Consider the following 71,926-nt stretch of genomic DNA (forward strand, 5'->3'; position numbering starts at 1 on the left):
GAGGTGAGGAGCTTTCCACCAGAGAGACTAAAGGAGGAGTATGTGAGGGGGGGGATCCGTCACCAAGACAAGGGAATTGCGGGGGTTTTTGCTCTGTTCTCTATGTAAGCGCGAGCTGCGCAGAAGCAGGCTTCCCTCTACCCCGGCTTTCCGGACTCCCTACCCGCCTCCCACGGCCCTCGCAAGCGCTGCCGCACCTGGGTGAGCCACGTCCCCCCCGGGGAGTGGCTGGGCGAAGAGCCGGTCCGTTGGCCTCCTGGCTTGACGGTCTTTGGTTCCACACTCGTCTCTTCGGTCTTCGGGTCCTTCTCCGTCTTCTCCTCCGCTCGCTCCGCGTCTGCCTCCTTCGGGATACTTCCGCCCTCTTCTCCTCTTGGCCATTCTTTATTGGGCAACGGTGCCCCGAGGCTCCGCCCCCAAACGCTCGTCACGGGTGGTTCATCCTGGGTCTTAAAGGGCCAGCTACCCGCAACAGGAAGTTGTATCGGTCCAGGTGAGGCAGTCTGCCAATCGAGGGGCTGGAATGGTAAAGAAGGGGTTGTATCGTCACCGTGGGTTGGATTCGGTCTGTGGAGGGTCGGACTCTGACACACCCCCACCCCAGCATCGTCCCGATCGGGGACAAGAGGCAAGCGAGAGAGAAAGTCAGCGTTGGCGTTGAGGAGACCCTTACGGTGACGCACCTCAAAGGAATACGGCTGGAGGGACAAGAACCATCTCATGACACGGGGGTTGTTACCCTTATTCCGGCTCATCCAAACTAAGGGGGCATGGTCCGTAAACAGGATGAAATGAGTACCCTCCAGGTAATATTGGAGTTTGTCCACGGCCCACTTAATGGCAAGACATTCCTTCTCGATAACGGGGTAGGCTCGTTCCCTCGGAAACAACTTCCTGCTAATAAACAGGACCGGTTTTTCGACCCCCTCCCTGGTGGATTGGGACAACACAGCTCCTATTCCCACCTCTGAGGCGTCAGTCTGGAGAACAAAGGGTCGGGAGTGATCCGGGGAGATGAGGAGGGGACGACTGGTGATTGCCTGTTTTAGTTCATGAATGGCCGTTCTTACAGCAAGGGAGGGCGTGGATAAGGCGGTTTTCGGAGTGTTTTTCTGTAGGAAATCAGTAAGGGGTGCGGAGATTTCTGCATAACGGGGGATGAACCTACGGTAGTAGCCTAATAAGCCCAGGAACGCCCGAACTTCTTTCTTCGTTGTCGGCAAGGGGGCTTGTTGGATGGCTCTGATCTTTTCGTCCTGGGGTTCGATGCACCCATCTCCTATAACGAACCCCAGATACCGTACCCTATGGAAAGCAGCTCGGGATTTCTTGGCATTGATATGCAACCCAGCCTGCTGGAGGGAGCTTAAGACCTTGCGTATATCCTCTAGGTGGCGTTCCCAGGTGGGACTATGGATGACGATTTCGTCCAGATATGCAGAGGAAAAGGCCTGATGAGGTTTTAATATGGTGTTCATCAACCTCTGAAATGTAGCTGGTGCTCCGTGTAGCCCAAAGGGAAGGACTGTGAACTCAAAAAGACCGTCAGGTGTGGAGAAGGCGGTCTTTTCTTGGTCCGAGGCCCGTAAGGGTACCTGCCAATAGCCCTTTGTTAAGTCGAGTGTAGTTATATAACGGGCCTCCCCCAGTCGTTCTACTAGATCATCTACTCGAGGTATGGGGTATGCGTCCAGTTTTGAGATGGCATTTACTTGTCTGAAGTCAATGCAAAACCGGATCGACCCGTCGGGTTTGGGTACTAGGACTATGGGAGAGTTCCAGTCACTAGTTGAGGGACGGATGATTCCTGTTTGTAACATCTGTCGTATTTCATCGGAGACTGCCTGTTGTCGGGAGGCGGGAAGTCGATATGGTCTTTGTCTAACTATCTTCCCTGCTTCGGTATCGATACTGTGTTCAAGAAGGTGTGTTTTCCCAGGTTGGTCAGAAAACAGGGTTTGGAAGTCTGTTAGTGTCTGCCACAACTCCTCCCTTTGTTGTGAGGTCAAGGTTTCGTTAATGGGCAGGTGAGAGAGAGTGCAGGGGTCCTGGGGTAAGGTCTGTACTAGTTGGTTAGGAATTGGTGGGGGTCCTAGCCATTTTTTTAAGAGATTTATGTGGTATGTCTGAACCTTTCGTGGCCCCAGGCGAACATGATAGGTGGTGGCTCCTAAGGTTTTAATAATCTCAAAGGGTCCTTTCCATTCCGTCTTAACGGAAGAAAGGGAGGAGGGTATACGGACCAACACCCAGTCCCCCACCCGCAGGGTTCGTAGCTTTTTCCCTTTGTCATACTGCTGTTTTTGCAGTGTTTGTTTTCTATCCAGTTTGGCGTGGGCTAAATCCCGAAGTTTCCCTATTTTCGCCCGCAGTTGCTGGGTGTATTCTAGCATGTCTTGTGTATCATTCTGTCCTTTTTCCCAGGCTTCCCTGGTCATTTCAAGAAGCGTACGGGGTTGTCTCCCGTAAAGAAGCTCAAACGAAGAACACCCTAAACTACTCTGGACTTGACCCCGGATGACAAAAAGGGCAAGGGGGAGCAGGCGGTCCCAATCTTTTCCCTCCCCCGACAAGAGTTTTTTTAATGTAAGCTTCAGGGTACCGTTATACCTTTCGACAAGACCATCGGTTTGAGGATGGTAAACCGATGTTTTTATATGTCGCACGTCAAGGGTTTTACATATCTGGGCCATCAATTTGGAGACAAATGGGGTGCCTTGATCCGTTAGGATTTGTCGAGGGAAACCCACCCTAGAAAAGTACTCTATCAATTTATCCGAGATGTTGGTGGTAGTGGGTGCTCGGAGGGGGAATGCATCCGGAAAACGGGTACAGTAGTCTACCAATACCAGCACGTACTGAAACCCCTTCCGGGAGCGGGGTAGAGGCCCAATGAGGTCCATCCCTACCCTGTCAAAGGGTTGACCTATTATAGGCAAAGGCTGTAGAGGGGCCTGTGTGGGTGTATAAGAACTCGTTTTTTGACAAACGGGACATTCACTACAGTACTTCTTGGTTTGTGCGTATATACCGGGCCAGTAGAAAAGACGTAGGAGTCCCTGTGTGGTTTTCTCGGCCCCCATATGGCCGGCAAGGAGGTGGGAATGGGCGAAGAATAGTATTTGTTCGCGAAAGTCTTGAGGGACCAAGAGCTGAGGGTGTTCGCCAGGTCCCGGTATCCCATACAACAAATCGTTAGTAATTTGGAAGGTAGGGTAGGAGCGGCTTGTGGGTTGTCGGGCTTCCGCCCAAGCATGCGCGAGGGAAGCGTCGTTGCTTTGTGCCCAACGGAAATCCCTATCAGACACCCAAGGTTCTTGTGTTAAGAGTGCACCATGGACGGGGGTTTTAGAGGAGGTTGCCCTTTTTCCATGTAGTATTTGTTGAAAGAAGGAGAGAAAGGAGGGATTGTCGGTACCTATGATAAGTTTCTCGGGTAGAGTGTCTAAGACCCCAACCATCACTGATGAAGGAACTCCTCTCCCCGGTTGTAAAGTAACCCGTGCTACAGGATAGGGACGGACGTCTCCGTGTACACAGCGGATGAGGACCTTCCTGCCAGGCAGAAGTTGGGAGGGGGACACGAGGGAAGCCCGTATCACGGACTGCCGACAACCGGAGTCCAGAAGTGCCTTGACTTGTACCCCATTCAGATAGAAACTTACGTAAAAGGAGGTTCCCATCTCGGCTGTATACATGAGGTTCTGGGGGAGGTAACTAACGTCCATCGGTTCTTCTGTTTTCTTGCGCGGACAAAAACGGGCCATATGGCCCCACTCCCCACAATCAAAGCACTGGGCGGATCTAAAAGGAGGTTCGCTTCTTTGGTGTCGTATTTTCTCTGGTTCTTTGATAGGTCTTAGGGGCTTCCTCGGGGCAGGAGCTGGTCTCGGCTTCTCAGGCTCCCAAGGAGAGGTCCGAGGCTGTGCACGAGAAAAGGCAGTTGCTAATTCCACCGCTTGTTCAGCCGTGAGGTTTGCATGTTGTCGCAACCACCTTTGCGTTGAGAAGGGTAGGGCGTCCAGAAATTGCTCCAATATTACCGCCCCCATGACCTCTTCTTTTGATCGCTCCGCTGGTTTTAACCACTTCTCTGCGGCTAGCTTCAATTTAAAATAGAGGGTTTTGGGAGTGTCTGCAGGGGTTCTCTTTTCCTTCCGGAATCATAATCGATAGGCTTCCGTGTCCATACCTAAGTGGTCTAAAATGAGGGTTTTGATGTCTTCATAGGGGGTGACCCCACCAGCATTTGCCACCTGATAGGCCGCTTGTGCCTCCCCTGTCAAAAGAGGAGCCAAAAAAAACGGCCATTTGCTTACAGGCCAGCCTGAGGCCCGGGCCGCCCTCTCAAAATTCAATAGGAATGCGTCCGGATCTTCTCCGGGCACATATTTCTGTAAAGATACTGTAGGAAGGGCGGACACGCCCTTGGATAGCCTATGGCCCGTAGGGGATGAGACCGGTTCTTCTGCTACTTTTATCAGGGTCTCCAATTGAGCCTTCATAAGGTCTCTGAATGTGTCTCTATCGGCCTGAGCGGAGGTCAACTGACGCTCCACGGCCCATTCGAGCTTCTTCTGGCCCTCGACGATGTGTTGAATTAAAGTCTCCATGGGGAATTCCGATGCAAGAGGTCAAAGTGCCAGCATTCTCCACCATATGTCGAGGGGTGAAGAAGAGACCCAAAAGCGAACGGGTTCACTTGAGATTTTATTTATTAGGACGTGGTAATGAACAAAGAAAACAGAAAGTCACTTCGCCCTGGTAAAGTCCTCGGTCAGCAAATTAGGGTTCTCCACCATAGGGGTTTCTCTTCCAGGGCGGTTCTCCGGTGTACAGCTTGGTTCTCAGCTTGGACTCCCGGGCATTAAAGAAAGAAAAAAAGGACACGTTTCAGTCTGTTGACTTCTATCACTCGTGTCAGGGAAGAGGAGGTGAGGAGCTTTCCACCAGAGAGACTAAAGGAGGAGTATGTGAGGGGGGGGGATCCGTCACCAAGACAAGGGAATTGCGGGGGTTTTTGCTCTGTTCTCTATGTAAGCGCGAGCTGCGCAGAAGCAGGCTTCCCTCTAACCCGGCTTTCCGGACTCCCTACCCGCCTCCCACGGCCCTCGCAAGCGCTGCCGCACCTGGGTGAGCCACGTCCCCCCCGGGGAGTGGCTGGGCGAAGAGCCGGTCCGTTGGCCTCCTGGCTTGACGGTCTTTGGTTCCACACTCGTCTCTTCGGTCTTCGGGTCCTTCTCCGTCTTCTCCTCCGCTCGCTCCGCGTCTGCCTCCTTCGGGATACTTCCGCCCTCTTCTCCTCTTGGCCATTCTTTATTGGGCAACGGTGCCCCGAGGCTCCGCCCCCAAACGCTCGTCACGGGTGGTTCATCCTGGGTCTTAAAGGGCCAGCTACCCGCAACAGGAAGTTGTATCGGTCCAGGTGAGGCAGTCTGCCAATCGAGGGGCTGGAATGGTAAAGAAGGGGTTGTATCGTCACCGTGGGTTGGATTCGGTCTGTGGAGGGTCGGACTCTGACAGATGGTCATCATGACTCTGCCTTTTCGTTTGTAATGAATACATATGAATGACCATATCGTAAAACGAGGAATGTGTGCCTGAAGCATGATATTTTGTATATAAGGAGAAGACTGGTTTTGTAAGGTTGAGCAGTCTCCTGAGAACATACCCGTGTGTACTTCTAGGATTGCTGTTACTGGCTGCAGTCAATAATAAAACGATCTTTGACGCCACCACAGGACTCTGTGTTTCTGTGGTCCAAGACAGGAAGAACTCGAAGTCATAGGGTGCTACCCCTGGCACCGCTGGGGTCCTAAATGCCTCAGTACTTCAGTTGGCGCCCAACTCTGGGCGATTTCAGCGGTACGGTCCAAGCCAGAGGTTCGTGAGGAGCTTCGTGTGGAAATTCTGGAGGAAGGCCGCCACTTCATCGACCCCTGCATGTCGACGTGGTCCGAAAGTCTTTGCTGCGAGGTTCCCCGCTTGCTGACGGCTACGAAGGACTGCTGCCCTGACTATTGCCCTGTTTTGGACCCTTGATAATTTGGTAGAGCGAAATGATTAACCGAGTCTTCTGGTGACGTCATCGATACCTCAGTTAAGTATAAGTGGAGCGTCTCCTAATTCTTAGTTTTGTTCTTAGTTTTGGTATCCCTTCGGGATCGCTTTGATTTGGAGCTTCCAAGCGCCAAAGCCGAAGGACTCGTGTATTCACGAGACTATCGCGTTTTGATAATCCTTTGAAGTTTGAAACTAGACTAGTGAGCAAAGATGCCTGGTTCTAGTATATTTGGTAATTGGTTTTGTTTGGGTTGTAAAAGGGATTCCCAGTTGGAGGATTCGTGTCCGGTTCCTCCAATTGGAACTCCAACTTATGAGCTTTATGTAAAACATGGCGTGGGCCCCATTGCATATAATGAATTATGGATCCGATACACCAGGAAGGACGGTGTTTTAAAATGGCCCCAAAATGGTAGTTTCGACACAGATATCTTAGACAATTTGGAAGTTAAATTATTTAAAAAGAAAGCCCGGCCGGCGATGTTTGATTCTTTCCGCCTATGGGGAAAGGAAGCCAAACAGAAGGAAATCAAGTTAGCGAAGAAAAACAAAAGAGAGAGAGGCATGTCAGTTATGCAAGCAGCTGTACAATTTAAGGATAATGAGGAGGAACAAATGAATGAGCAGTTACATAGACAGCGTAAACTAGGGATCGATAAATGTTACCCAGTTTTACCGCACCTTCAACAGACTGTGTTAAAAGAGAAGGAGAAAGATCCCCTAATGTCACATTTGCTGAGTTCGCCACCTCCGTATGCGCAGAGTGCTACAGCACCTCCACAACCTCTAAATGTACAGCCTCCAGTTAATTTGCCGCAAGCTTTTCCGCAGCCGCCAGCTCCTCCTCAGCTGGCTCCTGTCCCTACAGCGCAACCCTTTCAAGGGCCGCCAAGTTCGCTACCTGTCTCTTCGGCGCTTCCTGCGACTTTGCCTAGTACATCAGCTGCCTCCCTTGGCGCTCTTCCTGATACTGCCCCTGTACCTGTATCTGCACCCGTTTTTCTTCCCTCTGTCTTTTCCCCCGTTCTTGCCTCAACTTTTCCTTCTGCACGACAACGAATAGCTAGTGTAGTCACTAGTTTAATGTTGCCTCTCTTTGGGTCATCTAGTATGACCCCTGGTTCACAACGTAAGCAGTTGCGTAGTCAACTGCCTAATTCTGGAGAGAAAGAGGTATTAGACCATATGGCACGTAGGTGGATTGTTTTTTCTTCACTCTATGATGTGGAGTCAGTTGTTAATGTTTTTCACCAATGGGAAGCCCCAAAACAGAGGTATGTATGTGAGAAAATGTGTGAATTCCTCTGTGAGGAACTGGAAGATCATGGTAGAGACCCAAGCTCACAGGAGTTGTGTCGAGTGCGATTTGATTTTGGAAAAGGTACGATTGTGGGTCCCAATGTAGATAAAGCAGTTGCGACTTTACTGTCCTTCAGGAATGATGATTGTCATCAGTCATTGTTAGAACAGGAGTTACCCGTAGGGAAAAAGGTAAAAGCACGACAATACCCCATGAGAGAAGTCCCTCCGGTATGGAAGGAAGCCGTTGCGGCTGACGCCGGTCGCGGCATTGCTGCTGCTCCAGCCCATTTCCAGCGTGTTTGGGTGCATGTCCCTTGGAAACGATCTGAAGTAATAGCGCTTAAACAGACATTGCCTGACCCCCGTAAAAACCCTGCAGGATATTATAAGGAGTTGTCACAGACGGCAGGATCATGTGTCATGAATCTAGCTGACATAGACATGTTGTTTGGAAACGTTGTTCCACAGCCTTTATGGGGATCAATTCGTAATGTAGATCACGATGCAGAACTAGGTGAAACATGGGCTAATATCATTGCTGCAGACACTAGACAAGTTGGTGGTGCGAAACCTGAGCCCCTAGTAGCAGAACTCCCTGGTAGAATTATCACCTACATGAAAACTTTAATGCCCGCGATGCGTGTGAATTGGGATAAACTATCGGCTTGCAAACAAAAGAAAGATGAAACAGTGTCTGATTTCTTCACAAGGTTTGAAGAAACATTTATTGACCACAGTGGTCAAGATATGAGTACTGAAGGTGGTCAACGGTTATTTGTTGATAAATTTGTGCATAATTTGCTTCCCGAGTTGTGTAAGAAGTTAAAAGATTCAGAGAGTTCTTGGGCTGTTTCCTCATCAGCGCAAATACTGGCTACTGCACAGTATTACGAAAATAGAGATAAGGATGAGAGAGATAAAGCAGACAAGAAAACGAAAGAATTAAAAACGAAGGTTCTGTTACAGCAAGCTTACCCGCCACGTGGTGGCCAGAGTAATTATCAGCAACCACCACGGTTTCAGAGAAACGTGCAAAGGTACGAGTATTCTCAACCGCGCGTTCCTGTAGGCCCTAATCAATGTTCATATTGCAAGGAAGAGGGTCATTTCAAGTATAGTTGTCCTATTCTGTTACAGCGCGCTAATGGCGCTTTTAGCACCAGAGGTAGAGGTGGTCGACAAGCTCCTAGGGGTAGGGGACGCGGGAGTGGTCCCCAGAACGCGCGTCCTCTTCCATCTCAAAATACGATTAATAGCTTTGATCAACAAGCAAATGCAACTGGTAGGACAGCTCAGTACTATAACAATGACTATTATACAGAGGATGAAAATGTAGAAAGTAATGATTACTAGGATAGCCGTAGACAAAGAGAGGGAGTTGTTTCAGTGCCAGTGGATCAGAGTGGACCATATGTCAAGGTGACTACAGCGGGTGTGACAGAACCTTTTCTGTTGGATACTGGTGCTGCAAAAAGTTCAATTATGCATTCAAAACTCCCTGGCGCACCTTTGTCTGGCGACACAAATGTTTCAGTAGGTTTTTCTGGCGCCCCGGTTAGGAACCCAATCTCTAGTCCTATGCCCCTTTCTGTTGGACCTTGTGAACTGAAAGCACCCCTTATCCTAACGACAGGTTGTGGTGAGAACCTGTTAGGATTAGATTTGTTAAAGAGATTACATGCGACATTATATTGTTCCCCCTCTGGAGTACAACTTACACTTGGTAGGGAAGTGATTTCTCCAATGTATTTGTCAAGGAATGAACTGCCAGCTGAATTGTCATCTCTTCCAGATGCTCTTTGGGCTTCTGGTCTAAATGATGTGGGCCTTTTGGAAATACCGCCATACGTGGTAACTTTGAAAGCCAATGTTAAATTGCCACGCATTCCCCAGTACAAGATCTCTAATGAGGGCGAAAAAGCGTTGCTAGCGATTATCCATGATCTGATTGAAAAGAATGTAATTGAAGAGACAAGAGGTAACGTTTGCAATAGCCCTGTTTTGCCTGTTTTAAAACATACTGACCCCTCACAGCCACCTGTTTACAGATTTGTGATCGATCTTAGAGAGGTAAATAAGATTGTTGTGCCACAGTTTCCAGTTGTCCCTGATATAACTGCTTTGTTGACTATGATTCCAGCATCCGCTGCTTGGTTCTCAGTGATTGATTTAAAGAATGCTTTCTTTAGCATCCCAATTGCAGAGGAAAGCAGGGACATTTTTGGCTTCAGTTTAGGAGGTCGTAGCTTCCGTTTTAAACGCGCTCCTCAGGGCTACTGTGAAAGCCCATCAATATACAGCCAAGCTTTAAAAGCACAGCTTGATGCAATTGTTTTACCTAGTGGTGCCACCCTTATCCAGTATGTTGACGATTTACTAATCGCCACGGATACTGAGGAGATTTGTAAAGAAGCTACGGTGTCATTGTTGCGTCATTTGTCTGCCTTCCATCACAAAGTGTCTCTCTCAACACTGCAATATTGTCGACAAGAAGTGACCTACTTAGGTCATCTCTTTTCGAAGGAGGGAAGGAAACTGACCCCAGAAAGAATTCAGGCCATTGCAAAATTGAGCGTGCCAAGAACACAGAGAGAAGTGCGTGCTTTCTTGGGTATTACTTCCTACTGTAGGCAGTGGATCCCGAGTTTTTCTTTGCTGGCAAAACCTTTAATAGCATTGACATGTAAAGATACACCGAATCTCGTCCCATGGTCTGAAGAGTGTCAGAAAAGTTTTTCTGAATTGCGTGAGGCATTATGTTCAGCTCCTGTGTTGGGCACTCCCAACTACAGCAATCCTTTTACATTGTATGTTCACGAGAAAGAAGGTTGTGCATGGTCAGTGTTGACACAGTCTTTTGGAGACAAACAGCGCGCATGCGCGTATTTTTCATCGACTTTGGATCCGGTAGCCAAAGCATTGCCAAGTTGTTTGAGAGCCACAGCGGCAGCAGCTGTCTCTATTCGACAGTCTGCTGGGTTAGTAATGAATAACACGTGAATTGTGATGGTTCCACACGCAGTGGACACGTTGTTGAACAGGACCAAGACACAGCACTTAACTAGTGCTCGATTGTCAGGTTATGAGTTGACACTATTAGCGAGTCATGTACACATAAAAAGATGCAACACATTGAATCCAGCTACTTTATTGCCGATTGCAGCAGACACAGACGAGATTGAACAGCATGATTGTCTGTTTAGAACAGAAGAGGAAACAAAAGGGAGAGTGGATCTTAAAGATACTGCCTTGACTGAGTGTGATGGTACCTTATGGGTGGATGGTTCATGCTTCAAGCTTCCGAATGGTGATACGACTGCTGCATATGCTGTCACGACTTTGCACACGGTTGTTGAGACCGCACGTATACCACATAACTCGGCTCAAGCAGCAGAGCTAATTGCACTTACGAGAGAATGTGTGTTGTCGAAAGGTATGAAGGTGAACATATACACCGATAGTCAGTATGCTTTTGGCGTGGCCCATAGTTTTGGGCGATTATGGAAAGAACGTGGATCCCTGACTTCGCATGGAACCAAAATTCAGAATGGTTAGTTGGTGAATGATCTCCTTGAGTCACTGGCCTTGCCGCTACAAGTTGCGATTGTAAAATGCAGTGCGCACAAGAGAGTTACCGATGATGTTGGTCGTGGTAATGCATTTGCTGATGAAGTCGCGAAAGAAACAGCGAAGAACGTCAATAATCGAATGTATGTTGCAGGCCCTGCAAGATGGGTTGGTGATGTTGGAATGTGTGAAGACACGATAGAGAGCGTGAAGTCCCTTCAAGCTGAAGCCACAGAGAAAGAATTGAGCAAGTGGCGAGAAAGTACGGGTAAATTGGATGAAAAAGGTTGTTGGGTTGATTTGTCAGAACATCAGCGTTGGTTGTTACCCGATGCGTATGTGCTTGCAGTGGTGGCGATGGCTCATGGAATGGCCCATATTAGTGTAAAAGGGATTTGCAAGTTGTTGGCCCCAGTATGGCAAAATGCTGGAATTCCCAAATGTGCAGAGAATGTGGTCAAGAATTGCATGGTGTGTCTGAAATACAATCCTGGTAGGGGAACCCCAACTCCAGCTGGTCATTTTGCACCTCCAACGTATCCGTTCGAGGTTTTGCAGCTAGATTTCATCCACATGGAAAGGTGCAACAATTTAAAATATGTACTCGTTGTTGTCTGTGCTTTCTCAAAGTGGATAGAAGCATACCCTTTAAAAGACAATACTGCCGTGTCCACAGCTAAAGCCCTTGTCAAAGAATTTTTCCCTAGGTTTGGAATGCCGAGAATGGTCTGGAGTGATAATGGGAGTGAATTTGTGGGTTGAGTGATGAAAGAAGTATGTGAGGGACTAGGCATTAAACAGAAGTTCCACGCTGCAAATCACCCCCAATCAGCTGGGCTAGTAGAGTGCTACAATGGCACTCTGAAACTTAAATTGGCCAAAATCCAGGCGAGCTCCGGTCTTAAATGGCCTGACGCTCTGCCTTTAGCACTCCTATCAACAAGAATGACTGTGCATTCACGAGTGGGACTTAGTCCCTATGAGATCATTTTTGGCCGGCCAGCCAACATATGGGGTGTGCCAAGACCGACAAAATTCAGTGAAATCGAACATCCAATACTGCTTGACTATCTGTATGAATTGACGGCTAAATTGCGTGTTTTACACCAACAGGTGCACGATACTCTGCCCCAGGCCTCTGAAGCTCCAGGACACCCTATCGACCCTGGCTCGTGGGTGCTTATTAAAAATTTTCAACGAAAAAACCAATGAGGAGCCCCGTTGGATCGGCCCTCACCTCGTGCTTCTATCAACAAGATTAGCGGTTCGAGTGAGAGGGAAAATGAATTGGATACACGGCGCCCACTGCAAACGGGTCCCTTTGCCTCTACCATATGACCGGTGGGTCCAGGAGGGTATCGCTGATTCTGAAACTGACACTGTCCCCCGTTTTGTGCCATTTAGTGATGCACGTGTAAAGGGAACGACTTCAGAACGAGAAAGCGACAATATTTTGCAGGAAGCTGTGCCACCGTCAATTCGAATAGACACCACAGAGCCTGAACTCTTGTTTCAAGACCAGACAGTACCTGGCCGAATTCGCTATAACTTGAGGCCAAGGCCTATGGACAAATAAAAATTCCCTTCCCTTACTATTTTTTTGATATTATAGCTCTCCCATCTGAAGGACTTTTTGATTTTTGTTTTTCGAACCACCATCCGGGTTCAGCTGCAGGGTCGCGGTGCCAAGACTTCGGGGTACAGGCCGAAGACGTTAGGTCAACGGTTCTGGTTGGTCTGGGGCGTTCCCTGGACTGACAGGCGTACGCCTTAGCAGAAGATACTCACCCGCCGCGAGCGGCACGATTAGAGGATGGAGTTTTTCAAGATGGAGAGACCCGCTGAGGAAATGAACTTTAAGACGAAAATATGTAAAATAATGAAGAGCAAACGTTTTGTATTATTATGTCTGTTTATACTATTTAGTATGATGGTGTTTACTGTAGGTTATGTATTCTTCTCCTCTCAAGTACCATTTGCTCCCATTGTACAGCCTATACCTCCTCCTACTGTCTCCTTACACTCTTTCCACCCTCTGCCTGAACACGAACAAGCTAGACGGTCTGAGTTCGTAAACAACTCGTTTATTCAACTCCTGCACCAGCACCAACTAGTTATGAATACAACCAATTGCTGGGTGTGTGGTTTAATGCCACATACCATTAATAAGGGTATCCCATATCTAGTGCTGCCGTTTAGCTATAATGGATCGTCATGGGTATTCCAGACCATGTTTCTTTTTGCATTAGATGCCTACTCCCCGCGACAACCGCGTTCCATCAGACCTAGCACAAACAATAAGGCCTTAATGAAAGGAGTTGCTGATATGAGCAGAGATATCGACGCATACTCATCTATTCCCAAGGATGAATTGCGAGCTTATGTAGGTTGGAACGCGACGGGGTATAGCATTAGTCTGGGTGAAAGGCAGCGAAAAATGTCCTCCCCAATTTGGGTCGTACCCCACATAGGTCGGTTCTGTTTACAAGGTAATGGTCAGAATCCAAGAGCTCAACTGGGGAAAAGTGACTGTACTGAAACGTACACTTTTCCATCACAGTTTTCCCCTGCGTTTTGGCTGCCAAGGGTACATATTTTGTTTGCAATGACCGAGCATATACATGGTTGCCCCCTGATTTCTCGGGCACATGTTATATTGCAAACTTGCTACCGCCAACATTTACTGCTGCCTCTGATTATCACAAGACCAGAGTTGTGAGAGGCGTTTTTAGTCAGGAGGATACTGCCGGTCAGGAAGTGGGAGACTTCTTTTTGGGTTTCCTGCCGTTTTGGGGACCGGTGGTCAATAGTAGGAACCTGAGACAACTGACTCGTGTGGTTGAATCCACTGTTAATGGAACGGCTGGTGCCCTTGGTAATTTGACAGCTGAGCTCCAAGCGGATCGCCTCATGACTTTGCAGAACCGTATGGTTCTAGACGTCATACTTGCAGACCGTGGTGGGGTATGTAAGGTCATCCAATCTAGCTGTTGCATTTTCATACCAGATAACGCTTCAACAGTTTATCAAGCCATCTCCAAACTGCATAAAATATCTGAATCTATTCACGTGGATAAAGGAGATTGGTCACTGATGGGGTGGTTCTGGGAACTGATATCTGCCTGGGGTTGGAAGATTCTGATGGTCATTGGAATGATCTTAGCCATTCTTTTCCTGTTCTGTCTGTGTGTACAGTGTGCTCCCGCGATATGTGGCCTCTGTGCTACATTATGTGTAAGGAAACCTGTATCAAGGGACGAGCTAAGTAATAGGATGATGCTACAGCAACATCTCCATGACCTTATGAATATAGACCTGGACTCGGATTAATATGAGTGTAGTTATTGCCTATGTAAGGGCAAAAGGAGGGTCTGTGGTACTTTAAATTTTGGGACCACGTAGGAGGCATGGCCCTACCCTGCCTATTCCGGTATCAGCGAACCGCGAATGGCCAATGCAGTATGTACAAGTGTTTTGCATAACGTTTCATCGATAAATTCACTTTGTATACGATATTACACATTGACTTCGTGGGTTCCATTTTGGAGCGGTAGCCATCTTATGGTTGCCCTCACATAGGCTGCGCATTAAGGACATGCACAGGCCTTCAGAACACATGTGCCTTCTACTGACTTCTCTGTGACCTGTGCGATTTGGCTCCACCGCCCCAGATCAGTCCGGTCCCACGAGCTCCCCGTCCTACGGCCACCTGTGATTAGCATCAGGGTTTGACACACCATAAAGCCTTTTCATCCCACACAAGCCTCCGGCTAATCTCTTTCACATCTGACTCTTCCTGCTTTATGGCTTGTTTTATGAACAGGAGGTGCCCGTGTTTATTGGGGTCTGCTGATATCTGATGAGGGATGTGAGCCTCGCTGGGTAAATAATTGTGGGCTGGCTGAACTGAAATGTGGGATGGTCATCATGACTCTGCCTTTTCGTTTGTAATGAATACATATGAATGACCATATCGTAAAACGAGGAATGTGTGCCTGAAGCATGATATTTTGTATATAAGGAGAAGACTGGTTTTGTAAGGTTGAGCAGTCTCCTGAGAACATACCCGTGTGTACTTCTAGGATTGCTGTTACTGGCTGCAGTCAATAATAAAACGATCTTTGACGCCACCACAAGACTCTGTGTTTCTGTGGTCCAAGACAGGAAGAACTCGAAGTCATAGGGTGCTACCCCTGGCACCGCTGGGGTCCTAAATTCCTCAGTACTTCAGTTGGCGCCCAACTCGGGGCGATTTCAGCGGTACGGTCCAAGCCAGAGGTTCGTGAGGAGCTTCGTGTGGAAATTCTGGAGGAAGGCCGCCACTTCATCGACCCCTGCATGTCGACGTGGTCCGAAAGTCTTTGCTGCGAGGTTCCCCGCTTGCTGACGGCTACGAAGGACTGCTGCCCTGACTATCGCCCTGTTTTGGACCCTTGATAATTTGGTAGAGCGAAACGATTAACCGAGTTTTCTGGTGACGTCATCGATACCTCAGTTAAGTATAAGTGGAGCGTCTCCTAATTCTTAGTTTTGTTCTTAGTTTTGGTATCCCTTCGGGATCGCTTTGATTTGGAGCTTCCAAGCGCCAAAGCCGAAGGACTCGTGTATTCACGAGACTATCGCGTTTTGATAATCCTTTGAAGTTTGAAACTAGACTAGTGAGCAAAGATGCCTGGTTCTAGTATATTTGGTAATTGGTTTTGTTTGGGTTGTAAAAGGGATTCCCAGTTGGAGGATTTGTGTCCGGTTCCTCCAATTGGAACTCCAACTTATGAGCTTTATGTAAAACATGGCGTGGGCCCCATTGCATATAATGAATTATGGATCCGATACACCAGGAAGGACGGTGTTTTAAAATGGCCCCAAAATGGTAGTTTCGACACAGATATCTTAGACAATTTGGAAGTTAAATTATTTAAAAAGAAAGCCCGGCCGGCGATGTTTGATTCTTTCCGCCTATGGCGAAAGGAAGCCAAACAGAAGGAAATCAAGTTAGCGAAGAAAAACAAAAGAGAGAGAGGCATGTCAGTTATGCAAGCAGCTGTACAATTTAAGGATAATGAGGAGGAACAAATGAATGAGCAGTTACATAGACAGCGTAAACTAGGGATCGATAAATGTTACCCAGTTTTACCGCACCTTCAACAGACTGTGTTAAAAGAGAAGGAGAAAGATCCCCTAATGTCACATTTGCTGAGTTCGCCACCTCCGTATGCGCAGAGTGCTACAGCACCTCCACAACCTCTAAATGTACAGCCTCCAGTTAATTTGCCGCAAGCTTTTCCGCAGCCGCCAGCTCCTCCTCAGCTGGCTCCTGTCCCTACAGCGCAGCCCTTTCAAGGGCCGCCAAGTTTGCTACCTGTCTCTTCTGCGCTTCCTGCGACTTTGCCTAGTACATCAGCTGCCTCCCTTGGCGCTCTTCCTGATACTGCCCCTGTACCTGTATCTGCACCCGTTTTTCTTCCCTCTGTCTTTTCCCCCGTTCTTGCCTCAACTTCTCCTTCTGCACGACAACGAATAGCTAGTGTAGTCACTAGTTTAATGTTGCCTCTCTTTGGGTCATCTAGTATGACCCCTGGTTCACAACGTAAGCAGTTGCGTAGTCAACTGCCTAATTCTGGAGAGAAAGAGGTATTAGACCATATGGCACGTAGGTGGATTGTTTTTTCTTCACTCTATGATGTGGAGTCAGTTGTTAATGTTTTTCACCAATGGGAAGCCCCAAAACAGAGGTATGTATTTGAGAAAATGTGTGAATTCCTCTGTGAGGAACTGGAAGATCATGGTAGAGACCCAAGCTCACAGGAGTTGTGTCGAGTGCGATTTGATTTTGGAAAAGGTACGAATGTGGGTCCCGACGTAGATAAAGCAGTTGCGACTTTACTGTCCTTCAGGAATGATGATTGTCATCAGTCATTGTTAGAACAGGAGTTACCCGTAGGGAAAAAGGTAAAAGCACGACAATACCCCATAAGAGAAGTCCCTCCGGTATGGAAGGAAGCCGTTGCGGCTGACGCCGGTCGCGGCATTGCTGCTGCTCCAGCCCATTTCCAGCATGTTTGGGTGCATGTCCCTTGGAAACGATCTGAAGTAATAGCGCTTAAACAGACATTGCCTGACCCCCGTAAAAACCCTGCAGGATATTATAAGGAGTTGTCACAGACGGCAGGATCATGTGTCATGAATCTAGCTGACATAGACATGTTGTTTGGAAACGTTGTTCCACAGCCTTTATGGGGATCAATTCGTAATGTAGACCACGATGCAGAACTAGGTGAAACATGGGCTAATATCATTGCTGCAGACACTAGACAAGTTGGTGGTGCGAAACCTGAGCCCCTAGTAGCAGAACTCCCTGGTAGAATTATCACCTACATGAAAACGTTAATGCCCGCGATGCGTGTGAATTGGGATAAACTATCGGCTTGCTAACAAAAGAAAGATGAAACAGTGTCTGATTTCTTCACAAGGTTTGAAGAAACATTTATTGACCACAGTGGTCAAGATATGAGTACTGAAGGTGGTCAACGGTTATTTGTTGATAAATTTGTGCATAATTTACTTCCCGAGTTGTGTAAGAAGTTAAAAGATTCAGAGAGTTCTTGGGCTGTTTCCTCATCAGCGCAAATACTGGCTACTGCACAGTATTACGAAAATAGAGATAAGGATGAGAGAGATAAAGCAGACAAGAAAACGAAAGAATTAAAAACGAAGGTTCTGTTACAGCAAGCTTACCCGCCACGTGGTGGCCAGAGTAATTATCAGCAACCACCACAGTTTCAGAGAAACGTGCAAAGGTACGAGTATTCTCAACCGCGCGTTCCTGTAGGCCCTAATCAATGTTCATATTGCAAGGAAGAGGGTCATTTCAAGTATAGTTGTCCTATTCTGTTACAGCGCGCTAATGGCGCTTTTAGCACCAGAGGTAGAGGTGGTCGACAAGCTCCTTGGGGTAGGGGACGCGGGAGTGGTCCCCAGAACGCGCGTCCTCTTCCATCTCAAAATACGATTAATAGCTTTGATCAACAAGCAAATGCAACTGGTAGGACAGCTCAGTACTATAACAATGACTATTATACAGAGGATGAAAATGTAGAAAGTAATGATTACTAGGATAGCCGTAGACAAAGAGAGGGAGTTGTTTCAGTGCCAGTGGATCAGAGTGGACCATATGTCAAGGTGACTACAGCGGGTGTGACAGAACCTTTTCTGTTGGATACTGGTGCTGCAAAAAGTTCAATTATGCATTCAAAACTCCCTGGCGCACCTTTGTCTGGCGACACGAATGTTTCAGTAGGTTTTTCTGGCGCCCCGGTTAGGAACCCAATCTCTAGTCCTATGCCCCTTTCTGTTGGACCTTGTGAACTGAAAGCACCCCTTATCCTAACGACAGGTTGTGGTGAGAACCTGTTAGGATTAGATTTGTTAAAGAGATTACATGCGACATTATATTGTTCCCCCTCTGGAGTACAACTTACACTTGGTAGGGAAGTGATTTCTCCAATGTATTTGTCAAGGAATGAACTGCCAGCTGAATTGTCATCTCTTCCAGATGCTCTTTGGGCTTCTGGTCTAAATGATGTGGGCCTTTTGGAAATACCGCCATACGTGGTAACTTTGAAAGCCAATGTTAAATTGCCACGCATTCCCCAGTACAAGATCTCTAATGAGGGCGGAAAAGCGTTGCTAGCGATTATCCATGATCTGATTGAAAAGGATGTAATTGAAGAGACAAGAGGTAACGTTTGCAATAGCCCTGTTTTGCCTGTTTTAAAACGTACTGACCCCTCACAGCCACCTGTTTACAGATTTGTGATCGATCTTAGAGAGGTAAATAAGATTGTTGTGCCACAGTTTCCAGTTGTTCCTGATATAACTGCTTTGTTGACTATGATTCCAGCATCCGCTGCTTGGTTCTCAGTGATTGATTTAAAGAATGCTTTCTTTAGCATCCCAATTGCAGAGGAAAGCAGGGACATTTTTGGCTTCAGTTTAGGAGGTCGTAGCTTCCGTTTTAAACGCGCTCCTCAGGGCTACTGTGAAAGCCCATCAATATATAGCCAAGCTTTAAAAGCACAGCTTGATGCAATTGTTTTACCTAGTGGTGCCACCCTTATCCAGTATGTTGACGATTTACTAATCGCCGCGGATACTGAGGAGATTTGTAAAGAAGCTACGGTGTCATTGTTGCGTCATTTGTCTGCCTTCCATCACAAAGTGTCTCTCTCAACACTGCAATATTGTCGACAAGAAGTGACCTACTTAGGTCATCTCTTTTCGAAGGAGGGAAGGAAACTGACCCCAGAAAGAATTCAGGCCATTGCAAAATTGAGCGTGCCAAGAACACAGAGAGAAGTGCGTGCTTTCTTGGGTATTACTTCCTACTGTAGGCAGTGGATCCCGAGTTTTTCTTTGCTGGCAAAACCTTTAATAGCATTGACATGTAAAGATACACCGAATCTCGTCCCATGGTCTGAAGAGTGTCAGAAAAGTTTTTCTGAATTGCGTGAGGCATTATGTTCAGCTCCTGTGTTGGGCACTCCCAACTACAGCAATCCTTTTACATTGTATGTTCACGAGAAAGAAGGTTGTGCATTGTCAGTGTTGACACAGTCTTTTGGAGACAAACAGCGCCCATGCGCGTATTTTTCATCGACTTTGGATCCGGTAGCCAAAGCATTGCCAAGTTGTTTGAGAGCCACAGCGGCAGCAGCTGTCTCTATTCGACAGTCTGCTGGGTTAGTAATGAATAACACGTTAATTGTGATGGTTCCACACGCAGTGGACACGTTGTTGAACAGGACCAAGACACAGCACTTAACTAGTGCTCGATTGTCAGGTTATTTAGTTGACACTATTAGCGAGTCATGTACACATAAAAAGATGCAACACATTGAATCCAGCTACTTTATTGCCGATTGCAGCAGACACAGACGAGATTGAACAGCATGATTGTCTGTTTAGAACAGAAGAGGAAACAAAAGGGAGAGTGGATCTTAAAGATACTGCCTTGACTGAGTGTGATGGTACCTTATGGGTGGATGGTTCATGCTTCAAGCTTCCGAATGGTGATACGACTGCTGCATATGCTGTCACGACTTTGCACACGGTTGTTGAGACCGCACGTATACCACATAACTCGGCTCAAGCAGCAGAGCTAATTGCACTTACGAGAGAATGTGTGTTGTCGAAAGGTATGAAGGTGAACATATACACCGATAGTCAGTATGCTTTTGGCGTGGCCCATAGTTTTGGGCGATTATGGAAAGAACGTGGATTCCTGACTTCGCATGGAACCAAAATTCAGAATGGTTAGTTGGTGAATGATCTCCTTGAGTCACTGGCCTTGCCGCTACAAGTTGCGATTGTAAAATGCAGTGCGCACAAGAGAGTTACCGATGATGTTGGTCGTGGTAATGCATTTGCTGATGAAGTCGCGAAAGAAACAGCGAAGAACGTCAATAATCGAATGTATGTTGCAGGCCCTGCAAGATGAGTTGGTGATGTTGGAATGTGTGAAGACCCGATAGAGAGCGTGAAGTCCCTTCAAGCTGAAGCCACAGAGAAAGAATTGAGCAAGTGGAGAGAAAGTACGGGTAAATTGGATGAAAAAGGTTGTTGGGTTGATTTGTCAGAACATCAGCGTTGGTTGTTACCCGATGCGTATGTGCTTGCAGTGGTGACGATGGCTCATGGAATGGCCCATATTAGTGTAAAAGGGATTTGCAAGTTGTTGGCCCCAGTATGGCAAAATGCTGGAATTCCCAAATGTGCAGAGAATGTGGTCAAGAATTGCATGGTGTGTCTGAAATACAATCCTGGTAGGGGAACCCCAACTCCAGCTGGTCATTTTGCACCTCCAACGTATCCGTTCGAGGTTTTGCAGCTAGATTTCATCCACATGGAAAGGTGCAACAATTTAAAATATGTACTTGTTGTTGTCTGTGCTTTCTCAATGTGGATAGAAGCATACCCTTTAAAAGACAATACTGCCGTGTCCACAGCTAAAGCCCTTGTCAAAGAATTTTTCCCTAGGTTTGGAATGCCGAGAATGGTCTGGAGTGATAATGGGAGTGAATTTGTGGGTCGAGTGATGAAAGAAGTATGTGAGGGACTAGGCATTAAACAGAAGTTCCACGCTGCAAATCACCCCCAATCAGCTGGGCTAGTAGAGTGCTACAATGGCACTCTGAAACTTAAATTGGCCAAAATCCAGGCGAGCTCCGGTCTTAAATGGCCTGACGCTCTGCCTTTAGCACTCCTATCAACAAGAATGACTGTGCATTCACGAGTGGGACTTAGTCCTATGAGATCATTTTTGGCCGGCCAGCCAACATATGGGGTGTGCCAAGACCGACAAAATTCAGTGAAATCGAACATCCAATACTGCTTGACTATCTGTATGAATTGACGGCTAAATTGCGTGTTTTACACCAACAGGTGCACGATACTCTGCCCCAGGCCTCTGAAGCTCCAGGACACCCTATCGACCCTGGCTCGTGGGTGCTTATTAAAAATTTTCAACGAAAAAACAATGATGAGCCCCGTTGGATCGGCCCTCACCTCGTGCTTCTATCGACAAGATCAGCGGTTCGAGTGAGAGGGAAAAAGAATTGGATACACGGCGCCCACTGCAAACGGGTCCCTTTGCCTCTACCATATGACCGGTGGGTCCAGGAGGGTATCGCTGATTCTGAAACTGACACTGTCCCCCGTTTTGTGCCATTTAGTGATGCACGTGTAAAGGGAACGACTTCAGAACGAGAAAGCGACAATATTTTGCAGGAAGCTGTGCCACCGTCAATTCGAATAGACACCACAGAGCCTGAACTCTTGTTTCAAGACCAGACAGTACCTGGCCGAATTCGCTATAACTTGAGGCCAAGGCCTATGGACAAATAAAAATTCCCTTCCCTTACTATTTTTTTGATATTATAGCTCTCCCATCTGAAGGACTTTTTGATTTTTGTTTTTCGAACCACCATCCGGGTTCAGCTGCAGGGTCGCGGTGCCAAGACTTCGGGGTACAGGCCGAAGACGTTAGGTCAACGGTTCTGGTTGGTCTGGGGCGTTCCCTGGACTGACAGACGTACTCCTTAGCAGAAGATACTCACCCGCCGCGAGCGGCACGATTAGAGGATGGAGTTTTTCAAGATGGAGAGACCCGCTGAGGAAATGAACTTTAAGACGAAAATATGTAAAATAATGAAGAGCAAACGTTTTGTATTATTATGTCTGTTTATACTATTTAGTATGATGGTGTTTACTGTAGGTTATGTATTCTTCTCCTCTCAAGTACCATTTGCTCCCATTGTACAGCCTATACCTCCTCCTACTGTCTCCTTACACTCTTTCCACCCTCTGCCTGAACACGAACAAGCTAGACGGTCTGAGTTCGTAAACAACTCGTTTATTCAACTCCTGCACCAGCACCAACTAGTTATGAATACAGCCAATTGCTGGGTGTGTGGTTTAATGCCACATACCATTAATAAGGGTATCCCATATCTAGTGCTGCCGTTTAGCTATAATGGATCATCATGGGCATTCCAGACCATGTTTCTTTTTGCATTAGATGCCTACTCCCCGCGATAACCGCGTTCCATCAGACCTAGCACAAACAATAAGGCCTTAATGAAAGGAGTTGCTGATATGAGCAGAGATATTGACGCATACTCATCTATTCCCAAGGATGAATTGCGAGCTTATGTAGGTTGGAACGCGACGGGGTATAGCATTAGTCTGGGTGAAAGGCAGCGAAAAATGTCCTCCCCAATTTGGGTCGTACCCCACATAGGTCGGTTCTGTTTACAAGGTAATGGTCAGAATCCAAGAGCTCAACTGGGGAAAAGTGACTGTACTGAAACGTACACTTTTCCATCACAGTTTTCCCCTGCGTTTTTGGCTGCCAAAGGTACATATTTTGTTTGCAATGACCGAGCATATACATGGTTGCCCCCTGATTTCTCGGGCACATGTTATATTGCAAACTTGCTACCGCCAACATTTACTGCTGTCTCTGATTATCACAAGACCAGAGTTGTGAGAGGCGTTTTTAGTCAGGAGGATACTGCCGGTCAGGAAGCGGGAGACTTCTTTTTGGGTTTCCTGCCGTTTTGGGGACCGATGGTCAATAGTAGGAACCTGAGACAACTGACTCGTGTGGTTGAATCCACTGTTAATGTAACGGCTGGTGCCCTTGGTAATTTGACAGCTGAGCTCCAAGCGGATCGCCTCATGACTTTGCAGAACCGTATGGTTTTAGACGTCATACTTGCAGACCGTGGTGGGGTATGTAAGGTCATCCAATCTAGCTGTTGCATTTTCATACCAGATAACGCTCCAACAGTTTATCAAGCCATCTCCAAACTGCATAAAATATCTGAATCTATTCACGTGGATAAAGGAGATTGGTCACTGATGGGGTGGTTCTGGGAACTGATATCTGCCTGGGGTTGGAAGATTCTGATGGTCATTGGAATGATCTTAGCCATTCTTTTCCTGTTCTGTCTGTGTGTACAGTGTGCTCCCGCGATATGTGGCCTCTGTGCTACATTATGTGTAAGGAAACCTGTATCGAGGGACGAGCTAAGTAATAGGATGATGCTACAGCAACATCTCCATGACCTTATGAATATAGACCTGGACTCGGATTAATATGAGTGTAGTTATTGCCTATGTAAGGGCAAAAGGAGGGTCTGTGGTACTTTAAATTTTGGGACCACGTAGGAGGCATGGCCCTACCCTGCCTATTCCGGTATCAGCGAACCGCGAATGGCCAATGCATTATGTACAAGTGTTTTGCATAACGTTTCATCGATAAATTCACTTTGTATACGATATTACACATTGACTTCGTGGGTTCCATTTTGGAGCGGTAGCCATCTTATGGTTGCCCTCACATAGGCTGCGCATTAAGGACATGCACAGGCCTTCAGAACACATGTGCCTTCTACTGACTTCTCTGTGACCTGTGCGATTTGGCTCCACCGCCCCAGGTCAGTCCGGTCCCACGAGCTCCCCGTCCTACGGCCACCTGTGATTAGCATCAGGGTTTGACACACCATAAAGCCTTTTCATCCCACACAAGCCTCCGGCTAATCTCTTTCACATCTGACTCTTCCTGCTTTACGGCTTGTTTTACGAACAGGAGGTGCCCGTGTTTATTGGGGTCTGCTGATATCTGATGAGGGATCTGAGCCTCGCTGGGTAAATAATTGTGGGCTGGCTGAACTGAAATGTGGAATGGTCATCATGACTCTGCCTTTTCGTTTGTAATGAATACATATGAATGACCATATCGTAAAACGAGGAATGTGTGCCTGAAGCATGATATTTTGTATATAAGGAGAAGACTGGTTTTGTAAGGTTGAGCAGTCTCCTGAGAACATACAGGTGTGTACTTCTAGGATTGCTGTTACTGGATGCAGTCAATAATAAAACGATCTTTGACGCCACCACAAGAATCTGTGTTTCTGTGGTCCAAGACAGGAAGAACTCGAAGTCATAGGGTGCTACCCCTGGCACCGCTGGGGTCCTAAATTCCTCAGTACTTCAAGGGGTTCATGCTGGGGATGGTGTTTCAGGGTTTAGGGCACTGCAGTGGTGTTTGGGCAGTGTAGGGCTCGTGCGGGGCTGGTGTTTCAGGGTTTAGGTCAGTGCAGTTGTGTTCGGGTGTTGTAGGGGGTCGTGCGGGGGGTGGTGTTTCAGGGTTTAGGGCAGTACAGTGGTGTTCGGGCAGTGTAGGGGTCGTGCTGGGGCTGGTGTTTCAGGGTTTAGTGCAGTGGTGTTCGGGCAGTGTAGGGGGTCGTGCTGGGGTTGGTGTTTCAGGGTTTAGGGCAGTGCAGTGATGTTTGGGCAGTGTAGGGGGTCGTGCTGGCGCTGGTGTTTCAGGGTTTAGGACAGTGCAGTGGTGTTCGGGCAGTGTAGGGGTTGTGCTGGGGGTGGTGTTTTAGGGTTTAGGGCAGTGCAGTGGTGTTCAGGCAGTGTGGGGGTTGTGCCGGTGGTAGTGGTTCAGGTCTTAGGGCAGTGGTGTTCGGGCAGTGTAGGGGTCATGCGGGGGGTGGTGTTTCAGGGTTTAGGGCAGTGCAGTGGTGTTCGTGCGTTATATGTGGTCGTGCGGGGGAAGGTGTTTCAGGGTTTAGGACAGTGCAGTTCTGTCTGGGCAGTATAGGGGGTCATGCTGGGGGTGGTGTTTCAGGGTTTAGGGCAGTGCGGTGAGGGTTTAGGCAGTGTAGGGGGTCTTGCTGGGGCTGGTGTTTCAGGGTTTAGGGCAGTGCAGTGGTGTTCGGGCAGTGTAGGGGGGTCTTGCTGGGGGTGGTGTTTCAGGGTTTAGGGTAGTGCAGTGGTGTTTGGGTAGTGCAGGGGGTCATGCGGGGGTGGTGTTTCAGGGTTTAGGGCAGAGCAGTGGTGTTCGGGCAGTGTAGGGGGTCATGCTGGGGCTGGTGTTTCAGGGTTTAGGGCAGTGCAGTGGTGTTCGGCAGTGTAGGGGGTCTTGCTGGGGCTGGTGTTTCAGAGTTTAGGGCAGTGCAGTGGTATTCAGGCAGTGTAGGGGTTCATGCTGGGGCTGGTGTTTCAGGGTTTAGGGCAGTCTGCGGTACTTGAAATTTTCATGCTCAGGGTAATATAACAAAGAATTTGGCAAAAGAAGCTGAAATATGAAAAGACATCTTTATTAAACTCAAATGAGTGAGACTACCTCACACAGAAGCCTTAGCAACTGAACGAGGCAGTCTGCTGAACCAAAAACCAGTCTTTTCTTTTATACAGAATATTACGCTCTGGGCAACACCGCCCCTGTTTTACAAGTGGTCATTCACATATTTTCTCTTCAAAGAAACAGCAGAGCCATAATGACAATCCCACATTGCAGTTCGTTCAGCACACAATCATTTTACCCAGCAAGGCTCAGAACCCTCATCAGATAACAGCGGACCCCAATAAAACGGGCACCTCCTGCTCGTAAAACAAGCCATAAAGTAGGAAACAGGACAGGTGTGAAATAGCTTAGTCAGAGATCATGTGGGAACAAGGACTTTATGATGGGTCGAGCCCTGATGCTAATCACATTAGGCCGCGGGAAAAGGAACTGGCCGGACAGGATTGACCTCGGGCAGCAGAGTCAGTTTGCACAGGTCACAGAGAAGTCACAGAAGGTGTACGTGTCCTTTAGGCCTAGGCATGGCCTCAGAGCGCAGCCTATGTGAGGGCAACCATAAAATGGCTACTATTGTAAAATGGAACCCACGGATACAATATGTAGTATCGTATACACGGTGAATTCATCAGTAAAACATGACGAAAACACTTGTACATACCGCTTTTGTCATTTGCGGTTCATTGACACCAAAATAGGCATGGTGGGGCCATGCCTCCAATGTGGTTCCGAATTTTACAGTACCACAGACCCTCCTTTTGCCCTTACATAGGCAATAACTATACTCATACTAATCTGATTCCAGGTTTACATTCATCAGATCATCAAGATGTTGCTGATGGAGCAAAATCCTAGTACTTGGTAACTCTCTCTGGACAGGTCTCCTTGAACATGAAGAAGCACAAAGGCCACATATGGCAGGACAAAATAAGGAATACCTCTATCTGTAGTAGGTGGCATAAGATCTCAAACCCAACAATTAGTGATGTTCACTACTAACTAGTGTTGATGCAGAAGCTGTACAAAAGAATTGCTTACGAATTCTGATCTTTCAACCTGCTCATGTTCAGGAAAAGCGTAAAAAGAGTGCAAAGAAACAGTAGTAGGAAAAGACATAGGTTGGGAAGCGGGTGCAGAAGTCAATTGAGTAGAGAAAAACAATCCCACCCATAAATGACAATGTCATGTTTAAAAAGACACTAGAAAACACGTTATTAAGAACATATAGACAACGGGAGAAAGTAGTGACCACTATTACAAATGAAATACTAATTTTTCACAACCCTAAGCAAAAAAAAAACAAATCCCAAAATTATCTAGTAACATTTTTAGGGCTCCTATGCATTTTGTATGTTCAGGTGAAACAGTGGTGACCCTCATCAATGCTCTGAGGTGAAAAGGGGGTACTCTTCCCACAGAAAATGGACTTTATTCTGCTTTTACTAAACAGAATAGTACTTTAAAACAATGTCAGCAAAACAATGAATCTCCTTACACCTACTCTATACAATCACACGGAAACCTCTTGTGAAACCACCTATGCCCAGAGTCCGTTCAAAAAGCCTCTCTGGCAGGCTTCTATTGTCCATCAAATCTTCTTTTGTTGTTTTCTTTCGCATGGGCCTCTTCATTCAAGCCTTTCATGAGAGAAGTACTATTTAGTTGGAGTGCCCTCCTGGCAAACACCCACAGCTCACTCGAAAGTCTCAATGTCTCAAGGCAGTGCACCAGTATCTCTCCTTTGCGGCAGGCACTACAGGTAGTGTGCTCTCCATTGATCAAGGGCACAGGTCATCTCGTGCAGACCCTTGACCATTCTCAGGCTCCAACACTCATCATTCAGTGTCAGAGGACGCTCAGGCTGCTCTTTCATGGGCACCAGAATGTAGTGCCTTTTGTCAATCTTGGATCCGCCGGTGCACTGCACTTCCATTGGAGCAAAGGAAAAAGGGGGGGGTGTGGCCAAAAACTCAGGCCAAGGGGCTCAAGGGACTGCACACTGTCAGAGGTTACCAGCACATGACAGGCGCCCTTTCGCACTGAAATTCTGGTTCTGTGGCAAAACCAGCACCTCCTTCTCTTCTGATGTTGAATGCCTTCTGATGAAGCAAGTGCGATGCTTTAAACAGTTCATTGTATAACAAGGGGACTGCAAACAGGTGGCCTGCGATCTTCGAAGGAGTGGCCACACGCCATGGGACAATTTTGGTCTAGAATACACTGTTATTCTCAAAAAGCAATACAAATATAAAGGCAGTAGGCAAAACAGTGCCTCTAAGCTTTTCAATTGGGTTTCCATGTGAGAGCCTCCATCATCTAAGGATAGATAACTACACGAGAATTCTATCTAAATGGATGTCTTCACATATGGTGGCATTGTCTAATGGGGCAAACACATTTTTTTTCCACAATGATTACATCTAGGTGTTCCTAAATTCCTTATCTAGAACATCTCAATAGAGAAATCACATGGTACAGATTATCATGGGCATGTAGAAACCTCCCTTTAAAAGTGTGCATAATGCACTATGCAATACACAGGCTAATGATCAAATGTGGAAACAAAAGACAAGAACTAGAGGGTCCTGATATTTGCATGATTAGAACACATCTGATCCCACCAAAAATTAAAGCAGCATGGAGCAAAAGGGTAAAAACCACATTAAAAATAGACATTGAAAATTCGTCATGTTCAAAAGGGTAAACGTAAAATATCTCCTATTGTTATGGAAAACTTGTCTTACTATAATATTGAGTCAGTTAACCAGTCTATCGCTACCCTGACAGTCAGGCTGGAAAACATTGAAGAGGCCTAAGGAAAATTCTTGAAAACCAGTCTGGCCATACAAAAGGGAATTATACATAACATGGGGGTCCCTGGTACATCACTGCAGTCTGGAAGTGTGTACCTGAACAATACACCTACAATAATAAATGGGCTGACTGGTGAAAGGAATACGGAAAAGGGAATTGGAACTAGGACACAACTAAAATCCCCAATAACTAAGCATGATGCGACATCAGTCAGGGGAGAAGAAACAAAAGAAAAAAATCTATAGGAAGAACAAGAAGTTACTTGGGTGATAGTCAGGCATGTGACACAACACCAAGAGTACGGGTGATACACAAAAGGCCAAAGTTACACAAATTTTAACTCTACCGCTGGCGACTACACCATATACGGTAATCCTACGTAATGTTCCAGTTCCTTCTTCAGGGAAAAATTAAAACCTGGTTTTCTTTTAAGGAACAAAAGCCATATGCTACTTAGGAAGCAAAACATCATTAACTAATGTAATATAGAAATTAGGCCAGCTTGAGTCACAGATCTATAATTTCATCCTTAGGTCCAATCAAGGATACATAAATGTAAGGCTGCCTGTTCCTTTAAGGGAAGGGGCAGTAACGTGACTAACTACAGGTGACACACTTTGATCCTGTATATTTCTTTTATTTTCCTTCAATACCATTATAGCCAAATAGACATGCACTGGTGAAGTGTTGTCTCTCATGTTCACAGCATGAAATATCATTAGCTGTGGAATTTAGTAACCAGAACAAGTTCAACCAACTGTTGCGTAGCGATGGGCATCGTCATGACCATCCCCTCACAACACAGGTAACCTTGTAATAGTATCAAAAGCAGCAACAAAGAGAACAAAAACATGCATAAAAATAAAAAAAATAATAAAAACGCACAAAACGTCAAGCCATCAGATATACTTGCTGTATATCAAGCACAAAAAGCATAGACAAAACAATAGCATATGTGAATAAGCGGTGACACAAACACCATGTCATGTACTTTATGCACTGTAAACCTGCTGCCCAAAACTCAATATTTGGGCCTGTTTAATTTGTCAGGTTTAAAATCCTTACCCTCCTTTTGACAGCAGATCACCAGGCAATGGAAATCTGCTGTCAAATGTAACTTTACTGTTTCCCATACAGGACCAGCAAGAACAATTCATGATAGGACCAAATACACAAAAATAAATTTCCATTACTTAACTGTTACCCTCTTGTTAGTCCTTGCAACATCAAGCCACCTTAGTTTTACCTTTCTAAAAGTAAAAATCGTTACACTGACACTCCATATTAATTTGGCACCTACAATTTCCACTGTGAAAAAGAAGTCTTAATTGGCAATTCGTTCTTACTTAGGCATATAGCCTTCAAAATTTTAGAAAAGGGCTGCATCTTATTTTCTGTCTAAGACTTAATGCAACACTTCGTTTCCTGTCAAATAAAAGCAACTAGCAGGCATCATTTTATTTCTTTTTCGAGCGAGACACAAATATATCAGTTCTGCAAAGCATTTAACATGATGTTTGGACTTTCAAAGAAACCCTTTTTCTATATTTTCCCTTTGGAATTAAGTTCTTTAGTTTTATTGATGTTCTTATGGAGAAACCAGAAACCCCACCTTTAGAGGCCCGTGTAGCCAAGGTCATTCTGCATTCCACAGAGACAAGGCCCTAATTTAAAAGGTCATAAATGTCAACGTGGCAGCCTACTCCATTGTTTACGGGAAAACTAAAGATAGCATCTCAGCAGCGTGACTTGAGCCAGCCTCTGCAGCTCTCCTAGCCCCCAGCTTCTGCCACTCTGAATTTGTCAAAGCCAGAAGGCCTTTCTAATTCCTCCTAACTTGCAATAATTTACTCTATTTTGAAAAATAATTTCTCCTTTTTAGGCGCTAAAAAAATTATCTCTATTCCCAGATTATTAAACTACATTTACTGTGAATGATTCACAAAACTTAATAACGCGCATACCAGTTTTTATAATAAATGCTTGCTGCAATCCTATGCAATGGTACACATTTCATCAACCTCAAAGGAATTAACTTCTCAGTAGGCCCAGCTGAAGTTAGAACCTTCAACCCTGATATTAAAACAAGCCTTTGTACTGGCACATTGACTCATTGAATCATAAGAAGGCACAACCTGTAAATATATATCAAACCTAAATGTATGCATTTACTGAAGCCTGAGACACTTTAACCCCTTCAGTGCCACGCCCTTTCCCCGCCCTGTGCCGGGCGTTACATTAGCGGGCGGGGTTCATGACGAGATAGTCTCGTCATGGGCACAGCGCAACCGTGCTCCATGACGAGACTATCTCGTCATGGGCACTGAAGAGGTTAAAAAGTACTCTGAATGAAAGAAAATGCAGTTTAAACAGTGCTTTTACCCAAATTCGACTTTGATATTTTAGGCATTAAAAAATGAGTATCCTACAATTTTCTTGCATAATATGCATTACCAGAATGTCTATTACATAACCCATGAGTCAGGCATTGGAAATAATAACTTATACTTTATAAAAAGTGAGCTTGTTTGCGCCTGCGCCAAGGGAAAATTGTACACACGAATGCTTGTCATTTTAGTGATGCAACACAACTCAAATCAAATTTTAATGCTAGGAGGTCATAGAATGAGTATTAAGCTTTATAAATATTAAAAAACGATTTTGAAAAGCACTTATTTTTTTTAAATAATTTTTCCATGTTAAATATTTTTTATTTTTTTTAAAACAACCAAATTATTCGTTTTTGTGATAATTCCACATATAAAAGCAAGCTGTATCCCTTACCTATCATTTTGGACACATTAACTCACAAGCCTAAGCGCATTATCTTAACTTGAAACGCGTCACATTTTTGCGCCACTTTCATTTAAAAGGACGGTTATATGGAAAATTCCACCCGTGTTTAACTGGGAAAGTGCTGGCTGAATGAACATTCCTATCAAATATACTGCAGCTGAAAAGTTTGCCTGTGAACATCTAATAAACTGCATCTAAGGAAAATGCTGTAAATTTATTTATTTTTGCAAAAATAGATAATTTCGTTTTTGGGGCCTTATTTATATCTATTGAATGTGTTTTCTAATGTTATCCTTTAAGCATTTAACGGCAGTTTTGTATATGTGCACAATTGCTCATTCTATCAATTAAAGAGCACCATATAGCTATTTTAGCACATCACATGGTTCATTTCTGGATTTTTTTCTAAGTTTCTACTTAATATTAAGTAACCAACATTTTACTTAACAGACTGAAAACATCAAGCAGACCCACAAACACACATTGAGCTCATTTCAGACATAAACAGAAAGGGGTCAAACACACAATACAGCGCGCTTTAGCCATTTTTCATAAATAGCGCCGTCGCAATTTACTTACAGAAGTTGCACTAATGGGAAAACCACATAGACATTTAAACACACAGTTGACTTACAAATCAATACTCAGGACAGAAATAAAGAACAGCTCACAGATTATACTTGAACCAAACCATTTGCAAATACTAGTTGTAAGTCATATTTACAAGAAACGCTTCTCAATAGTGTTCCAAAAGACTGCATAAACAGCCCAACAGACTGACGTATCTCCAAGAAGTAGTGAATGCGCTCAATTCACTAGCTTTGGCTAGCAGAACACCAAAAAAAATCGTTCTGCATATCTTTATTCATAAAACTGCGCAGAACAAAGTATCCTTGTTTTGTATTATGTCATATTTCAATTCCCCGGGGATACAAAATCACCAAGGAAGAAATATGTTTTTTTTTAATCTAACCTATTTAGATATTTCCCACACTATGGTACCTTCCAAAAAAGCAACACATTTTTCCATGTGAGCTTACAAACAGGCATGCCAAAAATACTGCGGAAAACGCAAGTATTATAATCAAAATGGTGCTTAAGGTATTTTTCGTACGTGCACCGTTCAACTAAACCAAATGGAGAAATATCTCCTCATTACCTGCCTACACAAATTGCAATTCGCATATCCAAACCTATACAAATCAAAAGTTGGCCAACACAATTTCAAAGTTCCAAAGCTACATTTCCAAATTTGCTAAGATCAGGCATCTTATAGCTCACTAATCTAGCTTCAAACTTCAAGGGGTTATCTCTACCAATACACTCGCAAATATACGAGACCCTTGGCTATGGTAATTGCAATGACCAAATCAAAAACCAAGAAACCAACCCCTCGGCTTTGGTAATTGCGATAACCAAATCAAAGACCCAAAGAACCAAAGGACTGGGAGCGACCCACTTATACTTAACTCTTACTTTTACTAATCCAAATTCTAACTGTCAAGTTCTACATGACCTAACGGTCTTTTATAATACGCACGCCAAAAAGGTTCTCAGTCAGGAGTGACATCTTTTGGAGAGTCAAAGTCAGAAAGATCAGAGACATACTGGGCTGCAGAGACAAAGAATCCCCCAGAACCCTTGTGCACAGAGTACCTGCTTAGTGGATTTCTGTCCTGCTCTCCCCAGTAGATTTTCTGTCCTCTGACAAGATCACTCCTCCAGATAGCCACTTCTGATGAGGCCACTCTGTTGGGCGCCAACTGCGGTACTTGAAATTTTCATGCCCAGGGTAATATAACAAAGAACTTGGCAAAAGAAGCTGAAATATGAAAAGACATCTTTATTAAACTCAAATGAGTGAGACTACGTCACACAGAAGCCTTAGCAACTGAACGAGGCAGTCTGCTGAACCAAAAACCAGTCTTTTCTTTTATACAGAATATTACGCTCTGGGCAACACCGCCCCTGTTTTACAAGTGGTCATTCACATATTTTCTCTTCAAAGAAACAGCAGAGCCATAATGACAATCCCACATTGCAGTTCGTTCAGCACACAATCATTTTACCCAGCAAGGCTCAGAACCCTCATCAGATAACAGCGGACCCCAATAAAACGGGCACCTCCTGCTCGTAAAACAAGCCATAAAGTAGGAAACAGGACAGGTGTGAAATAGCTTAGTCAGAGATCGTGTGGGAACAAGGACTTTATGATGGGTCGAGCCCTGATGCTAATCACATTAGGCCGCGGGAAAAGGAACTGGCCGGACAGGATTGACCTCGGGCAGCGGAGTCAGTTTGCACAGGTCACAGAGAAGTCACAGAAGGTGTACGTGTCCTTTAGGCCTAGGCATGGCCTCAGAGCGCAGCCTATGTGAGGGCAACCATAAAATGGCTACTATTGTAAAATGGAACCCACGGATACAATATGTAGTATCGTATACACGGTGAATTCATCAGTAAAACATGACGAAAACACTTGTACATACCGCTTTTGTCATTTGCGGTTCGTTGACACCAAAATAGGCATGGTGGGGCTATGCCTCCAATGTGGTTCCGAATTTTACAGTACCACAAGTCCAGTGGTGTTCAGGCAGCTTAGATGTTGATGCTGGGGCTGGTGTTTCAGGGTTTAGGGCAGTCCAGTCATGTTCGGGCAGCGTAGGGGGTCGTGGTGGGGCTGGTGTTTCAGGGTTTAGGGCAGTGCAGTGGCGTTCGGGCAGCGTAGGGGGTCGTGGTGGGGCTGGTGTTTCAAGGTGTAGGGCAGGGCAGTGGTGTTTGGGCAGCATAGGGGGTCCTGCTGGGGCTGGTGTTTCAGGGTTTTGGGCAGAGCAGTGGTGTTCGGGCAGCGTAGGAGTTCGAGCTGGGGCTGGTGTTTCAGGGTTTAGGGCAGTGGTGTTCGGGCAGTGTAGGGGGTCTTGCTGGGGTTGTGTTTCAGGGTTTAGGGCAGTGCAGTGGCGTTCGGGCAGCGTAGGGGGTCGTGGTGGGGCTGGTGTTTCAGGGTTTAGGGCAGTACAGTGGCATTCGGCCAGTGTAGGGTGTTGTGCTGGGGCTGGTGTTTCAGGGTTTTGGGCAGTGCAGTGGTGTTTGGGCAGTGCAGGGGGTCTTGCAGGGGTAGTGTTTCAGGGTATAGGGCAGTGCAGTGGTGTTAGGGCAGTGTAGGGGGTGGTGCTGGGATGGTGTTTCAGGGTTTAGGGCAGTGCAGTGGTGTTAGGGCAGTGTAGGGGGTGGTGCTGGGGGTGGTGTTTCAGGGTTTAGGTCAGTGCATTGGTGTTCGGGCAGTGTAGGGGGTCATGCTGGGGGTGGTGTTTCAGGGTTTAGGGCAGTGCAGTTGTGTTCAGGCAGCGTAGGGGGTCATGCTGGGGTAGTGTTGTAGGGTTTACGGCAGTGCAGTGATGTTTGTGTAGTGTAGGGGTCATGCTGGGGGTGGTGTTTTAGGGTTTAGGGCAGTGCAGTGGTGTTTGTGTAGTGTTGAGGGTTGTGCTGGTGGTAGTGTTTTAGGGTTTAGGGTAGTGCAGTGGTGTTTGGGTAGTGTAGGGGGTCCTGCTGAGGGCAGTGTTTTAGGGTTTATGGTAGTGCACTGGTGTCTGGGTACTGTAGGGGGTCATGTGGGGTTGTATTATAGGGTTTAGGGTAGTGCAGTGGTGTTGGTGTAGTGTAGGGGGTCGTGCTGGGGGTAGTGTTTTAGGGTTTAGGGTAGTGCAGTGGTGTTTGGGTAGTGCAGGGGGTCGTACTGAGGGTAGATTTAGGGGTTAGGGTAGTGCAGTGGTGTTTGGGTAGTGTAGGGAGTCGTGCTGGGGGAGTGTTTTAGGGTTTGGGGTAGTGCAGCAGGGTTTGGGTAGTGCAGTGGTGTTGGTGTAGTGTAGGGGGTCATGCTGGGGGTAGTGTTTTAGGGTTTAGGGTAGTGCAGTGGTGTTTGGGTAGTGCAGGGGGTCGTACTGAGGGTAGATTTAGGGGTTAGGGTAGTGCAGTGGTGTTTGGGTAGTGTAGCTGGTCGTGATGGGGTAGATTTAGGGTTTAGGGTTGTGCAGTGGTTTTTGGGTAGTGTAGGGGGTCGTGCTGGGACTAGATTTACGGTTTACGGTAGTGCAGTGGTGTTTGGGTAGTGTAGGGAGTCGTGCTGGGGGAGTGTTTTAGGGTTTAGGGTAGTGCAGCAGGGTTTGGGTAGTGTAGGGGATCGTGCTGGGGGTAGTGTTTTAGGGTGTAGGGCAGTGGAGTGGTGTTTGGGCAGTGTAGGGGGTCGTGCTGGGGGTGGTGTTTCAGGGTTTAGGGCAGGGCAGTGGTGTTCGGGCAGTGTAGGGGGTCTTGCTGAGGGTGGTGTTTCAGGGTTTAGGGCAGTGCAGTGGTGTTCGGGCAGTGTAGGGTGTCGTACAGGGGTGGTAATTTAGGGTTTAGGGCAGTGCAGTGGAGTTCGGGCAGTGTAGGGGGTTGTGCGGGGGGTGGTGTTTCTGGGTTTAGGACAGTGCAGTTTTGTCCAGGCAGTGTAGGGGGTCGTGCTGGGGGTGGTGTTTCAGGGTTTAGGGCAGTGCGGTGGTGTTCGGGCAGTGTAGGAGGTCTTGCTGGGGCTGGTGTTTCAGGGTTTAGGGCAGTTCAGTGGTGTTTGGGCACTGTAGGGGGTCTTTTGGGGGCTGGTGTTTCAGGGTTTAGGGCAGTGCAGTGTTGTTCGGGTAGTGTAGGGGTCGTGCTGGGGCTGGTGTTTCAGGGTATAGGGCAGTGCAGTGGTGTTTGGGCAGTGTAGGGGGTCATGCTGGGGCTGGTGTTTCAGGGTTTAGGGCAGTGCAGTGGTGTTCGGGCAGTGTAGGTGCTCGTGCAGAGGTGGTGTTTCAGGGTTTGAGGGCAGTGCGGTGGTGTTCGGGCAGTGTAGGGGCTTGTGCTGGGGGTGGTGTTTCAGGGTTTAGGGCAGTGCAGTGTTGTTCGGGCACTGTAGGGGTCTTGATGGGGCTGGTGTTTCAGGGTTTAGGGCAGTGCATGGGTGTTCGGGCAGTGTAGGGGGTCTTGCTGGGGCTGGTGTTTCAGGGTTTAGGGCACTGCAGTGGTGTTCGGGCAGTGTATGAGGTCGTGCTGGGACTGGTGTTTCAGGGCTTAGGGCACTGCAGTGGTGTTCGGGCAGTGTAGGGGTCGTGCGGGGGCTGGTGTTTCAGGGTTTAGGGCAGTGCAGTGGTGTTCGGCCAGTGTAGGGGGGCGTGCTGGGGCTGGTGTTTCAGAGTTTAGGGCAGTGCAGTGATGTTCAGGCAGTGCAGGGGGTTGTGCTGGCGCTGGTGTTTCACGTTTAGGACAGTGCAATGGTGTTCGGGCAGTGTAGGGGTCGTGCTGGGGGTGGTGTTTTAGGGTTTAGGGCAGTGCAGTGGTGTTCAGGCAGTGTGGGGGTTGTGCCGGTGGTAGTGGTTCAGGGCTTAGGGCAGTGGTGTTCGGGCAGTGTAGGGGTCATGCGGGGGTGGTGTTTCAGGGTTTAGGGCAGTGCAGTGGTGTTCGCGCGTTATATGTGGTCATGCGGGGGAAGGTTTTTCAGGGTTTAGGGCAGTGCAGTTCTGTTTGGGCAGTATAGGGGGTCGTGCTGGGAGTGGTGTTTCAGGGTTTAGGGCAGTGCAGTGAGGGTTTAGGCAGTGTAGGGGGTCTTGCTGGGGCTGGTGTTTCAGGGTTTAGGGCAGTGCAGTGGTGTTCGGGCAGTGTGGGGGGTCTTGCTGGGGGTGGTGTTTCAGGGTTTAGGGTAGTGCAGTGGTGTTTGGGTAGTGCAGGGGGTCATGCGGGGGTGGTGTTTCAGGGTTTAGGGCAGTGCAGTGGTGTTCGAGCAGTGTAGGGGGTTGTTTGGGGGTGGTGTTTCAGGGTTTAGGGCTGTGCAGTGGTGTTCGGGCAGTGTAGGGGGTCTTGCGGGCCTGGTGTTTCAGGGTTTAGGGCAGTGCAGTGGTGTTCGGGCGTCGTGCGGGGGTTGGTGTTTCAGGGTTTAGGGCAGTGCAGTTTTGTTCGGGCAGTGTAGGAGGTCGTGCTGGGGTGGTGTTTCAGGGTTTAGGCCATTGCAGTGGTGTTCGGGCAATGTAGGGGGTCTTGCTGGGCTGGTGTTTCATGGTTTAGGGCAGTGTAGTGGTGTTCGGGCAGTGTAGCGGGTCGTCCTGGGGCTGGTGTTTCAGGGTTTAGGGCAGTGCAGTGGTGTTCTGGCAGTGCAGGGGGTCATGCTGGGGATGGTGTTTCAGGGTTTAGGGCACTGCAGTGGTGTTTGGGCAGTGTGGGGCTCGTGCGGGGGCTGGTGTTTCAGGGTTTAGGTCAGTGCAGTTGTGTTCGGGTGTTGTAGGGGGTCGTGCGGGGGGTGGTGTTTCAGGGTTTAGGGCAGTGCAGTTTTGTTCGGGCAGTGTATGGGGTCATGCTGGGGGTGGTGTTTCAGGGTTTAGGGCAGTACAGTGGTGTTCGGGCAGTGTAGGGGGTCGTGCTGTGGCTGGTGTTTCAGGGTTTAGGGCAGTGCAGTGGTGTTCGGGCAGTGTAGGGGGTCTTGCTGGGGCTGGTGTTTTAGGGTTTAGTGCAGTGCAGTGGTGTTCGGGCAGTGTAGGGCGTCTTGCTGGGGCTGGTGTTTCAGGGTTTAGGGAAGTGCAGTGGTGTTCGGGCAGTGTAGGGGTCGTGCTGGGGCTGGTGTTTCAGGGTATAGGGCAGTGCAGTGGTGTTCGGGCAGTGTAGGGGTTGTGCTGGGGCTGGTGTTTCAGGGTATAGGGCAGTGCAGTGGTGTTTGAGCAGTGTAGGGGGTCATGCTGGGGCTGGTGTTTCAGGGTTTAGGGCAGTGCAGTGGTGTTCGGGCAGTGTAGGTGCTCGTGCGGAGGTGGTGTTTCAGGGTTTGAGGGCAGTGCGGTGGTGTTCGGGCAGTGTAGGGGCTTGTGCTGGGGGTGGTGTTTCAGGGTTTAGGGCACTGCAGTGGTGTTCGGGCAGTGTATGGGGTCGTGCTGGGGCTGGTGTTTCAGGGCTTAGGGCACTGCAGTGGTGTTCGGGCAGTGTAGGGGTCGTGCTGGGGCTGGTGTTTCAGGGTTTAGGGCAGTGCAGTGGTGTTCGGGCAGTGTAGGAGGTCATGCTGGGGCTGGTGTTTCAGGGTTTAGGGCAGTGCAGTAATGTTCGGGCAGTGTAGGGGGTCGTGCTGGCGCTGGTGTTTCAGGGTTTAGGACAGTGGAGTGGTGTTCGGGCAGTGTAGGGGTCATGCTGGGGGTGGTGTTTTAGGGTTTAGGGCAGTGCAGTGGTGTTCAGGCAGTGTGGGGGTTGTGCCGGTGGTAGTGGTTCAGGGCTTAGGGCAGTGGTGTTCGGGCAGTGTAGGGGTCATGCGGGGGGTGGTGTTTCAGGGTTTAGGGCAGTGCAGTGGTGTTCGCGCGTTATATGTGGTCGTGCGGGGGAAGGTTTTTCAGGGTTTAGGGCCGTGCAGTTCTGTTTGGGCAGTATAGGGGGTCGTGCTGGGGGTGGTGTTTCAGGGTTTAGGGCAGTGCAATGGTGTTCGAGCAGTGTAGGGGGTTGTTTGGGGGTGGTGTTTCAGGGTTTAGGGCTGTGCAGTGGTGTTCGGGCAGTGTAGGGGGTCTTGCGGGGCTGGTGTTTCAGGGTTTAGGGCAGTGCAGTGGTGTTCCGGCGTTGTGTCGGGTCGTGCGGGGGTTGGTGTTTCAGGGTTTAGGGCAGTGCAGTTTTGTTCGGGCAGTGTAGGGGGTCGTGCTGGGGTGGTGTTTCAGGGTTTAGGCCATTGCAGTGGTGTTCGGGCAGTGTAGGGGGTCTTGCTGGGCTGGTGTTTCATGGTTTCGGGCAGTGTAGTGGTGTTCAGGCAGTGTAGCGGGTCATCCTGGGGCTGGTGTTTCAGGGTTTAGGGCAGTGCAGTGGTGTTCGGGCAGTGTAGGGGGTCGTGCTGTGGCTCGTGTTTCAGGGTTTAGGTCAGTGCAGTTGTGTTCGGGTGTTGTAGGGGGTCGTGCGGGGGGTGGTGTTTCAGGGTTTAGGGCAGTGCAGTTTTGTTCGGGCAGTGTATGGGGTCATGCTGGGGGTGGTGTTTCAGGGTTTAGGGCAGTACAGTGGTGTTCGTGCAGTGTGGGGGGTCGTGCTGTGGCTGGTGTTTCAGGGTTTAGGGCAGTGCAGTGGTGTTCGGGCAGTGTAGGGGGTCTTTTGGGGGCTGGTGTTTCAGGGTTTAGGGCAGTGCAGTGTTGTTCGGGCAGTGTAGGGGTCGTGCTGGGGCTGGTGTTTCAGGGTATAGGGCAGTGCAGTGGTGTTTGGGCAGTGTAGGGGGTCATGCTGGGGCTGGTGTTTCAGGGTTTAGGGCAGTGCAGTGGTGTTCGGGCAGTGTAGGTATCGTGCAGAGGTGGTGTTTCAGGGTTTGAGGGCAGTGCGGTGGTGTTCGGGCAGTGTAGGGGCTTGTGCTGGGGGTGGTGTTTCAGGGTTTAGGGCAGTGCAGTGGTGTTCGGGCACTGTAGGGGTCTTGCTGGGCCTGGTGTTTCAGGGTTTAGGGCAGTGCAGTGGTGTTCGGGCAGTGTAGGGGGTCTTGCTGGGGCTGGTGTTTCAGGGTTTAGGGCACTGCAGTGGTGTTCGGGCAGTGTATGGGGTCGTGCTGGAGCTGGTGTTTCAGGGCTTAGGGCACTGCAGTGGTGTTCGGGCAGTGTAGGGGTTGTGCTGGGGCTGGTGTTTCAGGGTTTAGGGGAGTGCAGTGATGTTCGGGCAGTGTAGGGGGTCGTGCTGGCGCTGGTGTTTCAGGGTTTAGGGCAGTGCAGTGGTGTTCGGGCAGTGTAGGGGTCGTGCTGGGGTGGTGTTTTAGGGTTTAGGGCACTGCAGTGGTGTTCAGGCAGTGTGGGGGTCGTGCCAGTGGTAGTGGTTCAGGGCTTAGGGCAGTGGTGTTCGGGCAGTGTAGGGCGTCATGCGGGGGGTGGTGTTTCAGGGTTTAGGGCAGTGCAGTGGCGTTCGGGCGTTATATGTGGTCGTGCGGGGGAAGGTGTTTCAGGGTTTAGGGCAGTGCAGTTCTGTTCGGGCAGTGTAGGGGGTCGTGCTGGGGGTGGTGTTTCAGGGTTTAGGGCAGTGCAGTGACAGTTTGGGCAGAGTAGGGGGTCTTGCTGGGGCTGGTGTTTCAGGGTTTAGGGTAGTGCAGTGGTGTTTGTGTAGTGCAGGGGGTCATGCGGGGGTGGTGTTTCAGGGTTTAGGGCAGTGCAGTGGTGTTTGAGCAGTGTAGGGGGTTGTTTGAGGGTGGTGTTTCAGGGTTTAGGGCAGTGCAGTGGTGTTCGGGCAGTGTAGGGGGTCTTGCGGGGCTGGTGTTTCAGGGTTTAGGGCAGTGCAGTGGTGTTCGGGCGTTGTGTCGGGTCCTGCGGGGGTTGGTGTTTCAGGGTTTAGGCCAGTGCAGTTTTGTTCGGGCAGTGTAGGGGGTCGTGCTGGGGGTGGTGTTTCAGGTTTTAGGTCATTGCAGTGGTGTTCGGGCAGTGTAGGGGGCCTTGCTGGGCTGGTGTTTCATGGTTTAGGGCAGTGTAGTGGTGTTAGGGCAGTGTAGCGGGTCGTCCTGGAGCTGGTGTTTCAGGGTTTAGGGCAGTGCAGTGGTGTTCTGGCAGTGCAGGGGGTCATGCTGGGGATGGTGTTTCAGGGTTTAAGGCACTGCAGTGGTGTTTGTGCAGTGTAGGGCTCGTGCGGGGGCTGGTGTTTCAGGGTTTAGGTCAGTGCTGTTGTGTTCGGGTGTTGTAGGGGGTCGTGCGCGGGTGGTGTTTCAGGGTTTAGGGCAGTGCAGTTTTGTTTGGGCAGTGTATGGGGTCACGCTGGTGGTGGTGTTTCAGGGTTTAGAGCAGTACAGTGGTGTTCGGGCAGTGTAGGGGGTCGTGCTGTGGCTGGTGTTTCAGGGTTTAGGGCAGTGCAGTGGTGTTCGGGCAGTGTAGGGGGTCTTGCTGGGGCTGGTGTTTTAGGGTTTAGGGCAGTGCAGTTGTGTTCGGGCAGTGTAGGGCGTCTTGCTGGGGCTGGTGTTTCAGGGTTTAGGGCAGTGCAGTGGTGTTCGGGCAGTGTAGGGGGTCGTGCTGGGGCTGGTGTTTCAGGGTTTAGGGCAGTACAGTGGTGTTCGGGCAGTGTAGGGGTCGTGCTGGGGCTGGTGTTTCAGGGTATAGGGCAGTGCGGTGGTGTTTGGGCAGTGTAGGAGGTCTTGCTGGGGCTGGTGTTTCAGGGTTTAGGGCAGTTCAGTGGTGTTTGGGCACTGTAGGGGGTCTTTTGGGGGCTGGTGTTTCAGGGTTTAGGGCAGTGCAGTGTTGTTCGGGCAGTGTAGGGGTCGTGCTGGGGCTGATGTTTCAGGGTATAGGGCAGTGCAGTGGTGTTTGGGCAGTGTAGCGGGTCATGCTGGGGCTGGTGTTTCAGGGTTTAGGGCAGTGCAGTGGTGTTCGGGCAGTGTAGGTGCTCGTGCAGAGGTGGTGTTTCAGGGTTTAGGGCAGTGCAGTGGTGTTCGGGCACTGTAGGGGTCTTGCTGGGGCTGGTGTTTCAGGGTTTAGGGCAGTGCAGTGGTGTTCGGGCAGTGTAGGGGGTCTTGCTGGGGCTGGTGTTTCAGGGTTTAGGGCACTGCAGTGGTGTTCGGGCAGTGTATGGGGTCGTGCTGGGGCTGGTGTTTCAGGGCTTAGGGCACTGCAGTGGTGTTCGGGCAGTGTAGGGGTCGTGCTGGGGCTGGTGTTTCAGGGTTTAGGGCAGTGCAGTGGTGTTCGGGCAGTGTAGGGGGTCGTGCTGGGGCTGGTGTTTTAGCGCTTAGGGCACTGCAGTGGTGTTCGGGCAGTGTAGGGGTCGTGCTGGGGCTGGTGTTTCAGGGTTTAGGGCAGTGCAGTGGTGTTCGGGCAGTGTAGGGGTCATGCGGGGGGTGGTGTTTCAGGGTTTAGGGCAGTGCAGTGGTGTTCGCGCGTTATATGTGGTTGTGTGGGGGAAGGTGTTTCAGGGTTTAGGGCAGTGCAGTTCTGTTTGGGCAGTATAGGGGGTCGTGCTGGGGGTGGTGTTTCAGGGTTTAGGGCAGTGCAGTGAGGGTTTAGGCAGTGTAGGGGGTCTTGCTGGGGCTGGTGTTTCAGGGTTTAGGGCAGTGCAGTGGTGTTCGGGCACTGTAGGGGTCTTGCTGGGGCTGGTGTTTCAGGGTTTAGGGCAGTGCAGTGGTGTTCGGACAGTGTGGGGGGTCTTGCTGGGGCTGGTGTTTCAGGGTTTGGGATAGTGCAGTGGTGTTTGTGTAGTGCAGGGGGTCATGCGGGGGTGGTGTTTCAGGGTTTAGGGCAGTGCAGTGGTGTTCGAGCATTGTAGGGGGTTGTTTGAGGGTGGTGTTTCAGGGTTTAGGGCAGTGCAGTGGTGTTCGGGCAGTGTAGGGGGTCTTGCGGGGCTGTTGTTTCATGGTTTAGGGCAGTGCAGTGGTGTTCGGGTGTTGTGTCGGGTCCTGCGGGGGTTGGTGTTTCAGGGTTTAGGGCAGTGCAGTTTTGTTCGGGCAGTGTAGGGGGTCGTGCTGGGGGTGGTGCTTCAGGTTTTAGGTCATTGCAGTGGTGTTCGGGCAGTGTAGGGGGTCTTGCTGGGCTGGTGTTTCATGGTTTAGGGCAGTGTAGTGGTGTTCGGGCAGTGTAGCGGGTCGTCCTGGAGCTGGTGTTTCAGGGTTTAGGGCAGTGCAGTGGTGTTCTGGCAGTGCAGGGGGTCATGCTGGGGATGGTGTTTCAGGGTTTAGGGCACTGCAGTGGTGTTTGGGCAGTGTAGGGCTCGTGCGGGGGCTGGTGTTTCAGGGTTTAGGTCAGTGCTGTTGTGTTCGGGTGTTGTAGGGGGTCGTGTGGGGGTGGTGTTTCAGGGTGTAGGGCAGTGCAGTTTTGTTCGGGCAGTGTATGGGGTCACGCTGGCAGTGGTGTTTCAGGGTTTAGAGCAGTACAGTGGTGTTCGGGCAGTGTAGGGGTTCGTGCTGTGGCTGGTGTTTCAGGGTTTAGGGGAGTGCAGTGGTGTTCGGGCAGTGTAGGGGGTCTTGCTGGGGCTGGTGTTTTAGGGTTTAGGGCAGTGCAGTGCTGTTCGGGCAGTGTAGGGCGTCTTGCTGGGGCTGGTGTTTCAGGGTTTAGGGCAGTGCAGTGGTGTTTGGGCAGTGTAGGGGGTCGTGCTGGGGCTGGTGTTTCAGGGTTTAGGGCAGTACAGTGGTGTTCGGGCAGTTTAGGTGTCATGTTAGGGCTGGTGTTTCAGGGTTTAGGGCAGTGCAGTGGTGTTCGGGCAGTGTAGGGGGTTGTGCTGGGGGTGGTATTTCAGGGTTTAGGGCAGTGGTGTTCGGGCAGTGTAGGGGGTCGTGCTGGGGGTGGTGTTTCAGGGTTTAGGGCAGTGCAGTGGTGTTTGGGAAGTGTAGGGGGTCGTGCTGGGGCTGGTGTTTCAGAGTTTAGGGCAGTGCAGTGGTGTTCGGGCAGTGTAGGGGTCATGCTGAGGCTGGTGTTTCAGGGTTTAGGGCAGTGCAGTGGTGTTCGGGCAGTGTAGGGGTTTGTGCTGGGGCTGGGTTTTCAGGGTTTAGGGCAGTACAGTGGTGCTCGGGCAGTGTATGGGGTCGTGCTGGGGCTGATGTTTCAGGGTTTAGGGCAGTGCAGTGGTGCTTGGGCAGTTTAGGGGTCGTGTTGGGGCTGGTGTTTCAGGGTTTAGGGCAGTGCAGTAGTGTTCGGGCAGTGTAGGGGGTCGTGCTGGGGCCGGTGTTTCAGGATTTTGGATAGAGCAGTGGCGTTCGGGCAGTGTAGGGGTCGTGCTGGGGCTGGTGTTTCAGGGTTTAGGGCAGTGCACTGGTGTTTGGGCAGTTTAGGGGGTCTTGCTGGGGTGGTGTTTCAGGGTTTAGGGCAGTGGTGTTCTGGCAGTGTAGGGGGTCGTGTTGGAGCTGGTGTTTCAGGGTTTAGGGCAGTGCAGTGGGGTTCGGGCAGAGTAGGGGGTCATGCTAGGGGTGGTGTTTCAGGGTTTAGGGCAGTGCAGTGGTGTTCGGGCAGCGTAGGGGGTCATGCTGGGGCTGGTGTTTCAGGGTTTAGTGCAGTGCAGTGGTGTTCGGGCAGTGTAGGCGTTTGTGCTGGGGCTGGGTTTTCAGGGTTTAGGGCAGTACAGTGGAGCTTGGGCAGTGTAGGGGGTCGTGCTGGGGCTGATGTTTCAGGGTTTAGGGCAGTGCAGTGGTGCTTGGGCAGTTTAGGGGTCATGTTCGGGCTGGTGTTTCAGGGTTTAGGGAAGTGCAGTGGTGTTCGGGCAGTATAGGGGGTCATGGTGGGGCTGGTGTTTCAGGGTTTAGGGCAGTGCAGTGGTGTTTGGGCAGTGTAGGGGGTCTTGCAGGTTTGGTGTTTCAGGGTTTATGGCAGTGGTGTTCGGGCAGTGCATGGGTTCTGCTGGGAGTGGTGTTTCAGGGTTTAGAGCAGTGCAGTGGTGTTCGGGCAGTGTAGGGGGTCGTGCTGGAGCTGGTGTTTCAGGGTTTAGAGCAGGGCAGTGGTGTTCATGCAGAGTAGGAGGTCATGCTAGGGGTGGTGTTTCAGGGATTAGAGCAGTGCAGTGGTGTTCGGGCAGTGTAGGGGTCGTACTGGGGCTGGTGTTTCAGGGTTTAGGGCAGTGCAGTGGTGTTCGGGCAGTGTAGGGGTTTGTGCTGGGGCTGGGTTTTCAGGGTTTAGGGCAGTACAGTGGTGCTCGGGCAGTGTAGGGGGTCGTGCTGGGGCTAATGTTTCAGGGTTTAGGGCAGTGCAGTGGTGCTTGGGCAGCTTAGGGGTCGTGTTGGGGCTGGTGTTTCAGGGTTTAGGGCAGTGCAGTGGTGTTTGGGCAGTATAGGGGGTCGTGATGGGGCTGGTGTTTCAGGGTTTAGGGCAGTGCAGTGGTGTTCGGGCAGTGTAGGGGGTCGTGCTGGAGCTGGTGTTTCAGGGTTTAGGGCAGTGCAGTGGTGTTCGGGCAGAGTAGGGGGTCATGCTAGGGGTGGTGTTTCAGGGTTTAGGGCAGTGCAGTGGTGTTCGGGCAGTGTAGGGGGTCGAGTTGGGGGTGGTCTTTCAGGGTTTAGGGCAGTGCAGTGGTGTTCGGGCAGTGTAGGGGTTTGTGCTGGGGCTGGGTTTTCAGGGTTTAGGGCAGTACAGTGGTGCTCGGGCAGTGTAGGGGGTTGTGCTGGGCTGATGTTTCAGGGTTTAGGGCAGTGCAGTGGTGTTCGGGCAGTGTAGGGGGTCGTGCTGGAGCTGGTGTTTCAGGGTTTAGAGCAGTGCAGTGGTGTTCGGGCAGAGTAGGGGGTCATGCTAGGGTGGTTTTTCAGGGTTTAGGGCAGTGCAGTGGTGTTCGGGCAGAGTAGGGGTCATGCTGGGGCTGGTGTTTCAGGGTTTTGGGCAGTGCAGTGGTATACGGGCAAAGAAGGGGGTCTTGCTGGGGCTGGTATTTCAGGGTTTAGGGCAGTGCAGTGGTGTTCGGGCAGTGTAGGGGGTCGTGCTGGGGCCGGTGTTTCAGGATTTTGGATAGAGCAGTGGCGTTCGGGCAGTGTAGGGGTCGTGCTGGGGCTGGTGTTTCAGGGTTTAGGGCAGTGCAGTGGTGTTTGGGCAGTTTAGGGGGTCTTGCTGGGGTGGTGTTTCAGGGTTTAGGGCAGTAGTGTTCTGGCAGTGTAGGGGGTCGTGTTGGAGCTGGTGTTTCAGGGTTTAGGGCAGTGCAGTGGGGTTCGGGCAGAGTAGGGGGTCATGCTAGGGGTGGTGTTTCAGGGTTTAGGGCAGTGCAGTGGTGTTCGGGCAGCGTAGGGGGTCATGCTGGGGCTGGTGTTTCAGGGTTTAGTGCAGTGCAGTGGTGTTCGGGCAGTGTAGGCGTTTGTGCTGGGGCTGGGTTTTCAGGGTTTAGGGCAGTACAGTGGAGCTTGGGCAGAGTAGGGGGTCGTGCTGGGGCTGATGTTTCAGGGTTTAGGGCAGTGCAGTGGTGCTTGGGCAGTTTAGGGGTCATGTTCGGGCTGGTGTTTCAGGGTTTAGGGAAGTGCAGTGGTGTTCGGGCAGTATAGGGGGTCATGGTGAGGCTGGTGTTTCAGGGTTTAGGGCAGTGCAGTGGTGTTTGGGCAGTGTAGGGGGTCTTGCTGGTTTGGTGTTTCAGGGTTTATGGCAGTGGTGTTCGGGCAGTGTATGGGTTCTGCTGGGAGTGGTGTTTCAGGGTTTAGAGCAGTGCAGTGGTGTTCGGGCAGTGTAGGGGGTCGTGCTGGAGCTGGTGTTTCAGGGTTTAGGGCAGGGCAGTGGTGTTCGGGCAGAGTAGGGGGTCATGCTAGGGGTGGTGTTTCAGGGATTAGAGCAGTGCAGTGGTGTTCGGGCAGTGTAGGGGTCGTGCTGGGGCTGGTGTTTCAGGGTTTAGGGCAGTGCAGTGGTGTTCGGGCAGTGTAGGGGTTTGTGCTGGGGCTGGGTTTTCAGGGTTTAGGGCAGTACAGTGGTGCTCGGGCAGTGTAGGGGGTCGTGCTGGGGCTGATGTTTCAGGGTTTAGGGCAGTGCAGTGGTGCTTGGGCAGCTTAGGGGTCGTGTTGGGGCTGGTGTTTCAGGGTTTAGGGCAGTGCAGTGGTGTTTGGGCAGTATAGGGGGTCGTGATGGGGCTGGTGTTTCAGGGTTTAGGGCAGTGCAGTGGTGTTCGGGCAGTGTAGGGGTCGTGCTGGAGCTGGTGTTTCAGGGTTTAGGGCAGTGCAGTGGTGTTCGGGCAGAGTAGGGGGTCATGCTAGGGGTGGTGTTTCAGGGTTTAGGGCAGTGCAGTGGTGTTCGGGCAGTGTAGGGGGTCGAGCTGGGGGTGGTCTTTCAGGGTTTAGGGCAGTGCAGTGGTGTTCGGGCAGTGTAGGGGTTTGTGCTGGGGCTGGGTTTTCAGGGTTTAGGGCAGTACAGTGGTGCTCGGGCAGTGTAGGGGGTCGTGCTGGGCTGATGTTTCAGGGTTTAGGGCAGTGCAGTGGTGTTCGGGCAGTGTAGGGGGTCGTGCTGGAGCTGGTGTTTCAGGGTTTAGAGCAGTGCAGTGGTGTTCGGGCAGAGTAGGGGGTCATGCTAGGGTGGTTTTTCAGGGTTTAGGGCAGTGCAGTGGTGTTCGGGCAGAGTAGGGGTCATGCTGGGGCTGGTGTTTCAGGGTTTTGGGCAGTGCAGTGGTATACGGGCAAAGAAGGGGGTCTTGCTGGGGCTGGTATTGCAGGGTTTAGGGCAGTGCAATGGTATTCAGGCAAATAATGGGGTCTTGCTGGGGCTGGGTTTTCAGGGTTTAGGGCAGTGCAGTGGAGTTCGGGAGTGTAGGGTGTCTTGCTGGGGCTGGTGTTTCAGGATGTAGGGCAGTGCAGTGTTGTTCGGGCTGTATAGGGGGTCTTGCTGGGGCTGGTGTTTCAGGGTTTAGGGTAGTGCAGTGGTGTTCAGGCTATGTAGAAGGTCGTGCTGGGGCTGGTGTTTCAGGGTATAGGGCAGTGCAGTGGTGTTCGGGCAGTGTAGGGGTCGTGCTGGGGCTGGTGTTTCAGGGTTTAGGGCAGTGCAGTGGTGTTCAGTGCAGTGGTGTTCGGGCAGTGTAGAGGTCGTGCTGGGGCTGGTGTTTCAGGGTTTAGGGCAGTGCAGTGGTGTTCGGGCAGTGTAGGGGGTCGTGCTGGGGCTGGTGTTTCAGGGTTTAGGGCAGTGCAGTAGTGTTCGGGCAGTGTAAGGTGTCTTGCTGGGGCTGGTGTTTCAGGGTTTAGGGCTGTGCAGTGGTATTCGGGCAGTGTAGGGGTTCGTACTGGGGCTGGTGATTCAGGGTTTAGGGCAGTCCAGTGTTGTTCAGGCAGCTTAGATGTTCGTGCTGGGGCTGGTGTTTCACGGTTCAGGGCAGTCCAGTGGTGTTCAGGCAGCTTAGACGTTCGTGCTGGGGCTGGTGTTTCAGGGTTTAGGGCAGTCCAGTGTTGTTCGGGCAGCGTAGGGGGTCGTGCTGCGGCTGGTGTTTTAGGGTTTTGGGCAGAGCAGTGGGGTTCGGGCAGCGTAGGGGTTCAAGCTGGGGCTGGTGTTTCAGGGTTTAGCCAAACTATGGTGCAAAAAGGAAGAGTTCCTTTTCTTGACGCGATCACTATTGCTGTGGGCTATTCAAAAGCCATTATCAATTTTAATCCGGTTTCATGTGAAGACATATAAACCAATAGTCGTTATGTTATCGAGTCTTTTTTATTCACAATAATGATTGTATTCAAGAACTTCAAATGAAATGGTTTCCTTGTCATGCTGGGAGGAGTTATCCAACTCGTTAACAATCCAACATTTCAACATTATAACAGTGTACCCAATGCATTTCGGGTCCCGAGAGGACCCTTCATCAGGGGTATTCTTTCAAGCTGAAAAGAACAAAAAAGGCAATTCAATCACTAGTCCTCGTGATCAAATCGTAATACTAATACTTCAACAATTGAACAAATCTGTGCAAATACGGTCATAACTGAAAAATTCGAAATTGTGATTCTGACATCAAGGCATAACAACAACTTGAATGGTCGGTTTACATTTAAATCCTATCAAGCGTCAATGCGAACTAACAAGCAGTGAATAAACACGTTCAGGTGATACAAATAAACAAATAAACATCAGTGTTTAAACAAAGTAACTTGCGAATCTGTAACAGAAAAACGACTTACGAGTTTACACAGTTGATGCAATGCGAACTACGCATTAGATAACGTGATTGATGTGTTAACACCGAAAGGTGATGGTTAGAAATAAATCAAACAATAAAGAAACAGTTAAAAGATCTTAAAGGTCAAAATGACACTCAGATGGAAAGCAAAGTGAACAAGCCGCTATGGAGATTTAATGCGAAGGGCGCGTCTAGGCTTACCCGGTGAGTGAAAAGTGATTGTGTCCGGCGGAATCACGTCAGGAAGTTAGTGGCGTGCTTGCATCGGACGGGGGGTGGCTTAAATAGTGAAAAGTGATAACGGATCTTAGCAATTAGTGAGAACCAATAGACATAGAAAGAGTCTGTTTAGCGAAGAGTTGTGAGTAGAAAACATAGAAGAAAGAGATGATACATTTCGCTAAAGCTGCTCAGGATTAACTTTTACATCTTGAATGAAATTACAAAAAACAATTAAATTCGATGCGGTCATTGAGCCCCAGGGGTTGAAGCGATTGAATGAATAAGAGTGGTAGCATGCAATCTTTGATTGATTTCTTTGCGACTGACATATTCAAGTTGTCTTAATAGTTGCGATGTCGTTGATATTTGAGGACTAAAGAGTCTTGCCTCTTGGACTAGATCATATATTTCTGAAGCTGCTTCTGGTGAAAATGCTAATGTGTCTGCTTTGTTGGCAGTTAAAGAAGCTATTTCTTCAAAAGACATTTTGTTGTGGTGCTACGTTGGAAACTGTGGACCAAAAATGTGTAATACAAAACAAATGCCAACGTGCACACGATTATAGGGTATAGAATCAAATTGTGAACAGTTTATCAGTTGTGCTGCAAATGCCAAGGCGCCTGTCCAGTGGCGACTTACGGTAAACAGCCAAACTATGGTGCAAAAAGGAAGAGTTCCTTTTGCTGGTGCGAGCACTATTGTGATGGGCTATTCAAAAGCCATTATCAATTTTAATCCGGTTTCATGTGAAGACATATAAACCAATAGTCGTTATGTTATCGAGTCTTTTTTATTCACAATAATGATTGTATTCAAGAACTTCAAATGAAATGGTTTCCTTGTCAAGCTGGGAGGAGTTATCCAACTCGTTAACAATCCAACATTTCAACATTATAACAGTGTACCCAATGCATTTCGGGTCCCGAGAGGACCCTTCATCAGGGGTATTCTTTCAAGCTGAAAAGAACAAAAAAGGCAATTCAATCACTAGTCCTCGTGATCAAATCGTAATACTAATACATCAACAATTGAACAAATCTGTGCAAATACGGTCATAACTGAAAAATTCGAAATTGTGATTCTGACATCAAGGCATAACAACAACTTGAATGGTCGGTTTACATTTATATCCTATCAAGCGTCAATGCGAACTAACAAGCAGTGAATAAACATGTTCAGGTGATGCAAATAAACAAATAAACATCAGTGTTTAAACAAAGTAACTCGCGAATCTGTAACAGAAAAACGACTTACGAGTTTACACAGTTGATGCAATGCGAACTACGCATGAGATAACGTGATTGATGTGTTAACACCGAAAGGTGATGGTTAGAAATAAATCAAACAATAAAGAAACAGTTAAAAGATCTTAAAGGTCAAAATGACACTCAGATGGAAAGCAAAGTGAACAAACCGCTATGGAGATTTAACGCGAAGGGCGCGTCTAGGCTTACCCGGTGAGTGAAAAGTGATTGTATCCGGCGGAATTGATAGAGATCAGGGTGTATATAATATCCCTACTTCCACGGATAGAGTAATCTCACAGTTACACGCACATACATTCTTCATACACTAGGGCCCATTTCACTAACATACGCTCAAATACTCTACCAGCAATAACCTGTGGAAAGAAAAACTCCTAAACACCCTGCATCTATATCGAGGTCGATAAGATCTGGTTATTGTGACTGCTCTTAAACATAATCTAAACAATCTATACAATAATAATCAAAATATAATACTCAATAATTGACAAGAAATAATAACCAACACCATATTCAAAATTATATTGCTTTATCTAAAATTAGTCAAAGAAAATCAATCAGAATAAATCATTTTTCTCATAGTTACCTATTCTAGCTAAATGTCAGAACGGGTCAGGACAAGTCTCTCGGTAAAGTCTCTCAAGACGAAGTCCTCTCAGCAACGATCCTCACCAACGCAGATTCGGAACGCGGCAAAAGGCAAATGGCAAGTGGCAAAAACCCTCTCTAGGCTAACAATTCTTATAGTGAATTAAACAAAGGAAAGACACATTTTGTATTGACTTCTTCCGTCGAACCTCTGAGCAAAGCGAGAAGGAAAGGATGTAGCATCGCTACACTTGAAAATCTCCGCTCAGGAAAAATCACAAAATAAACATAACGGAACAGGAACCAAAAAATACACTTGTATCTTGTAGTTTCCACATCTCCTCGGCAATGAGATCATAGTTCAGAGTCTTTCTTTAAAGCTCCTTTGTTTCCCAAAGCTGCCAAGGACGTTTCATTTCATTTGGAGATCGCCCAAAACTGCTGCTGTCCTCACGGAAAGTTTTAACCAGGCAAAGCAAGGACTGTGGTCAGCTGACTTCAGGACCATATTCAGCAAGGCTGTTTCTACTCGAGGCCAGGCTCTACATGTCGGCCATCTTTACTTAGGCCACAATAGGCCACAATAGACCATCTTAATTAAAAGAGACAAAAACAACGTTACCACAGCATAGTGATTGAACAGTGTTAACCCCACTAATACCCTTATGTGTATGTAATTATCTAGCTCTTGCAACATAGAAAAGCATTAATTCGAAAAGCGTTTTGTGCTTAAAAATAAACAGCACACATCAATCTTTTAAACATGTAAACACGCACATTATTATTAAACAGCACACTTATGCGTTCCCACGTGTAATTCTCTCTTGTTAAAACAAACGAGTTGATTAGTATAAACACTTACACAAGACAAATAATTAATAATTAATAATTAATAATTAATAAATTAATATAACAAATAGACATGCCAGAGCTTCAAAACCCAGTTAATTTTCAAACTGAAAACTCTGCTCTAGCAATCCCCCCTTTGGTGATTTTATCGCCAAATAAACCCAAAAAAAAAAATTGTGAAAATTTAGTCCCATTTTAGGAGAAAACGGAAATGTCTTTTTCTCCTTACACAACACTACACACCAGTCACTCTTTCATCATCCCTCTTTGTTTCTAAATAAACACTCTCCCTCAATTCTTCTAATTCAATTTCTTGTGGTTCTCTTTTCAACCTTTTGTTTTTCTTCTCCTTATTTAATTTCTTTTTCCCTCTCCTGTTTTTACAACACACACACACTAATCTCAGTATCAATAAAGCAACAATTATACAAGTTAAAGGAAACAATATTCTACCTATAATAGTACTACCTATTTTTGCAATAAAATCTTTAACAGCTATCACTTTATTAGCTATTTTAGTCCATAAACTCTCAGCTTCAAGTGGTACTAATTCTTCATGCAAATCAGTAATATTTTTGATATAGACCTTCAGGTCTTTGCTTTCGTCTGGAATGTAAGTGCAACAATGTTGAACTTTCAGCATTCCACAAACTCCACCCTCCTTGGCCAATAGAATATCAAGGGCAAGTCGATTTTGCATTGACATGGCACGTACGGCACTTAATTCCGTATTCACTAAAAGAAACCCTCCAGCGGTACTTGTCGATAAGCGATCCACCACTGTTGACAGTTTCCGAATTCCATAAGCATTTAAAGAAATTCCCACTGCTGGAATTAAAACCCCAAAAATATCACCCACTATTTCAGACCAGGTTTCTCTCTTGAAACGCATTAGTAAATTAATATGTTCTACATCTCTTATTTTATCTATATGAAAAATCTTTGGAAAGACCAGGCCCACATAACACGTGCCATACCAATGGTCAGGCAACTTGTAATAAGCCTTGTTCCCACAAACATAGTACACTCCTGGAAAAACTGTATCTTCTCCACCTCTGAAACCCCAACCTGTTGCAATGAAGTATGTATCATGGCACTCACTATTCCCAACAAAATATGTATCATATTGGGATTTCCTCCTTGTAATGCATAGCTTACCCTTCTGTGGTGCATCTAGAGCTAAAGTTGGACCAGCCCCATTTCTCAATTCTTTTCCCATCTCAATGTCCCAAATTGTCTCACTTACTTCATGTTTCCCTGCTTTCTCATGCATGTTCAATCTCCTTTCCTCTACCATATCCAGGAAAGCTTTCTCCTCTTCTTTCAGACTGCAAGTTAAATTATTCTTAAAAATGTAATCTAATGTTAATCCTTTCTCTTCAATAAAAATTTCACCAAAAGTGTTATCTTCTTTAGCTGGATTCAGCTCTTTGTTCATTGGCAAATGCCCAAAAATACTATCTCTGTTAGACATCTTATAATCTATCTTCCCTAACAAATAGAAAACACTACTTAATATACTACATGAAATACCATATGTAGCTGGCAAATGATGATAAGTAACACCCTCTGAAACGGATGCAGGTAATTGCATACAAACGTAGCAATCCCTAACTTCCATTGTTTTCACATATTCATATAACAACTTCGAAAAAACATTACTAGAAAAATTATTAATTGACCTATCTTTGTGTATGTAAGTATTACTAATTCTAGTCGGAACTACTTTTTGCAAATTCTTCCCTATATCTGTCATATTTTCTGTATGCATCTCAAATGTAACTTTAAAAGTAACTAATAAAACTAAAACTCCCCATAGTAGCATTAATAATCCAGTGCAGCAGCAGCACATTCTACACCATCTTTTAAAGAAGGCACATCTACTTTGATTATCCTCTATGTTAGCCATTTTACTACTTTGACCTTGTCTTTTGACTTAGCCTCTACTACTCCACTACTGTAATTTCCCAACTTTGGATTACTTCAGACAACTGAATCTCAGACTTTCTCCTTTCACTTTTTCTCCAAGTGATTTCTCAGTTCACTCAATTCGGATATTCATCAGTTTTCACTCCTTCTTCTTCAGTAACATCAAATTGTATCAGATCATCAACAACATCTTGTACATCATCTGACTCTTCTCCAATGTCAGTCAGGATAACTTTTAAGATTCCAACAGTTCCTTCTTTTTCCTCAACCACTTTTCTCAAGATCCCCTCCGGATTATCTCGAGTCACTGTTTCTTCTTCTCCTTCTTCAGACAGTGCCACATAAGACCATTCCGGTGATCTGTACTTTTGGTTGGGTCTTCTTATTCTTTTTATTTCCTCAGGTTCTCTTGATTCTTCTTGCTCCTTTCTTTTTACTTCATTTTGACTCGATACTTCATTCACCTGTTCAGCTTTTGATGTATTTGCTCTTATTACTCTGTATCTCAATCTCTTTACTCTGTTGTTAGGCCAACGATCTCCTTTTATCACCTTTTTCGGCCTAATTTCTTTATTATTTCTTTCTCCAATCCAAGTTCTCTTTCTCAGAACTCGACCCTCTGTTTGTTCATTCTCACTCTCATCCAATTCTGTTTCAAGTGCCTTCTGTTTTCGTTTTCTAGCAGTTTTCTTTTTCTCCACAGTTTCTTTCACCACTATTTGAGACTTCCCTACTCCTGTCCCTCCTCGGGTCTCCGACACGCAATCTTCTTGCTGTCTACTTGTCCCTTCACCTAGCTTGTCAAGAATGTTCCCTACACCTCCTCGGGGGTCTTCCGCAATCTGTCCCTCTCTATCTTCTTCTGACCCTGCTTCTTCAGGTATAATCTCAAGTGGTTCTTCAGTCTCCTCCTCTTCTGATTCAGGAGTAATCTCTGTGGAATTGCTCTTTTCTTTTCTTTTTTCTTCACTGCTTTTTGAAATTTCAGGCTCTCTTACAGAATCTGATCTCCTTTCTGAGACTCCCAATGGTTCTCTTGAAGTTGTAGAAAAGGCTTCTTTTCCTGAACCTTGATTTTTTCTCACTGGTTCTGGGTCTTCATCATCACTGGAATCCGATTCTTCAAAGTACTCTTTACCAGTTCCCTCTTTTGGGTTTGGAACTCTCAGAGTATGACTTGCATGTATCCAGTTTTTCACACCAGCACACTTCACTGCAGTCGTCGTAGTTAGAATGACTTGTCTCGGCCTTCCCCACCTTGGAACTAAGCAATTTCTTCTTCTGTGCACTTTAATCCTCACCCAGTCTCCTGGACTCAGATCATGGGCTTGCTTCTTCTCAAGTGTGGTAGCTTCTTCTCCAACCTGGTGAAACACAGAATGAACTGCGTCAGCCAGGCCTTTACAGTAATCCAAAATCATGTCATCAGTTATTGTCATCAACTTATTGACAGGTACAAATGCATGGCGCATTGCACGTCCCATGATTATTTCGTGCTGACTTAAACCAGTAGTTCTATCTGGAGTAGATCTAATAGTCATTAGCACTAGAGGCAAGACGTCGGGCCATTTCATTCCAGTGGCTAAGCACATTTTACCAATCCTGTTCTTGATTGTGCCATTTATCTGTTCAACCACACCAGAAGCCTCTGGTCTGTATGCACAATGTAGCTTCTGCTGTATGCTTAATGCTTCACAAATCAAACTCATGAGTTCATTATAGAAGTGTCCACCTCTATCAGACTCAATCGTTACTGGAAACCCGTACCTAGGAATCAACTCCCTTAACAGTAACTTTGCCACTGTTACTCCATCATTTCTCCTAGTCGGATAAGCCTCAACCCATCTTGAAAACAAACAAACTACCACTAGAACATACCTCAGTCTGTTCACTTGGGGCATTTCAATGAAATCAATCTGCATTCTTGTAAAAGGACCTCCTTCTCTGCCTATTGTTCCCAGACTCACCACTGTCTTTTTCCCAGTGTTAAATTGCTGACAAATCAAACACCTTTGACAGATGCTCTCTGCAATTGTCCTAAACTTTGCATTGTACCAAGTCTGTTTAAAAGACCTGATCATCGCATCCCTCCCCAAATGTCCCTGGCCATGATACATTCTTGCCATTGACGACAAAATGGAGTTTGGCATTACTGGTCTGCCAACCCTATAGACCCAAACATGGTCTGTTTCTCTTGGAGCACATCCTGCCTTAATCCAATCTTTTTTCTCTTCCTCTCCTGCCTCATCCTGCAACTGTTTCACTTCATCCCATGTCTCTAAGACATTAGTAAACATCACAGAGCAAAAAGACATTTCACCCTCTCGTTCCCGATTAATAGACTGATTGTATTTCGCACAGTATTGAGCAATATCATTAGCATAACGGTTTCCAACCGTTATAAAATCCTCTCCTGGTCCATGGGCAGCACACTTTACAACTGCTAACTCCTTAGGCAGCTGTATCGCCTCAAGTAATTTCCCAATCACTTCAGCATTCTTTATTGGAGTTCCACTCGATGTCAAGAAACCTCTTTGTAGCCAAAGCTGGCCAAAATCATGCACAACTCCAAATCCATACTGACTATCAGTCATCACAGTCGTCCTCAAATCTTTCCCAATTTCACAAGCTTTTGTCAATGCCACCAATTCAGCAACTTGTGCAGATTTCACTCCTTTCAATGGTGATGCTTCCATAACCTCTGAAACTTTGCACACCGCATATGCTGCACATAACACACCATCATCATTTCTCAGGCATGAACCATCCACAAACAACACATGATCACTCTCATGCAAGGGAAGATCCCTTATGTCTGGTCTCGGTTTTGTACAGTAATCAAGCACATCCAAACAATCGTGATCATCTTCTGTTTTCACACCCACATTTTCAATATCCGGCAAAAGTGTCGCTGGATTCACATTTACACATCTCTCAAGAGTCACATTCGATGCTCCTAGAATCACTTTCTCATATTTAGTCAGCCGACTATGTGACATGTACTGAGTTCTGCTTCTTGTCAAAAGAATTGCCACATTGTGAGGTACGAATACCCTTACAGGATATCCCATTATGATTCCCTCACTCTGTTCCAGACTCCTGCATGTTGCAGCCACAGATTTCAGACAACCTGGTAAACCCACAGCTACAGGGTCAAGTGTCGATGAGAAGTACGCAATAGGCCTTCTCAGTAATCCATGCTTCTGAATTAACACTGAAAGTGCACATCCATTTCTCTCACTGCAGTACAATTCAAACTCCTTTTCGTAGTCAGGCATACCCAAAGCTGGAGCCTCACACATTCTATTTTTGAGCTCTTCAAATGCTGCCATTTGTTCTCCATCTAGTTCCAATGGGTCTGTCATCTCACTTTTTGTCAGTTTAATCAGTGGCTTTGCTATCAGCGAAAAATTAATTATCCACTGACGACAATAACCCACCATACCCAGGAACATTCTCACTTCCCTCTGGGTCTTTGGAGCTTTCATTTCCCTGATGATTCTGATTCTGTCATCAGTCACTTTTCTCAGACCTTTTTCAATATTGTGTCCAAGATAATGCACCTCTTTCTTGCAAAATTGCAATTTGGCTGGAGATACATTTAACCCTCCATCTGCCAGATGATTCAGTAAAGCTATGGTATCTACTTCACAAGCCTCACGTGTCTTTGATGCCACAAGTAGGTCATCAATATATTGTACTAGTACTGAGTTTTCAGGCATGATCAAACTCTCCAACGATTTTTTCAACAACTGATTGAATATCGAAGGACTCTCTGTATACCCCTGTGGGATACGACACCATGCTAAAATACGCTGGCCAAACCTAAATGCAAAAATCGGCTGGCTGTCATGATGCAATGGAATTGAAAAGAACGCATGACACAAATCAATCACTGTATACCACTCAGCATCATGTGGAATCTGATACAGGATCACTGATGGATTTGGCACGATAGGACAACATGCCACCACAATTTGATTAACTTTTCTCAGATCCTGTACGATCCTAAATTTCCCATTAGGCTTCTTTAGCCCCATTATCGGTGAATTACACGGACTACTCAGTAGTTCTCTCAGGACTCCCTGCTGAATCATTTTCTCAATTATAGGAGTTATTCCTTCAATTATTTCTGGTGTCATTTTGTACTGAGGAATGTTAGGATATGTAATTCCCTCTTTCACTGCAATTTTCACTGGATCTACATTATTCATCAATCCCACATCCTCTCCAGTAAAATCCCAAACTGTCCTTTTCACTGTGTCCCTCAGCTCTCAAGGCAAATCCTCTGGATCAAACACAGCAAATGCACCAATTAACTCACTTTCCCTATTTTCTAGAGTCACTCGGTACAAAACATCCTCATCTGGTGTTTCAAAAGCTATTCCATCCGGTGTACAAAAAATTGTGCAGTTCATCTTGCACAACAGGTCCCTACCTAACAGGTTCACTGGACTCGTGTCACAGACAATAAATCTGTGCATGTCTGAAAATTTCCCTATCTGTACTCTTACTGGTTCCGTAAGACGTGTCCTGATTTGTGTATTGGCTACACCAACTACTTGGATTGCTTCATCCGAGAGAGGAAGATTTCTAACATCTGTTGACCTGACAGTTGATCTCGTCGCACCTGTGTCTACCAAAAAAGTAACACTTTCTTCATTTATTTTCCCATCTACAAATGGTCCTGCCTGGTCTATTTCTAGAGTTGCACCAAGTATGCACTCTTCCTCCTCTCTTCGGCACCGTCAATAATCACCCTCAGATTCACTCCCTTCATTCTTTAACAAGTACTGTTGTACCTGATTAGAACGCCTTGGTTTGTTTACCTGTTCATCATTGTAGAATCCTGAATCCTGATTATACTTTTGTGACCCTCTATTCTGCGGCAAGGGCGGTTTTGGCTCTTGACTCTGCTGTCTCACAACTTTCTGTTGTTGCTGCTGTTGATTTTTCCCCTCGTTCTGCACCTGTTGATTCAAGGAGTTTCCCTCATTATTCACTAATGGTGGATTGGTACACTCAGATCTCCAATGTCCTAGTTGGCCACAGTTGTGACAAGGAAACTTCTTTTTTGCTTCCTCAAGATTCCCCTTTCCTTTCCCTGCATATCTAGGTCTATTCCCTGCATTATTTCCTGGATTATTTGCCTGTTCCATCAACTGTGCTTCCTGTCTTTTTGCAACTTTCACTTGTGCCCACATTGCTTTCTCTTTCAGCTTTCTTTGTTTTGCTTCAATCTCATCACTGAAGTATTTTGCATGTCTCAAAATCTCATCTATTTTCTTACTCTGCCAATCCACTGTGTGCTCACGAATTCTCTCACCAATTTCAGGTCTCAGGCCATATACAAATCTGTATACAAAATGACTCAAATCTTTGTCACCCAGGTGTTCATCTACACTGAATTGTTTAAACGCCAGTATCAGCCTTTCGTAAAAAGCATGAACTGATTCTTTTGCTTCCTGTTGTGTTCTATCTATTTTTACCCAGTCTGTCTCTTTTGCAGGTACTTTACTCTTCAGGTATACCATCACCTGATCATACTTTCTCATTACCTCTGGATCTGGTGCTCCTGTTCTTGGATCTCTTGGATATTCCTCAGTAGGCCAACTCACAACTATTTTACACTCAGTCCACAAGTCTGCTGGAACAATTATATCAAACAGACTATTCAGGTCAATCCACAGCACTTTTGACAATTTCACAAACCTATCTACCTGCCTATACCACTCGACGGGCTTTTCTCTCCATCGAGGGAAATCATTCGTAAATGATAAAATATCCTGTCTGGTCCATGGAACATGTACATATCCTCCTCCAGGTATTTCTCTCATAGGATAATTATCCACTGGTTTCTCATTTTCTCTCACTGGAAATGCTGAATAAGTTGTTCTATCTTCAGATTCCTCTCTTTTCTCATACCACCTATCCTTCCATTTTTCTACATCTCCCCATCTTCGCAATAACGCAACCATTTCTTTAATCTGTCCTGTTCTACCAGTTGCATTCAAATTTTCAATATCCTTTTCTGTAAAATCCATTCTGTAGGTTTTTTGCAAAGCTTTCACTTTATCAATGTCAACTCCCTGCTCATTCGCTATTACTCTTAACCTGTCATGTGTATTTCTCGCTCTCCAGGTAATATTTTTGCACATGAACATTAATTCACCATCATGATGACTCTTAAGAATTTCTGTTGGAACTGTCCCTGTAACAAGCTCTTCTAATTCTACACGTAACCTAGCCACATCAATTGCTTGTGAATCTTTATCCTTTTTCTGAAGAACTTTCATCCAATCATTCAAATCTTCAGCTGTTATTCCAGTAGTTTTTCTCACTGGAACCACTCTCTTTTGCGGTTCTAAAATTGGCATCCCTGAACAACTAGCTTCACTAGCATCCAATATTTCACTACATGTGTCATGTCTGGATTGTCTCAGGTCACTACTTTCTGTCCTTTTTCCTGAATCTCCTGAAGGACCAACTGAACTTATCAAATTATTCCCAACATATGGAATCACCAAACCATTTTCACCTATTCTCTGCTTGTCAAACACAGGCCTAACCGGACCTATGGTTACCGTAACAGCTTCCAGATTCTTCGTTAACTCCCTAATCTTTTCGGTCAGCTCTGTTGTAGTTCTGGCTAGTTCTTTTGCATTTTCGTCACCACTTCGATTCCCTCTCTCCCTGAAAGAATTACCACTTCTTGATTCAGATGTCACATTTTCTGTCTCAATGATACAAACTGTATCTCTTATCGGAGAAACAACTGGTGTACTCTCATCTGGTTCTGGTCTATATGGAGGTGGTCTTTTGTAAATCATGTCATTCAAGACCTCATCCTCATATTCATTAACTCCATATCTTCTCATTTCTGACTCAGGAACCCTCTCTGCTCCCCCTTCAACTGTTCTCTTCGGATATAATCCCTCTGACATACTAGCATCTCGCCACCTTTTCATTCGATCATGATGAGTCTCACGATCATGTCTCCTCCCAAACATGTACCTGTACTGTCCTCCAGATCTCTGTTTTTCTCGCTCATGTACTTCCTCTTCCCATTCCACTAAAGCCTCAAACTGTGTAGGTCTTGGTTTCGGGTCTAGACATAACATCTTTTCCCGTAAATTTCTCAACACGGCCAGATTAAATGAACCATGTTCTGGAAATGCTAGAACACCATCCTCTTTGGTATACCTAACCCAATTCTCCAACCATATACAGGTATGAAACCCATATTTTGCAGCCATGTAGGATGCAGGTGTTTTCGGTGGAGGTAACAATTCACCCTCTCTCGTCTTAACATCTTTATCCTTGTTAAACCACTTTTTAATTTTTCCAAAGAATGTTTTCTTCTTTTTCTCTTCTTGGTAATACATTTTAGCTTTTACCAAAACTTCTACTCTTTTCCCGTATTAGAAATATACAATACGATTTTTCAACCAATAACAGCGCGACTCACACTAACGCACCAATCCTGGAGCGTCTACGTCACTAGAATAGCTCTTCCAATCCTTGCGCGGCTCACACCAACGCACCAATCCCAGCGCGAACACTATTCTGATCTACTATCCAATCAGAGCGCGGTCTTCCTGATGTCAGCAGTCGCTGCAGTCGCTTGTCTCCTGTCTCCTGTCACTCGTCTACCCCTCCTTTACAAAATCTTTTCAGTAGACTTCGTGTCAAAATTTCTACAAAATCTATTAGTTACAACATATAAACATCTCCATTGTCTGCCTCGCTAACCACAGAATAGTAAAGGAAATCTATTTCACAAGAACCATCAAACTTTCATACATCTCTTAACTGTTTCCTCCAGGACTTATCCAAAGAGTCTTACAATCAATTAAATGTATATGCATTCACGCACATTCATACAAGAAAATATAGTACATACACACAGAATCCTGCTTCCCGAGAACAGCGAACAATCTGTCCCACTACAGAATTATAACACACGTTAACCAAGCAGCTTACCCCTGCCCAGTTCCTCAAACAAGCTCAGAGAATACCTATTACTCCTCCCGCGATAAGCTTTAACGGTGAACCTTACGGATCCCTGGGACTTAAGACCAGAGTTTCACAGATAACCTTCACTACCATACACACTCCTTATATACCAGAAATATATTCTAATAGTAACATACAATAATGTCACTGATTCCGAACCCAGACAATGTGAATTTTCCTGCATACATACAGGACCAACAATCCCGTCTTTCCCGAGAGCAGCATATACTTCCCTCTGCCCTACTACGGAACTGCTACCAGCTTCCAAGTTCCAGAAGCACTACATATAACTCAACATGACGACTCCAACATATAGTATTAGTACATATACCAACATCAATAATCAATAATCAATATGTAATCTAATCAGATCAATATAATCATCAATAACCATCCTACTCTGCTACCAGGAAATTGATAGAGATCAGGGTGTATATAATATCCCTACTTCCACGGATAGAGTAATCTCACAGTTACACGCACATACATTCTTCATACACTAGGGCCCATTTCACTAACATACGCTCAAATACTCTACCAGCAATAACCTGTGGAAAGAAAAACTCCTAAACACCCTGCATCTATATCGAGGTCGATAAGATCTGGTTATTGTGACTGCTCTTAAACATAATCTAAACAATCTATACAATAATAATCAAAATATAATACTCAATAATTGACAAGAAATAATAACCAACACCATATTCAAAATGATATTGCTTTATCTAAAATTAGTCAAAGAAAATCAATCAGAATAAATCATTTTTCTCATAGTTACCTATTCTAGCTAAATGTCAGAACGGCTCAGGACAAGTCTCTCGGTAAAGTCTCTCAAGACGAAGTCCTCTCAGCAACGATCCTCACCAACGCAGATTCGGAACGCGGCAAAAGGCAAATGGCAAGTGGCAAAAACCCTCTCTAGGCTAACAATTCTTATAGTGAATTAAACAAAGGAAAGACACATTTTGTATTGACTTCTTCCGTCGAACCTCTGAGCAAAGCAAGAAGGAAAGGATGTAGCATCGCTACACTTGAAAATCTCCGCTCAGGAAAAATCACAAAATAAACATAACGGAACAGGAACCAAAAAATACACTTGTATCTTGTAGTTTCCACATCTCCTCGGCAATGAGATCATAGTTCAGAGTCTTTCTTTAAAGCTCCTTTGTTTCCCAAAGCTGCCAAGGACGTTTCATTTCATTTGGAGATCGCCCAAAACTGCTGCTGTCCTCACGGAAAGTTTTAACCAGGCAAAGCAAGGACTGTGGTGAGCTGACTTCAGGACCATATTCAGCAAGGCTCTCTCTCGTCACAGTTTTCTACTCGAGGCCAGGCTCTACATGTCGGCCATCTTTACTTAGGCCACAATAGGCCACAATAGACCATCTTAATTAAAAGAGACAAAAACAACGTTACCACAGCATAGTGATTGAACAGTGTTAACCCCACTAATTCCCTTATGTGTATGTAATTATCTAGCTCTTGCAACATAGAAAAGCATTAATTCGAAAAGCGTTTTGTGCTTAAAAATAAACAGCACACATCAATCTTTTAAACATGTAAACACGCACATTATTATTAAACAGCACACTTATGCGTTCCCACGTGTAATTCTCTCTTGTTAAAACAAACGAGTTGATTAGTATAAACACTTACACAAGACAAATAATTAATAATTAATAATTAATAAATTAATATAACAAATAGACATGCCAGAGCTTCAAAACCCAGTTAATTTTCAAACTGAAAACTCTGCTCTAGCAGAATCACGTCAGGAAGTTAGTGGCGTGCTTGCATCGGATGGGGGGTGGCTTAAATAGCAATTAGTGAGAACCAATAGACATAGAAAGAGTCTGTTTAGCGAAGAGTTGTGAGTAGAAAACATAGAAGAAAGAGATGATACATTTCGCTAAAGCTGCTCAGGATTAACTTTTACATCATGAATGAAATTACAAAAAACAATTAAATTCGATGCGGTCATTGAGCCCCAGGGGTTGAAGCGATTGAATGAATAAGAGTGGTAGCATGAAATCTTTGATTGATTTCTTTGCGACTGACATATTCAAGTTGTCTTAATAGTTGCGATGTCGTTGATATTTGAGGACTAAAGAGTCTTGCCTTCAGTGCAGTGGTGTTCGGGCTATGTAGGGGGTCGTGCTGGGGCTGGTGTTTCAGGGTATAGGGCAGAGCAGTGGTGTTCGGGCAGTGTAGGGTGTCGTGCTGGGGCTGGTGTTTCAGGGTTTAGGGCAGTGCAGTGATATTCGGGCAGTGTAGGGGGTATTGCTGGGGCTGGTGTTTCAGGGTTTAGGGCAGTCCAGTCATGTTCGGGCAGCGTAGGGGGTTGTGGTGGGGCTGGTGTTTCAGGGTTTAGGGCAGTGCAGTGGCGTTCGGGCAGCGTAAGGAGTTGTGGTGAGGCTGGTGCTTCAAGGTGTAGGGCAGGGCAGTGGTGTTTGGGCAGCGTAGGGGGTCGTGCTGGGGCTGGTGTTTCAGGGTTTTGGGCAGAGAAGTGGTGTTCGGGCAGCGTAGGGGGTCGTGGTGGGGCAGGTGTTTTAGAGTTTAGGGCAGTGCTGTGGTGCTCTGGCAGTGTAGGGGGTCTTGCTCGGGGTTGTGTTTCAGGGTTTAGGGCTGTGCAGTGGCGTTCAGGCAGCGTAGGGGGTCGTGGTGGGGCTGGTGTTTCAGGGTTTAGGGTAGTGCAGTGGCATTCGGCCAGCGTACGGGGTTGTGCTGGGGCTGGTGTTTCAGTGTTTTGGGTAGTGCAGTGGTGTTTGGGCAGTGCAGGGGGTCTTGCAGGGGGTAGTGTTTCAGGGTATAGGGCAGTGCAGTGGTGTTCGGGCAGTGTAGGGGGTTGTTTGGGGTGGTGTTTCAGGGTTTAGGGCAGTGCAGTGGTGTTCGGGCGTTGTGTCGGGTCGTGCGGGGGTTGGTGTTTCAGGGATTAGGGCAGTGCAGTTTTGTTCGGGCAGTGTAGGGGGTCGTGCTGGGGCTGGTGTTTCAGGGTTTAGGTCATTGCAGTGGTGTTCGGGCAGTGTAGGAGGTCTTGCTGGGCTGGTGTTTCATGGTTTAGGGCAGTGTAGTGGTGTTCGGGCAGTGTAGCGGGTTGTCCTGGGGCTGGTGTTTCAGGGTTTAGGGCAGTGCAGTGGTGTTCGGGCAGTGTAGGGGGTTATGTTGGGGTAGTGTTTCAGGGTTTAGGGCAGTGCAGTGGTGTGAGAATTTGGCCTGGCATATGCTGGTCACTAGTTATAGTGGCCACCTTGCACCAGTCCAATTCGACTCTTATGGTAGATAGGTTTAAGACAACCTTTTAAAGAAAGCTATCCTAGTGGTAGCTGTGGAGAGCAGCCTTCAGGCTAAGCCTCAGAGGAATGTAAAGCAGCTTGTTTTACCTTTTTATCTCTTGAATTACCAAATGAAAGGACACCACACAGGTATATATATCAAATATATATGCATTTATTACTAAACACACTCTACTAATCTCTTTATGAGATTAGAAGTCAGGAACATATGCAAATATCAACGTTTCACAATAAGTTAAGCACAAATATGGCTGGGGCCCTAGGGGCATACCAGACCATATACTAAAAAAGAAGTTAAGGAATGTTGACTTGCAAGGGGACAAGGCCTAGGGTCTGTGGAATCGCTGGGGACTTACTAATCCACCCAAGGCAGGTAAGTAAAGGACCCACGGGAGACGCATGCAATGTGAGAACACAGCCGCGGGTTCCATATTGATTTCAATGGAGCAAGTCGCGGTTGGAATTTTAACGTTTTAGGGTTCTTCTAGAGAGTCTACAAGCAAGTCACTTACAAGGTAAGTAGTTCGAGGGCCAACACCCACAGGAGCACCGGAGTGCACGAGTTACCTCACCCAGGGAAGCCGGGTGCATAGGTGTCTTTTGGTGTCGGGTCACGTCGTCATTTGCAATGGAAGCCGAAGAAGTTTTGCTGCTTGTGAAGACTGGAGAAGTGTCCGGTGGCATCCAAGGCTGGATTCAGGATGAAGAAGACCTGAAAGCAGAAGGGACAGTGTTCACAGTCACTTGGCAGTGACCCGGGGCCAGGAAGATGGATGCCCACGGAAGTCGGGTGATTTCAGGTGATCAAGGGTGTTTTGACTCTTCAGCCACGAGGTCCAGGAGGCGTTGACGACAACCAGGAGCTGGATTCTGAGTGTCCCACAAAGTCTGCAGCTTACTGAGGTGTCGGCAACCAGATTGGAGCCAACAAGCCTTGGCAACAGCAAGTCTTGTGGAAAGAGAAGAAAGTCAGGGGTGCAAACCAGCAAGGTCTTAAGGATTCACCCAGCAAGGGTAAGTCAGGGCAGGCCTGGAGCAACCAGGGTAGTCCTTTGGTTTGATGAGAAAGTCTTCAGGGGACCCACAAGCCAGCCGGCAAGGGATCGCAAAGACACCTCATGAGGATTTGCTTCACAGGAGCCCACGGTCACTCGCGACAAGGTAGGCCTCTGATTTTCAAGGGAAATCCTGCTGGAGGCTTGGACCACACATGATCTAATGCACAAGTTCGTAGAACATCGTGAAGGGGTTGCACTTGACAATAGTGCATGGTACCCGGGTATTGCTGTTCCTCATCACTCGTGGGGTCCACTCACCTCAGGTTTGCAGGGGACTAACAATGGCCATCAAGAACTCAGGAAATCCACTTCCTGTACTGCAGGGACTTCTGACTCCTGCAGGAGCGGGAAAGTTTGTGACAGTTGATTCAAGTTTTTGGCGCCTGCCAAGCAGGGGAGTCACTCATTGACTCCAAGGGAGATTCTTTAGTCTTCCAAAGGTAGCGGAACGTCGTAGGGCCAGGATTCTTCTTGTAGAGCGTCATCCAGGGATATCTGATTTGCAATGGCAAGGTTTCCCTAATTTATACTAAAGGAAAGGGAGGGACTAGCTCTATGACCACTCCTCTGGGAGGGTCAGGGGAGTGGGTGGTTACACCCACTTCCCTTTGTCCAGTTTCGTACCAGAGCAGGGGCAGGTAGCCCCTGAACCGGTTTGAGCTGGCATATGCACAGAGGAGCCTACTGCTCCCTGTAAGACCTGGGGTCACCAAGCCCTAAGGGGGTAACGTGACTCGAGCGGCTGGGCACCCAAAGGCTTATGTGTAAAGCGACCATACAACACACTCATCCCCTGAAGCAGGAAACGTACACAATAAGGGACGCCACACAGTAAGATCAATTCAAATTAATCAGCTTTATCTAATCAAATATGCAAGCACAGTTCTTGAGATGGCAATGGGCCTCACTTGAACACATTAGCATTTGCATCACCAGCATTTCATTACGGTCACATAGGCAGTACCTGAATACCTTAGCTTTAGATTCACCATTACTTCATTATAATGCAGTAGGCCACACCTGTATACCTTAGCGTCAGATTCCAGAGCGCTGCTTCATGGCTCCAGTGGCAATACCTGGCGAATCTGGGGGGAAGCGGTAAACACAGCGGTTAACCAGCGCTGCGCCCCTCCCACCACTAACGTCTCACTCTGCCGTGGCCTCACGCACGGTATCTAGCGCGATAATGGCCGCGGTAACTAGCGCTTCGAAATTGGGCTGGGACCGGCTCTTTAAGGCCGGCCTGGCAAGCCTAACTCTACCCCGGGCCTCCCTAGTGCTTCGGAGCGGAGCGGGATGATAAAGCGTTACTCGTATACATAGAACATTGAACACTTCTGAGCAGAACTTGAGGATAAAGCGTTACTCGTATACATAAAGCATTGAACACTTCTGAGCAGAACTTGAGGATAAAGCGCTACTCGGATACATAAAGCATTGAACACTTCTGACATGCGGCAGTCCCAAGGAAAGGGGCAATCCCACGGAGGGGAATCAGAGTCTCAGAGTGCGGTGCCGCTCCCGATCGACAGGGGGCACACCGGGTCCTTCCCAAGCCTCCCGGGGAGCAGGGGGGTGAGTCCCAGGCCTCCACACGGCCACGCTACCTCCCAGCCCCCGGGGGTTACCTCGATCTCGGCGTCCAGGGGGGGTCCTCTCTGCAGCGGCGTCTGGCACGGCTCCGGGCCCCGCGATCAATGCGCGCAGCGGCGGGAGACAGGACACAGTCTCGTACGCCTCCGACAGCAGCTGCGACGGCAGCAACAGGGCTCCGGGCTTCTCCGCGGGCCCCGACTCGATACTGGGGCACATTTCAGGCCTCCGGGCCGCGGCGGTGATCACTCTTCCGGTCCCCGCGCCAGGGGGGAGTTCAAATTAAGCGGGAAGACAGCGGGGGATCCCAGGCCAGGTCGGGGAGCGCAGGGGTCACAGCGCTAGTACCTGGTTGATCCCCAGCAGTCCGGCAATCAGTTTTGGCATGCAGTTTCAGCATTCAGTTTTGGCATAAAGTTTCAGCATTCAGTTTTGGCATGAAGTTTCAGCATTTGGTTTTGGCATGAAGTTACAGCATAAAGTCTTTGTGGCGCAGGTGTCACTGGCGCCCTTGGGGTTCTGTTCCTTGGGGGTAGGGATTGAGTTGGTGACTAGTTCCTTCCTAGTCAGGCTGGGCAGAGGTTCCCTGGGTCCTCCTACTGCTGGGCAAGATCAGTGGGCTTTACAGGGTCCCTCACTCACTTAAGAGGCAGCACCTAAATCCTGTCACTCTCAGAGGCATAAGTCCCTGGCTAGGCCCTACCGCCTAAAACTCCTGCGTGGATTCTCCAGCTCTGCTTTACCCAAACTGACCAACTGACTAGAAAATGTTCCCTCCCTCTGTTAAGTAGCCCTAGGTCAGGTGACCTCTATCCAAGGCGGCAAAAGTAAAAACACACCTCCCTTCTAGAAGGTTCCAGCACATTCCAGGAGCTTCCCCATTCTACCTATGGGACAAAAAAGGCAGGCTGGTGTCGCAACATTGTTGTGGGGTTCCAGCCAGCTCCTGGCAGCTAGGGTGCTACTAGAAAGACCACTCTGCAGTAGCAGGGGCCTGTGACAGCCATCTTGGGAGAAGGGAGCACCTGCACCTTAACACTGGTTGGCAATGAAAAGGCGCCCGGAGACCTAAGTCCAACATCAAAATGAGGGTGGAAAACATGAGGCACGATCAAAAATAGAGGGGGAGACCACCCTAGGGCTGTCAGGTCTAACACTCCCCCACTGCAGGACTTCAAAGCACTCTAGGAGTGCACCCGCCCAGCCCCAATACACTAAATCCTGTCTGGAAGGTGGTTACACCTCCCTGTGACAGGATGCCTATTGTTGGGCCTCCTCCACTGTGAGTTTCAGTCAGCAGCAGGAGGGCAGCCCAGTGTCTGTGCTGGTGGCATCCATTTTGTGATGCCAGGGCTCTTTCAGTTTCCACAGTAGGTACATGTCTTCGCCTCTAGAAGGGTGGGATCATACTCCCACACCAGTTACTGGTGTGGGGGTATGATTCCAAGTTGTTTGACACCAAACATGACATGTTTTGATGCAGTAATTCCAAAGTTAGCATTTACCGCTAGGTTATAATGCACTTAAGAGTATATGGTTTAACCGCATCCACAAACAGCCACAGATAATAGACTCTGCCAGCTGCAGAGGGGCCCTGCTCAGGCAGAGGCACCCCCTCACATTGTAAACCAAGCACCCTGCCCTCAGGATTGATAGGGCCTGCCTTAGGGGTGAATGATAGGTTTATATGTGTGTGTATGGTGAGATATAGGGAACCTATACCTCAGTGAGGAGTGCTAACACTACCTCACCAGGCTGCAGGAGCAGGCCTGTGGTGTCAGATTTAGTCTGCTTCCCAAGGGTGGCATAATACAAGCTTCAGCTCCTGGTAGGCCTGTGAAGTACCTATGCCCTGGGTACCTAAGGTACCATATACTAGGGGCTCATAATGTACCACAGTATCCAATCACTAGTGCATCTAATATGCACTCCAAGTTGTTTAGAAAGAACAGAGAGACTGGGGCCCTGATTAGCAGGGACCCAGCCAGACTATAGCCAGAAACCAGTGTTAACATCAGAAAACAAGCATTGGCATAGCCAATACGTCTCACCTTTGGGACCTTATAAGTGTTTAGCCATGCAACAGTTGCATAACTAAACACTTATAAGGTCCCAAAAGCGAGACCTATTGGCTATGCCAATGCTTGTTTTAACTGCTGCAATCTATTGAAGCCTCACGGAGAACATCAAAGCGGCCGCAAAAGTGATCGCGATCAAACATCAAAGCGGCTGCAAAAGTGATCGCGATCAAACATCAAAGCCCGCGCACATGCACTGTAGGTCTAGGCTGGCCTGGTAGCACTTTGTGGAGCCCTCACAAAATGTCTCGCCAGACCAGCATATGCGCTGGGTCAGGCGAGACCTAAAAAGTGGGGGCAACATAAGTGCAGATCCTACTCTCCTACAAGTGGTGTTCGTGCAGTGTAGGGGGTCGTGCTGGGGTTGTGTTTTAGGGTTTAGGGCAGTGCAGTGGTGTTTGTGTAGTGTGCAGCGCATGCGCTGTCTCGTTAGGCGAGACCTAAAAAGCATTGCACCAAGATGGCTGCCAACACCTCCTGGATTTAAGTGTTGGCAGCCAATCAGATCCAAGCTCGTGCTTGTGTATTTAGGTCCCGCCCAGATATATAAACATTTTTTTCCTTTAATATCTCGAAAACTACTGAACGGATTTACACCATTTAAAACAAAGGCCGCTGTATGAACCAAGCACTACCTTTTTGCCAAATTTGGTGTAATTCCGTTCAGGAGTTTCAGCTGTAACCGTGTCTAAAGTTTCCTATGGGAAATTGATTTTTTTACCTCTCTTTTTTTAATTTCTCAGGAACTACTGAATGGATTTACACCATTTAAAAAAAAAGGTCTCTTTCTGATCCGAAGGTTACCTTTTTGCCAAATTTGGTGTAATTCCGTTCAGCAGTTCGGGCTGTAGTCGTGTCTAAAGTTTCCTATGGGAAATAACATGGAGAAAACGCGTTTTGGGACCCCCCTTTTTTCTCGGCCCCCGCTTGGCGAATCACCCGGAAACTTTCAGGATAGGAGCTGACTGGTGCGGGACCAACTTTTTGAAAATTTCGCAAAGATTCGTCAACCGGCGCCAAAGTTATTGGGAAAAGAAAAAACGCTTTTTGAATAGAAACAAGGTCTTAACTATAACTACCTACTTGCAACCGCCAGTAGGTAATATATATATATATATATATATATATATATATATATATATATATATATATATATATTCACTAACAAAAACATAGGTTTCAGGCCTGATATAGCTAGGAATTAGCATTTAAAAAACCTTAGAAATTCACTGAAAAAACAATAGGTTTTAGGGGTGTTATAGTTAGCTGGACATTTCACTCGAACAAAACCATTGAAATTCCTCCGATATAGTTAGTTGTAATAACTACATCTCGCGCGCCCGCAATCCACTGCTGATGATGTCACATATTACATCATTCATGACATGGTCAGTGACATCACTGGTGACATCTCAAATGACATCACTGATGACATCACTGATGACATCATACAGAGAATGTGGTTTGGTTCGGTATTTAAAAATGTATTATATATATAGCAATTTGCATTGAAGAATGAGTGGATATATAAATATAAATATCTGGATGGAGGATTTAGTAGCAGTGTGATTGACTGTTTACTTGACTAATTTATAGTGTCTCACTAAATATATTAGAAAGTGACTAAACTGTGTGAATATCTATATCACTTTGTCAGTTGTGTAAACTGCTGCACTAGTTGGTTACTAGCTACATGAAAGTCTATATTATTTATTGATTAGTTAACTGACTATTTGTATGGGAGAGTGAATGTGTGTGCGGTTCGGTGGGGGGGGTGTGACTGCCCAAAGATGTGTGAATAGTTGATTCAGTAGGTATATGAAGTTAAAACTACATGTTATAACAGTTGTTAGGGTGAGTGAATATCTTTATGGGTGTGGCGATGAGCAAATATATGTCTCAATGGTACATGTCCAACAAACTAGAAAAATAAAAGCCAGTGTATGTGTCAGTTGTTGTATATAAATAAGTATACATAAGACACAGTGATTGTATGAGTGACTGTATGGATAACTGTATAGTTGTAATAGTGATTTTAAAACACACTAAGTATGAGCTATTATCTATATGAATAGATGAAGTGGTGTTTTTATAAGTGTATAGCTAAGTAAAAGTAAGTATGATCCATTGTTTGCATAAGTGAGTAGGATGACTTCATAAGTGATTAGGATGTGTGCTGGTGTGTAATGTCGATATAGGTGTATAAGTATATTTGATAGTGTTCTATTGATCATTGACAGCATGTGTGAGTGAATCTATAGGTAAGTGATTAGATGTGTGTATAGATCTAGGAATCACTGAGTGGGTGTTTAGAAACTTGTATTGGTGTGTCAATGGTTTTAAATCT

This window comes from Triturus cristatus, chromosome 1_1 (genome assembly GCF_964204655.1).
Source record: "Triturus cristatus chromosome 1_1, aTriCri1.1, whole genome shotgun sequence".
NCBI classification, from domain to species: domain Eukaryota; kingdom Metazoa; phylum Chordata; class Amphibia; order Caudata; family Salamandridae; genus Triturus; species Triturus cristatus.